The sequence below is a fragment of the Pinus tabuliformis genome, chromosome 6 (genome assembly GCF_031772625.1).
Source record: "Pinus tabuliformis cultivar Carrire ecotype Pingquan chromosome 6, CPIR1, whole genome shotgun sequence".
NCBI lineage: Eukaryota > Viridiplantae > Streptophyta > Pinopsida > Pinales > Pinaceae > Pinus > Pinus tabuliformis.
In genome coordinates this window covers 560,485,005-560,557,093 of record NC_142292.1, presented here as the reverse complement: position 1 = coordinate 560,557,093, position 72,089 = coordinate 560,485,005, and the positions used below count along the sequence as shown (strand labels likewise).

Here is a 72,089-nt window from a genome sequence, read left to right as displayed (position 1 = left end):
TCCACCCTACCTGATAAAAAAAATATAATAGTGGTAGTTTGTTCTTGATGCACTAAAGGATTAGTAATGTCCCCTGAGGTAGAACCACTGACCAAAAATTGTTCAACATGAGCTAAGCTAGTGTGCACACCATCAAAACAATATTGAAATATTCGATGATTCTTAGTGTTGATACTAGTTGTGCCTTATGCACCATTATATTAGAAATTGAAACATATATATCCTCTTTAACTCCTAAATCTCTGATTTTTGAAGGGGTTGGTTCTCCAATTGAATTTATAATGAATAATTTAAAAAAAAATAAAAAAAATCTAACCTGCAGATCGTGTACCAAATAATACTCCCTTCTCTTTGATCCAAATGGATCCTAGAATACTCTCTAAGTCTTCGAAATCTTCTTAAATTCGTTTAAAAGACCAAAACAATCGCATGAGGAAACCTTTTAAAAATCTAGAAAAACACTATCGGGAGGTGAAAAACACAGGAAAATGGTGAAAACAGAGCTATCAGCAGAGTCAATAGTGAATGCACATTAGCCGTCAGATCTGGTCAATCAACGGTTCAGATCTGATTGGCAAATTGCAATCGGAAAAGGCTATCGGAGGACATTGATGCATATCATATATGTATTGTGATAGCAATCAGCGGGGTCAACGAGGACCGTCAATCAAGCACGCATATCAACGACCCATGTTGCATCGCAACATCGCATCAATAAACAACAATAGAGCACTCACCAAACGGTTCGGGGTTATCACGATATGCGATTGTAATCAATCTCATAGCGATATCGCAATCGTAGTTACACAGTGGAGCGGTTATACACAAATATATATGTGATGCGATTATCTAGACCTGATGGGAATATAAACACTATTGCATAAGATTTGAGATCTGCCAAATGGCATTTTTAATGTATTTTCATGTATTTCATTTATTAAACGAAATACAAAGGGAAGCGCCGATGCGATGAAAAGTGGACCCGAAAGGGTTTGTGAATGAGAATGCATAATATTTCAAATCCACCCAAAGCCATTTTTACAGGATTTTAATGTTTTAATGCATTTTTAATATAAAAGGGAAATAACAAAACAAGTAGGATTTCGGGAGGACCCAAAGGCAGTAAGTGGTTTGGGCCAGGCTCCGCCCAATCCCACACACTGGCTGCCACGTGTCCAGGCTAAGGAGAGAGGAAACCACCCTCATCGGGCGGTTAACCTCCATACGAAAGAGTAGCCCGAAATGAACCACAGTCGTTGGATCTGGATCTCCCAGATCAATGGTGGAGATGCGATAAGCGGCCTAAAGGCAGACCCGATAGGAGAATAGGACGCGATTATGAATATTTGAAGTCCGGATGAATAGTGTTTTGGCAGATTTTCACAGTTTTGAATACATTTCTCTGTGTTAATAGAAAGCAGCCGTTTCAGGGATTTCAAAGGCCCGATGCACTCATCTGTTGCAGAACAGGTGGCCACCTCCCCTAAAGGTGTTATGCCATGATTGCAAATGCTTAGAAGAGGGATTCGAGTGGATAGAGGCCGGGAGACAAAAAGTAGAGAAGAGGAAATGAACAGACAACACAGATTGGCTTTAAAAGCCACAGACTGACATGAACAAAGGCAGGCAATATTGAAGGCAATGCCAAGAGATAGAGCAAAGACAGAGCCAGAGAGTGAGAGAGTGAGTCTGTATACTTAGAGAGGCTTGAGAGGTTCAAGTAAAACTCTTGTCGTTGTATCTGTTTTATATTCAGACTCAAGTTGAGCTCATACTTTTGTAAAACTTTGTTCTGAAGACATAATAGAGAGGTCACCACTGAAGGCTGGACCAGGAGATGTAGCCCAGGAGTATTGGGTGAACTCCTTATTAAACTTGTTGTGTTTATGTGTGTTGTCTATTATGCTTCTTTAAATGCTTCATTGTCTATGTATTTCACAATCTTATCAATCCATTGCATAAAGTAACATATGAAAATCCATGCACGTGAGTCTGTAATACCTAATAATTGTCTTATATCTCATTATCAGGTCAAGCGGTATCAGAGCTTTAGGTTTGTTAAGGTTAGACAAGCTTGTGTTGGATTGGTGAATGATATCTAGGTCAAAGCTCAAATTAAGAGAAGGAGAACTAGTTGAAGCTAACCCAGAAATAGGAAGAGTCTATCCTAGGAGGAAAATGGCAGAAGAAAATCCCTTGCAATCAGACTCTCAGTTCATGGATAGTTTCATGACCATGAGAGCCATGGTAGAAGAGATGTGTCAAGAATTTAAGAAAGGTTGAAGTGAAGATTATTCAACCTCCAAACAAGACAAAGGAACAGAGGGACCTCTTCTAGATGGCCATTCTGAAGGCAAAGGGAAAGGAAAAGAGCTTCCTCTAACAACACCTCCTGATAGCCCTGAAAATAAAAAGAAGAAACCATCTTTGATTAAGTCAGATGTAAAATTTGACTTTCCAATGTATGATGGAGAATTAAATGCAGAAAAGCTAGATAACTGGATTAGACATATTGATGTGTATTGCAGGGTGCAAAACATTGATTCAGACAAGAGTAAAATTTAGTTGGCCAGCCTACACCTTGGAGGAAGTGCCCTGGTATGGTGGGAAGGCAGGACATAAGTTGATTTGAAGAAGCATGGTAAAATTCTTTCTACCTGGAGTGAATTTGTTTCTGCCATTAAAAACCAGTTCTATCCACTACCTTATATGCAGCAAGCTATGATGAGTTGGCAAACTCTTCACCAATTAAAGGGGCAAAGTGTACAAATCTATACCCAGGAATTTAGAAAAGAGCTTTAATTCTAGGCATTTCTTTAGAGTCACCTGAAACTTTGCTGGAATATATAGATGGTCTACATAGCTATTTGAGGCACACCATTCTCATGTTTAACCCTACTAGCATAGATGAGGTATCTATTCAGGCTACACATCTAGAGGCCAGAGGCAAGAATGTGAACCCAAAGATTGGGGGATCATCAAAACCCACTGCAAGGAAGAACAAGGAAAAGAGGAAGCAAAAGTTGAAAGAGAGGAAGACCAACGTTGTACAGAAAGACAAACCTTCATGCACTCACTGCAAGAAGGGTGGACACGATGATGAACATTGTTGGTCTTTGCATCTGGAGCTGAAACCCAAGAAGTTCGATGGCAAGAAGAAGAAGACTGCTACTGCTATATAGAAATATTTGGGGTCAGACTCATGTGATGAAACAACAATCGCATCCACAGGTATAAAAGGTAAAAATTCTGAAGCGTCTACTAGTAATTCTGCACAATCTAATGATAATGAAGAAAATGAGAGGAAAAGACATGATCTTTTTCATATTAGAGTTATTTCCAAGCATCAAAAGATTGATACTTTATTTGATAGTGGTTCACAAGAAAACTTGATTTCTGAAGCAATTGTAAAGAAATTGGGATTACCAACCACACCTCACAAGAAGCCATATCCATTAGGTTGGGTATGTGATAAAGCAAAGCTACAATTGACTAGACAATGTAAACTTAGGTTTGCTTTTGGGTCAGCATTTGTAGATGAGGTTGATTTGGATATAGTTCCCTTGGATATATGTGGTATTGTTTTAGGAAGTCCTTACTTGTATGATAGAAAAGCCATTTTATATAGAGCTGAAAATAAGTAATAACTCACAAAAGATGGAATAGAATATATTATAAGAGCTCATCAACTCAAAAATAGCTACACTCTCATTTACTTAGGGCAGATGAAAGGAATTGTAAATTCATGCAAGCAATTTTTACTAATGGTTGTAAAGGAAAAGAAACCTGATAAAACCAATTTATTTGAAGGCTGTGATGCTAAACAGCAAGCTAATTTAGAAAAAGTTGTTTCAGAATATGATATCCTATTTCAAGAACCTAAAGGTATACCACCCAAAAGGGAAATAGTACATGATATTAATTTGCAGTAAGATGCTCCATTACCTAACATCAGAATGTACAAGATATCCTCTTTAGAGAATGCAGAGATCAAGAAGCAGGTACAGGAGCTGCTCAAGAAAGGGTTCATAAGGCCAAGCACATCACCATGCGGATCTCCAATCTTGTTGGTGAGAAAGAAAGATGGTTCGTGGATTATGTGCATTGATTACAAAGCACTGAATAAAATAACAATCAAGAATCGTTATCCTCTTCCTCACATAGATGATATATTAGATCAGTTGAAAGAAGCTGCTTAATTTTCCAAGTTGGACTTGCGTAGTGATTACCATCAGTTTAAAGTAGCAGAACAAGATGCATGGAAGACTTCTTTCAAAACAAAGAAAGGGCTGTATGAATGGCTAGTTATTCCTTTTGGCTTAACTAATGCTCCTGCCACTTTCATGAGAGTTATGAATGATGTACTCTGACCTTTTATTGATGATTTTGTAATTGTATATTTTGATGACATTCTTGTTTTCAGTAAAACATGCGAAGAACATTTGAAGCATGTAAACCAAACTCTAGATGTTTTGAAAAGAGAAAATATCTATGTTAAATTATCAAAATGTGAATTTGGAAAAAAATCTTTGAATTATTTGGGTCATATAGTAGGGGATGGTGAATTGAATATAGATCCCTCTAAGGTTGAAGACATTGTGAACTAGCCTAAACCCAAATCTGCTACAAAAGTTAGAAGCTCCTAGGAGCGGCACAATATTGGAGAAAATTTATTGCTAAATTCTCCTTGATTGTAACTCCCTTACATGCTTTAACATGATTGAACAACTTGTTTCAGTGGGGAGGCAAAAAATAGAAAGCCTTTGACACCTTGAAAGAAAAAATTAGTACAACACCAATACTAGCATTGCTAGATCTTCAAAGACCATTTGAGATCGAAACAGATACCAATGACTATGCCATGGGAGCAGTGTTGATGCAACATGGTAAACCCATATGCTACCATTATGAGACATTTAATTCTGCAGTAGTTAATTATCCCACATATGATAAATAATTGTATGCATTGGTCCAGAGTGTGAAAAAGTGGAAACATTACTTAATGGGCAAAGAAACAATTATACATATCGATCATCAACCACTTCAATATTTACATTCACAAACCAAATTGTAGCAATCAAGACACTATAGGTGGATGGGTTTTCTACAAAAGTTTCATCTTGTCATTAGGTATAAAAAGGGCATACACAATAAAGTCGTAGATATGTTGTCTAGACCAATTATAAATGCATCTACTATACTTAAGCATAACTTAGTAATGCATGAAAGCTACGTTGAATAGTATGCTCAAGATATAGATTTTAAAGATGTATATGCAACTTTATGTCATGGCAAAAAAGTAGAAGAATTGGATTATTATGTTAAGGACCAACTCTTGTATCATTTGGGAAAGCTATGCATTCCACAAACTGAAAGAGTTAACATAATTCGGGAAGCACATACTTCTCTAATATTAGGTCATTTTCGGGTAAATAAAATAGTTGCACAACTACAAAGATTCTACTATTGGCCATGAATGCATGAAACAGTTTCTAGATATATTAATGGGTGTACCATGTGTGCTAATAGCAAGCCCAGCAATAGAAAACTAGGCTTGTACACTCCACTTCCAGTTCCATCTCGTCCTTGGGAAAGTGTTTCCATGGAATTTGTTGGGGGATTGCCAAAATGTAGAAAAGTTCATGACTATTTGTATGTTATTGTGGACAAGTTCAACAAAATGTGTATTTTCATACCTTGTAATAAGCAGATTACAACTGAACAACCAACAAAGTTGTTATTTCAGCATATCTAGGTGCATTTTGGGTTACCCACTTCCATAGTATCTGATTGAGACTCCCGATTTGTCAGGAATTTTTGGTCAAGTCTATGGGAATTGATGGACACCATATTGAAGAAGAGCACAGCCTTTCATCCACAAACAGATGGCCAAACAGAGGTGGTCAACAGGACAGTGATCCAGTTGCTCAGGGGTCATTGCAACAAGCATCCCAAACTTTGGGATGAACATTTATGTTATGTGCAGCATGCTTACAACCGTGCCAAGCATTCTTCTACACAAAGATCTCCTTTTGAGACTTGTTTTGGTTTTATACCAAGGTCTCCCTTGGATTTTGTCTTTGAAAAAGACATAGCAGTTGATGGACACAGAGATGTGGACAGAGCAACCAAGTTCATTGAATAGATCCAAGAAATTCACCAGGCAGTGCAAGAACAATTGGAAAAGATCTAAGCCAACTACAAGGCAAGGCATGATAAGCATCGAATTGAGCATAGCTTCCAAGTTGGTGATCAAGTCTGGCTATACATTAGCAAAGAAAGAATGCAAGGTGAAGGAAAGAAGTTGAAGTCAATAAGGTATGGGCCTTTCAAGATACTTGAGAAAGTTGGTGAGAACTATTTTCACCTTGACTTGCCAGCTTACATGCACATCAATTCAGTGGTTAATGCAGAAAATTTAAGATTGTTTAAACCTTCATTAATTGAAGATCCCTAAGAGAAAAGTCAATTGGCTTCTATTGATGGTCTATTTCCTGAATATCTCAATGAGTTATAGGAAGATACAGTTCTGGACAGGAAGGTGAGAACTACACGTAGAGGGGATATTGAGTACCTCAGAATTGGACTCAAAGGTTCAAAACCCAGTAGTGCAAAGTGGATAGAGATTGGACAAGTGAGGAAGTTGTATCCTCACTTGATCGATGCTTGAAAACAACTTTTGGTGCTCCAAAAGCCTGTTCAGTGGAAAGGCGTGATCCAAATGGATCCTAGAATACTCTCTAAGTCTTCGAAATCTTCTTAAATTTGTTTAAAAGACCAAACCAATCACATGAGGAAACCTTTTAAAATGCCGAAAAAACACTATCAAGAAGCAAAAAATAGAGGAAAACGATGAAAACAAAGCTATCGGTGGAGTCAATAGTGAATGCACAGTAGCTGTTAGATCTAGCCGATCAACGATCTAGATCTGATCAACAAATCGCAATCGGCAAAGGCTATCAGAGGACATTGGCACATATCGTATATGTATTGTGATAGCGATCAACGAGGTCAATGAGGACCGTCGATTAAGCGCACAGATCGACAGCCCATGTTGCATCACAACATCGCATCGGAAAACAACAATAGAGCACTCACCAAACAGCCTGGGGTTATCGCGATATGCGATTGTGATCATTCGTATTGTGATATCGCAATCAGAGTTACATAGAGGATAATTATACACACATATATATGCGATGCGATTAGCCAGACCCAATGGGAATATAAACACTATTGCATAAGATTTGAGATCTGCCAAATGGAATTTTTAATGTATTTTCGTGTATTTCCTTTATTAAACGAAATATAAAGGGAAGTGTCGATGCGATGAAAAGTTGTCCCGAAAGGGTTTGTGAATGAGAATGCATAATATTTCAAATCTACCCAAAGCCATTTTTACGGGATTTTAATGTTTTAACGCATTTTTAATATAAAAGGGAAATAGCAAAATAGGCAGGATTTCAGGAGGACCCAAAGGAAGTAAGTGGTATGGGCCATGCTCCGCCCAATCCCACATATCGGCTACCATGTGTCTAGGCTAAGGAGAGAGGAAACCACCCTCATTGGGCAGTTAACCTCCATACGAAAGAGTAGCCCGAAATAAACCACAGTCGTTGGATATGGATCTCCTAGATCAATGGTGGACATGTGATAAGCGGCCTAATGGTGGACCCGATAGGAGAATAGGACGCGATTATGAATATTTGAAGTCCGGATGAATAGTGTTTTAGTGAATTCTCACAGTTTTGAATACATTTCTCTGCGTTAATAGAAAACGGCCGTTTCAGGGATTTCAAAGGCCTGATGCACTCATCCATTGTAGAATAGGTGGCCACCTCCTCTAAAGGTGTTATGCCATGATTGTAAATGCTTATAATAGGGATTCGAGCAAACAGAGGCCAGGAGACAGAAAGCTGAGAAGAGGAAATGAACAAACAACGCAGATTGGCTTTAAAAGCCATAGACTGATAGAAACAAAGGCAGGTAGTATTGAAGGCAGTGCCAAGAGACAGAGCAAAGATAGAGCCAGAGAGTGAGAGAGTGAGTCTGTGTACTCAGAGAGGCTTGAGAGGTTCAAGTAAAACTCTTGTTGTTGTATATGTTTTCTATTGAGACTCAAGTTGAGTTCATACTTTTGTAAAACTTTGTTTTGAAGACATAATAGAGAGGTCACCACTAAAGGCTAGACTAGGAGATGTAGCCCAGGAGTATTGGGTGAACTCCTTATTAAACTTGTTGTGTTTATGTGTGTTGTCTATTATGCTTCTTTAACTACTTCATTGTCTATGTATTTCGCAATCTTATCGATCCATTGCATAAAGTAACATAGGAAAATCCATGCACATGAGTCTATAATACCTAATAATTGTCTTAGATCTCATTATCAGATCACTCTTATAGACATTTGTAGGAATGGAGAATCAACTTCTTGTTCATGAAAAATCCATTTCTATTGTAAAACTTTAGAAAAGTTATGTGCAACTGAAAAACAACTAGAATTTTACTCCTTCAAATATATACTTTCATTCCCATCTCATTTTCCACTATCCTAACAATGAACCATTGTAACTAATGTTGAAAAATTGTTTTATCCACCTTTAGATGGAGAAACTCTGCCACTTGTGTTTTTTTCCCCCTTATTCTCTGTATCTCATTGATAAGAATATTTCATGAAGCACAAATTGCTTTCCACAGAGAAATTTCCTTGACATCAACCCCTAATTCTCTAGAACTAATTACGTGCTTACTCACTAAGACAAACCCCCCAGACTATTCTCTGATCAATCATCATCACTTGAAAACAAAATGGTGATATATTTGTAACAAACAATATGTACACTTAAATTAAATAACACCATATGTAATGCATCGAAGTGAAGAGTATAGTGGGAGTGCAAACCAAGAAGAGCATTGAGAGGGACCCAAACTTCATGAACTGAAGCGGGAGAAAAGTTAAGATGATTTTGAACTGTAAAAAAAATATTCATGAAATGAGGCATATAATAGTTGAAACTTTAATATGAATGTAGATATCAAGGGCCTCTTTCCTTCGCAGTTCGTTCGACCTCTTTCTTTGCTAATCGATAAGAACAAAATCAACAAAATTAGGATCACTATATCTTCCATCACAAAATCTGGACATTTACCCTCAAGAGATCCCATGAAATTTCCCAAACTTTTCATAATATTCCAGAAATTATTGTCTTGCACCTAATTGATGCCTTTCTGCACAAAACTCACGTCCTATATTTTTGAACTTCATCTTCATTTTCCTAGGATATGAGCCCAAAATTCACTCTGTGGAAATGCCCACGAAATATTGATGCAATGTTGATCATGTGAATAAACCCTGCTTCTGATTTGGAAAACGATTCCATAGGAAATGAAGGAAAAAAATTATATTGAAAAACTTAGTAGCTTATTGTGTGTTTTATTTGTAGGAGGCATGCAAAAATGATATCCATTGCTTATCCAAATTGGAATTGCTACAAAACATTATGCCACCATAAGCGACACCGTTAATGCCAAGCCAAGCGGAATAGAAGATTTAATCCTGATGAGTCATTTTCTCTTTTATGAGACAATGAATAGGGACATGTGCATATCCTAGGGTAACTATTGATTTTACAAGCTGCCTTTGTTGGTTTAATTAACAATTCTCTTTAAAGGGTTTTTGTATACTTTTATTTCTTATTTTAATTCAATATTCTCTTGCCAGATCAGATTCAAAAACTTAGTGCGACAGTCTTCCTTCCTGTCGATGTATCCATGCTTGTAATAGTGCAATGACCATTTAGCAACTTTTTTCCACGTTTATCTTTATGTTCTTGCTAAAACCAGAATCGGATTGCGGGGGGAGGAGGTTTATAACAATAAGTGGTTTTTCTCTTGGGGTGTCGCAATCCATCTGAGCTTGCCACATATGAAAAATGGTTTTGGAAAACTAGAAATTGCGAGGGCCCTCCCCTCTCATCCAGAAACTTTTGAACGAGGTGGTCCACAATTTTTCCAAACTGTCGATCTTTTCTAAAATGATGACCACCATTGAGACTCGCTCCCTTGGTTCCTTTCCTTAATTCTTATTACATTGGTCTTTGACTTGGTTGACTACTTGATGCATTGGTTGTTTTTTGTTTGCATGGGATATATATCCCACATCATTCTGGCGATAATTCTATATATATTTTATAAATTATATTGTCCACAAGGCTTTCCAACACGTTGTGCAAAGACAATGCCCCTTATGAGCTCCTCCTTTGACTTGACATGCTTCTTTGAATTGTGTATTGAATGTTGGTTTGCCTTGGTGTTGACTTTTTGTTTCTATTCAATGACATATATATAGTGCTTGTGATTGGTGCAATTTGATGACCAATATATATCATTAAGACTTAGAGATTGGGTTTTCAACCCAATATTGCTTTACAAAACATTTTTAATAATAAGAGACTAAAATTTATAAAAATATATAATATTTCTAAAAATTTAAAATTTATTTAAAATTTAAAACTTTTATTAAAACAAAATAACTTCAAAACCTTGTATAAGACCCATTTTCATTAACGGATTTGTATATGCTTGAGAATTTAGTCAAAAAAGAAGATGGAGAAAATTGAATTGTTTTTTAACATTTCTTGGACAAGAAAAAGTTACAGCAATCCACATACAAGAAAACAATCAAAATATGTCCATTTTAATTTACCTTTGTGTATAAGGTAGACGTAATTTTTCTTCTACAAAATAGATTCTTGATCATGTAGCTACAAATTATGCTATATCAAGCTCTTGGTGCTTGCTTGAGTCCATGAAGCACTTTCTTCAACCTGTAAACCTTGTCTTCTTTACTTTCAACTTCATAACCTATAGGTCATTACACATAAAATTATTTTTCTAGAATTCCATTCAAGAAGGTTGATTTGACATCCATCTGGTATAATTTCCGCTTGTTCTGAGTTATTGTTGCTAAGACTACTCTCACAATATCCAGTCTGTCTACCATGGGAAATGGTTCCCCAAATCCTATTCTCGATTGCTATGAGAATTCTTTTGCTACAAGTCTTTCTTTAAATCTATCAATTTCACCTTTCTCATTCAACTTTGTCTTGCACACCCATTTCACACCAATGATATTTTTATCCTTTGGCAAATCAACCAAATCCCATGTATTATTCTTTTCCATAGCTTCTATTTCTCCATCCGTGGCTTGCACCCAATTTTCATCTCTAATTTCTTCTTCAAACAAAGAAGGTTGGAATGAAAACGATTTCAAAATTTGAACTAAAATCTAAATCATCATAAATATCTTTCAAACTTCTCATTTTTCTCTTAGCATTGCTTGATTCATCACTGGATTGATTGCTGAGAGAATTTAGATTTTTTAACCTACTTGAAGATCCATGTTTTTCAGAATATCTTGGAGTCCTTGGTGATGGTACTATGTTTCTTGTCATCTCTTTTCATTCTTACTGCTCCTTTTCTGCTACATCCTCTTCTTCCATCAGTGGAACTTGTACATCAATTATTTTTCCTATACTCGCATTTCATGACTATTGTTCTTTAAACACAAAATCTCTGTTAATTATGTTCTTCTTGGTTACAGGGTTATACAATTTGTAAGCTTTTGATTCCTCACTATAAGCAGTTAATATGCATTTTTCACTTTTATCATCCAACTTACCTCTTAGCGCTTTAGACAAATGTGCATAAGCTACACATCAAAACAATCTAAGATGAGATACACTACAAGACATACCTGACCATGCTTCTGCTGGTACTTTTTTCATCACACTCTTTGTAGGAGATCTATTTATCACATAAACAAAATACACAACCACTTCTTCTGAATACTCATTAGAAATGTTTCTTCCTTCCAACATGCTCCTTTCCATGTTCATAATTGTCTTGTTCTTTCTCTCTGCTACACCGTTCTGGTGTGGTGTGTACCTAGTTGTAAACAACCTTCTAATTCCATGTTGTTTGTAGTAATCATGGAATGCCTTCGAATCATATTTTCTACCATGATTTGACCTCAATAACTTGATGTGATTATCACTTTGGTTCTCTGCTAAGGCTTTGAATTCTTTGAAATTTGAAAAAGTTTTAGACTTCTGCTTCAAGAAGTAAACCCAATTCTTTCTGCTATAATCATCAATGAAAGTGAGGAAGTAACAACTTCCACCAATCAATAGTGTCCTCATAGGTCGACACGGGTCTGTATGCACTAGCTCAAGAGACTTCTTTGCTCTTTATGCAACCTCCTTTAGATAACTTTCTTAGTTTTTATTTCCCAAGATGCAACAGTCATAAGTAATAACAGGTTCTTTGATGGGAGGTAATCCTCTTATCATCTGTTTCTGCTACAAAAATCTTAAGCTCGAGAAATTAAAGTGTCCAAACTGAAAGTGCCATAACCAGTAATAATTAGAACATGCAACTATAAAAAAACTTGCCTGATCACTGTAATTCATGATTATAAGAAAGAGTGTGTTCCTCTTCATCTGCACATTTTCTATCAATTGCTTGTTTGGGGGTTTGTCATAAATAACACAATCCCTTGTGCATCAATTAACCAACAGTTATCGGATTATGTTTGAGACCAGGGACATAATATACCTATAAAATTGTCTTCGTCTCCCCTTGATTGGTCATAATGTTGACCACTCATTTCCCATCTACATCAATAGTCTTGTTAGTCAACAATGTTACCTATGTTTTCACAGATTGATCCAAATCTGCAACCAAATTCTTGTTTCCTATCATGTGGTTACTGCAACCACCGTCTAATAGCCACAAATTCTCATAAGTTTTATGCATGGTATGGAAAGCTAGGAGCATGGAGTCAGTGTTCTCTATAGTGACATTAGCTCTATGGTTTCCTTGATCAACTATCCTCTTCCTGCAATCATGGGCATAGTGACCAAATTTATTGCAATAATAAAATCTCACCTTTGACTTTTCAACTCTTTGATTATTGTTGAAGCTTCTATTGTTACTTCCACTTCCATGTTCCTGTTGTTCTCAACCATCTCCCTGACCACCATGTCTTTCGCCTCATCCTTTGCCTCTCGATCTACCCATGCCTCGACCTTTGTCTCTTGAAATAGAAACCTAACTTTTGGAAGTCCTTAAAAAAGTAGAATCCTTATTTCTGTCTATCTTTGGTTCATGGGATAAAAGCGATCCCATCAACTCATCAACTGTTAATGTTTCCAAATCATTGGCTTCTTCTATGGCTAGTACTATAACGTCAAATTTGGAAGACAAAGATCTGAGGACATTATAACCCACCCTTTGATCTTCTATGTTATAACCACAAATTTTAACTAATTTATGACTGTCAAGGCCCAATTCATGAATGAAATGATGTTCTCTATTTCCTTCATCTCCAAACTTTCAAAATATCTTCTAGCATTCTGCAACTTCATAATATTGACTTTGCCAATACCTTTATAGCTTGTCGCCAAAGTCTCCCATGTTGTCTTTGTTGAATACGTGATCATAATTTTTTGGAACACTACTTGATCCACTGCTTGCTGGGTAAGCTGCAACGTTTGTTCATTTTTCTTTTTAATGTTTCTTCCATTGTTCCCTCTCTTCACTACCGAGGGATCATATAGTTTCTTCATCTTTGGGTTCTGGAAATCCATCCGTGACATATTCCCAAACGTCATGAGCTTTCAATGTGGTATACATCTTAATGGCCCACACATCATAATACTTGTAAATGGCGGAAATTGTGGCTTAAAATTTGATAAAGCCATCTTTCCTTAAAACAAAAATCTTCTCTTCAAATAATCATAAATAACCCTTTTCAAAAAAAACTTCAATAAATAAACTTTTTTTAATAAGACCCAAAAAAATTTTCCTTATTAAAAAAACTTTTAAAAACCCCTCTAACACATTTTTCTTTTAAGTTTGTTATTTAAAAAAAATAAAACATTAACCTGAACTTTGAGAACCTACGTGACTCCTTTCTAAAAGGTTTAAATATTAAAATTTTTAAATGTTCCACGTGACCTATCACAGATACCAAAATTTTCGTGCCCTCCATAATTTTCTTTGACTTTGCTCACGGATTTCGTTTTAGATTATCAATACGGGTCAACGCAGTTTTGGATAGGGTTGGGCTGCGTTGATCCACTCAAAAATAGGAAAATGTAAGTTTGCCCTTTTTCAACGCAGTTTACTATGGTGGGAACGTACACTGTTCAACGTATTTTAACTATGCGACAATTTCTCAGCGCATTTAACTATGAGACATTTATGCAATGCCAATTTAAAATAATAAAAAAAATAATAGTTGGCCTTCTTCACTGGGCCCTCTTCTTTATTGGCTTTGCTGGCTTCACGGATATTATATTCGTTCCTTGACTATGATACGAATTTGTGGGAAAGGTACTGAAATTAAAGAATAAAATAATACAAATAATTCACAAATACAATAACATGAGCTGTAACTCTTTAATTGATGACAGAAAACTTGATGATAACAATTAACCAGGCGAGGGGTATTCACTAAATTCGAGTTTATCCAAAATAATAATTAACTAGACTTAACTCAGCTTGACTCAGTTAACTTCACTCACTCTTTAATTGATGACAGAAAACTTGATGATAACAATTAACCAGGCGAGGGGTATTCACTAAATTCGAGTTTACCCAAAATAATAATTAACTAGACTTAACTCAGCTTGACTCAGTTAACTTCACTCACTCTCCATAGAGAACTCTTCATGCTCAATTAATTAGCTATCTTTAACTTTAACATTTTTTAATGCTCCAAAAATAAATGAGTGTTTCAATTCCATTTGCATCATCAGAATTCAATGAGGAATGATTACTGAATTTGACGGAAATAAGCAGTGTTAGGATCCCGGACATTGACCCGGACCTCTTGCGGGATTTTGCGTTCATGGCGATCTCCCTCATATTCGACGTGCTCAGAAAGCAATGTATGTTTCAGTTTTGTTTTCCTCTTCAGAATCCAATGAGTTCAATTTCGTTTGCCTCTTCAGAATCCAATGAGGAATAATTACTGAATTTGACGGAAACAAGTCATGTCAGGAACTCGGACGTCTTGTAGGATTTTGCATTCATAGGGATCTCCCTCATATTCGACGTTCCCAATGACTTCATCTTGTGAACTGAGAACTCCCAAATTAAGTATCTATTAGTATTTAGAAGAGCTGTACGGATTTCGAGGATTGTAGTTTTTTCGAACACATTATGGTGGGAGAGTTCACTTATATTATATTGTGGCAAGCATTAAATGCATATTATAGTGGCATGCGTTAAATTCATATTACAATGGCAGAGTTAGCATCAGGGATGAAATTTGACCGATAAATTTCTCATCAAAGGGTGATTTTCTCTTCAAATATAATTTTAAAATTTACCAAATCGTCAAGATGAGTTAGGGAGGTGTGAACGACGCCAAATTTTATGGGTGGTTTTGTTTTCAAATTCCGAGCATCGTTCACATATATTATATTTTGGTAGGCATTAAATCCATATTTCACATTGTAAGTGTTGAAATTATATTATTGCAGCCATTGAAAACATTGAAATTGTATTATATCTTTGAAAGTGTATTTGTTTATATTATATGGTGGTCATTAGAATCATTTTATATATTATATCATGGAAATATGTGGTTATTTATATGCTTCATTTTCAGGGTTGGAGATCTATGTTTATAGGAACAAAACTTCAAAGATGTAGCAAATTATGGTGTGAAAACACACCATTGGCGTTGATTGACAATAAGCTTGATTATGCCCTCTCTCCACGGATGTGGCCAGTGAGATGGATATCTCTTAGCATGATCGTAACCAACTGGGCGTGAATTGCGAACAAATTGGTGTCCTCGAACAACCCGGCTTGAATTGATTGAAAAAAATTAGAAGCACAACAATCACACGAATGCAAATTAGCCAACACAGAATGTACATCATCTATTGAGAAATTTTAACAGGGAGTAAATGGTTGGAGATTTCTTTATCCAAGAAAGAGAGGTACCATAATGGATGGGATCGTTATGGCATCATCTCCATAATGGTTAAACACATATATAATTGACAAATAATCAATAATAGTGGTTATCATGTTATGCATATCTACTCGAACAACAAAATGAATGCAATTATTACGATCTGAAAATAATTCAATTGTGTACGTGATGCAACAAGATGTTAAGGTGAACAATATATGTGGAGCTATGGGTTCATTAATGACCAGGGAAGTATATGCCATGGGTAGGATTGAAAGAGGAAGAGGATAGAAAGAATCAACGATAAGAGTGATTTAAAAACCAGTTTTTATGGGGAACGATCATTGTATCTCTTACCAAAACACCTTGCATTAAACTTTCATAATTAGAGTGAGGGAAATGCAATATGTGTAGAATATGAAATGGCTTCTTTAAGCTAGCTCATAAACCAAGGTAATTATGAAGAAAAAACATATGAAAAAACAATGAACAAATAAAACACACTCACTGCCTGAGCTCAAACCTCTCATAAATCTCATATTAAATCAAACCATTAGCTACATTTTTATATAGTAAACTTATTACTAATATTATTATCAATCAACTGGCTAAAAAATATAGTGACACTAACAATCTTCTGAAAGATAATTTTGAGCATTGACCACCCTAATAATTTGCTGCCTTAATTTTGCACGAAGAACACAAAATTTGTTGACTTATTTGTCAGCAATTACATGACATGATTAAGGATTATCCCCAACACCCCCCCTTAATGCTTAATGAAGGTTTACTATCTTATCGCATAGTGCCAAAATCCAATCTTCTGCAATTACTTTGGTGAAGATATCTGCTAGTTGATCCTGAGTATTTATGTGCTTCAATTTAATATCCTTCTTCTGCACCAAATCCCAAATGAAGTGATATTTCATGTCAAAATGATTTGTCCTACTATGATGAACTTGTGTGCTTGTTGAGGTAATTACAACATACTCCGCTTCTGTGGATGAGAGGGAAAAAACCATTTATTTTTTTGAGCTCCAGGTAATCAATCTAGAACCAAAACAGAAACAATTTCCAAATGTGAACTTATGGTCATCAATACTACCTGCCCAATCTAAATCACTAAATCCAACAAGATTGAACTTTTCAGAAGAGTAGTAATGAATACCAAAATTTAGAGTTCCTTTCACATACCTTAAAATCCTCTTGGATGCCTCCATATGTATTTCAGATGGATTTTTCATACACCTTGAAAGAAGTGAAACTAAATATGTAATATTAGGTGTTGTGTGGGTTAGAAATATCAAGCTCCCCACAATACTTATGTTAGCTGTCTCATCAACTAAATCAACACAATCATCTCTACATAAGACAACTCCATGAGCATTTGGAGTAGGGGATGGATTACAATCAAGAATATCAAATTTCTTTAACATATCATGTGCATACTTGTCTGACAAATTAAAATGTCATCCTTACTTTGATTAACCTCCATTCCTAGAAACTATTTCATGAGGCCTAGATCTTTCATCTCAAATTCATTCATCATAGCAACTTTGAATTTATCATTCATCTTAGAACTACTACCCATATACAACAAATCATCAACATACAAACTTATGATTAAAATATTGATACCTTCTTGTTTGTAGTAAAGGGTAGGATCACACTTACTTCTTTGGAAGCCATTTTCCTGAAAGTATCCATCAATCCTAGCATACCATGCTCTTGGTTCTTGCTTGAGACCATACAAAGCCTTCTTCAACTTGTAGACATTATTCTCCTTTCCTTCCACTTCAAAACCTTGTGGCTACTCGACATATACTTGCTCTTCTAAATACCCATTCAAGAAGGTGTTTTTCACGTCCATATGATGTATGCTCCACTTTTTTTGAGCTGCTAATGAAATCGACATTCTAATGATCTCTTGTCTTGCTACTGGTGCAAATGTATCTTCGTAATCAATTCCATACTTTTGTGTGAATCCTTTAGCAACTAATCTTACTTTGTGTCTTTCAACAGTCCCGTCGCTATTAAATTTAGTATTGTAGACTGATTTGGTGCCAATCCTTTTCTTGTCTCTATCAACTCCCAAGTGTGATTCCTATGAATGTAATCCATCTCTTCTTGCATGGATTTCACCCATACCTCATTAGTACATGCATCTTCAAAACATGATGGTTCAAAATAAGCCTTGGCTAGTAAAAAGAAATTGACTATCTCACCTATTCAGTTTTCTTCGTGTGCTTGATTTGCACTCCTCTGATAAATATCACTCAATCTTCTTACCTTCCTTGTAGAACTTGGAGAAGAAATTTAACTTGAACTTGATATTGAATAAATTAATGAAGGGATGCTTGGTGGAGTTAACCCAGTAGTTATAGAAACATTAGTTGGATGCTCATGATCAATATCAACAATTATATCATCATTCAAAATAGATTTTGTCTTCTCAACATGGTCTTTTTGATGACCAAAAACTCCCCCTTCATAAAAAATTACATCTCTTGAGACAATAAGCTTGTTAGTGAGAGGATTATACAATTTATAAACCTTCCTTGTCTCACTATACCCAATAAAAATACAAAACTCGCTATTTGCATATAACTTTTTTTATTCTATTCATGTACATGCACATAAGCCAAACAACCAAAAACTTTGAAATGATTAACATTAGGCCTTTTTCCATATCAAGCTTCATAAGGAGTCATCTTTTCGAGTTCACTAGTGGGGCTACGATCGAGGATGTACACTATGGTAGCAACTGCATCTCCCCAATAAGAATTACTCAATCCCTTAGTTTGTAACATGAACCTTGCCATTTCAACCACAGTACAATTCTTCCTTTCATTTACGCCATTCTGTTGGGGTGTGTATGTGGTAGTATGTTTCCTCTTGATGCCATTCATATCACAATAACTTTGGAAAGTAGTTGAGCATAATTCTCCTCCATGTCAGTCCGCAAACATTTGATCTTGCATCCTTTCTCATTTTCTACGATTGCTTTTAACTTCTTGAATGTAGCCATGGCTTCACTTTTGGCCTTCAAAAAATATACCCAATAATTTCATGAGTAATTTCGTGAGTAATCATCCATAAAAGTGACAAAATATGATGACTTAAACAAACTTTTACTCTACATGGGACCACATATATCTGAATGAACAAGCTGAAGTGGGTGATGAGCCCCCCATGCACTACCCTTTGGAGACTTTTCCCTTGCATGCTTTCCTTTAGCACATCCTTCAAAAACCTCCTTATGATCCTCTACGTTGGCAAAAACATAAACTAATGCACATGAAGTTAGAAACTTCAAACTCTGAAAATTTAAATGCCCATACCTAAGATGCCATAACCAACTTGAATCCTCATAAGCCATATTTGCAAGATTATTGTTATGTTCATCAAACCTCAAGGGAAACATCCTATTTCTTGTCATAGGCACAACATTGATCACCTTATTTCCCTTATTCTTATCATAGATAGTACATGTCTTGTTTTCAAAGACTACTTTATAATTTTTCTCACATAGCTACCCACCGCTCAAAAAATTATGCTTCAATTGTGGAGTATAATAAATTTCATGAATACTCTCTATAGCTTCTTTTGTTTGGACCTACATAGCTACTTTGGCAACAACCTCCAATGGTTTATCATCACCAAGATGGATCTTGGATTTGAAAATTACATCGTTTGTTGAAAGGAACTTCTCATTCCCTGTCTTATGGTTAGAGCATCCAGAATCTAGGCAGCAAACATCTTTACTAGTATTTTCACCTTTTGCATAAGATAAAAATAAGTTATCACGACGATACTCACTACTTTCTTGAGCATAGCTAACATTTTTACCTTCTTTCAATCTGCATTCTCTTTCAAAGTGGCAATACATATTACAATAGTAACATTGAAAATTTCTCTTATTAAATCTACCTCTAACTCTACTTCTGAAACTACCTCTTCCTCTTGAGCCACCCCTTCCTCTACCTCCTGAATAATTTTGGCTTTTCCATTTACCTTGGCTTTGATTTCTTTTGGAACTACTACTGCTTGCATCTTCATTCTTTGTAATTTGTAATTTAGAGGAAAAAGATTTCTCTACACCTTCAAAAGTCTCCTTTAATATTTCTTCATGAGACATCAAGGATCCAACCAATTGATCAAACTACAGTTTTGTCAAATCCTTTCTTTGTTCTATGATTATGGCAACATGATCCCATCTAGGTGTTAAAGATCTCAATACCTTTTCAATTAAAACTTCATTACTTACAGTTTCTCCAAGTGCAACCATTTTATTCACATCATCTTTGCCTTTCACACAATAGTCACTTATACTCTCAGCTTCTTGCATCTTTGAATTCTTGAAATCTTGCTTCAATGTCTGAAGATTGACCACCTTAACTTGACCACTACATTGGTACGATTCTTGTAAAGTCTTCCAGGAATCCTTGGCAATTTTTGCTCCTGATATTCTTGGAAATAAGCTCTTATCAAGAGTTATTTGAATGTAAAACAAAGATTGAGCATTCTTCTTACTTGGTTCATTTCTCGTTGTTCTTTCATTGGTTGTAAGGGAATTCCGGTCAGTTGGCTCCTCATAACCTGATTCAACAATCTCCTACAAATCTTTTCCAATAAAAATGGTCAACATCTTAATGCACCAATAATCATAATCATTCCCAGCAAATTATATAATGGGCATCTGGTTAGAATTCGATATAATTAACTTTGCCGAATTCAAACAATAAACATTTAACCCAAAGCAATTTTACCTGCTCTTATACCACTTGTAGAATATGAAATGGCTTCTTTAAGCCAGCTGATAAACCAAGATAATTATGAAGAAAAAATCATATAAAAAAACAATGAACAAATAAAACACACTCGCTACCTGAGCTCAAACCTCCTGTAAATCTCATATGAAATCAAACCATTAACTACATTGTTATATAGTAAACTTATTACTAATATTGTTATCAATCAACCAACTAACAAATCTAATGACACTACCAATCTTCTGAAAGCTAATTTTGAGCATTGGCCACTCTAATAATTTGCTGCCCTAATTATGCACAGAGAACACAAAATTTGTTGACTTATTTGTTAGCAATTACATAACATGATTAAGCATTATCCCCAACAAGATGAGTATTGATATCGATTTCTTGGTAATTTATTAACTATCGATTGGCTTCTATGAGTCGTGGTGGTGGTCGAAGGGTCAGGGATTTTTCTATTTTGTTCTTTTTCATAGGCTATTTTGTTTTAGAATCAATGGTTTCCACAAGCAGTAGTAGGAACGGAAAAAACAACAATGGATAACAAAACTTGAATGCAGTTAACGATGAAACCCTAATATTTGAAACAAGTCTGAGAGTGGAAGCAGTCTCCAGTTTTGATAAATATGGGAATCTATGACGACCTCCTTTGAGGTATTTGAGAAGCCTTTGGCCATTTAGTAGAGAACAATTATGCCTATCATCAACGACAAATATATTATTGTGCAGGCCCAGTCTGGTATTGGAAACATCTCCATGAATTCACTCACCATCTGTGAAAACATTGACACTTAACAACAATCAAATACTTTCAAAAATAGTTCAAATGTCCATTACATTATGGTATACAAGGAAAAATATAAAATCACAGACCAAAGGAACAGAGTCCATTGCATCAACCATGTGTCGAGACCCATAATCCCACCAAGGAAACGCTCCCATAGACAAATGCTATTGAATTGTTCTCAAGAGAATCAAACTACAAGCAACAATGAAATTAAAAGTTAACCACCATTGTCATATTAACTATACGGAAAAACAAAAATTAAAAAAAGCAGCACTTACATTTTGCACAGGCTATAAAACAACAAAATTTAAAAATAAACAAGCAAAACAGGATGAGACACTGGAGTTCTACATACCAAACAACAAATTAGTAGTCGCACTCACAAAATCATCTACAATGATGATAATTATCGTGACCTTGATCTTTACGTGTGCAAAAGGATGACCCACTCCTTTGGCGGCCGAGAATGAAATTAACAATTTCCTCCTCGTAGATTGGCATGCCGACGTCAACTCCACAATATAAGAGCATGTGTCGAGGATGTTGGCAATCATAGTGACACATGATCTGTTTACGGATGATTTCTCCTAAACTGCTAATTTGAAGCAATAAGAATTGAGCATTTTGTCCTCCAACTATGGATTATACAAAGAAACTGGTTAAATTCCGTTCACTTTTCTACATTCGGTAACTGAAGCATGCAAGCCTAATTAGAGCAATCTATTTTTGTGTCTTTGTAGCCCAAAAAAATAGATTTTGATGCATACTATTCGAAAAAAAGAGTTGAAAGTTTATTATTTTCATCATCTGTGGGAAATACAATGGTGCGTAAACATGGAAACCATAATTCATTATTGGTCATGAGGCAGGGTTTGTGTTGGGTATTTTTAAATGGAGAAATACCAAAACCAAATAAAAATTCACCACAGAGACAATGCTCTGTTTACTCTGTCCAAGATCTTTTGACAGGGAACCTCTTCAAAAACAAACTAACTCATAAGACAGCGTTACACAGTCACAAAGCATTTCTATTAATTAAAAACAAACATTCTGTTACATATTTCTTCCTCTGTTCAAAGAGGGAATCACAAAAAAAACTCTGCTGCTCTCACAGATTTTCTACTGCTGTAGAAATTACATAAACTTCAGTTTTACAATGGGGAACAAAACAATACATCCCCTGTGGTATTCCAAATTATCGCACTGCTGTGCACCCACCAAAAAAAAACTTTGCTGCCACAGCCACAATACATATTACATAAAAAATCACGCAACTATCGTGTGCAGGCAGCACACATAAAAACTACTGCACGTAGTCTATTTACTACATCATAAAAAAATATATAAAAAAAACATATAATAATATATGCCCATGACTATATTAAACACATGGGACGTATGCCCATTATCTCATTAATGGCCGCCACCAAAACTACGTAAACACATTAAAATCTATTTAATTCCTCCCACGGCGGTCAACGGATAAACTTTCACTCCACGTAAAAATTGATTTGACGCGGGCAGTGCACCTTCGGGAAGTCAACGGCTGTGATTGAGCACCCAGATGATCCGACGTGGTTCGCACACCCTCCTCCGGCAAACCAAACGACTTTTACCGTCCGGGGAAAGTGGTTTTGGGACGTTCGTACATGGGACGCGTGGCGGCAAGTGAATGTGTTCAGAGCCTCCTCCTGCTCGTACAGTCTTTGCCAAGAGTGGTGCGGGGAGACCGGGATGGTTTTCAAAAACCACCGTGCTGCGTAAAATTACAATTTTAACACTCCCCTTTAATTTTAACAGCCGCACGTTCGGTCATTCCCAAACACTTCCTCAAAAATTTGAAACTCTTCTGAACCAGTGGCTTTGTCAAGATGTCTGCAACCTGTTCCTGGGTCCTGCAATGTTCGAGGACAATTTCTCCATTGTTCACTAATTCTCTGATGTAGTGAAACCTTGTATCGATGTGTTTCGTTCTCTTATGAAACACTGAATTCTTTGACAAAGCAATGGCTGAGCTATTGTCACAAAAAACCACTGTCGCTTTTGCCTGCTCTTAGCCTAAGCTTCTCAACATCCTTCTCATCCAAACTGCTTGACATGCTGCTGCTGTAGCTGCCACATATTCAGCCTCTGCTGTAGACAATGCTACAATGGACTGCTTCTTAGAAGCCCATGAGATGGCTCCTGAACCCATATTAAAAACATAACCGGAAGTGCTCTTCCGATCATCTACACTTCCAGCCCAATCGCTATCTGTGTACCCAACCAAATCTGAATGTTCTGAGGCATGATATAGAATTCCAAACATTTTGGTACCTTTGACATACCTCAAAATTCTCTTTGCTGCCTGCCAATGTGCCTCCTTTGGCCTCTCCATGAACCTGGAAATTAAACTAACAGCATACATTAAATCAGGCCTAGTTGCTGTTAAATACATAAGGCTACCCACAATGCTTTTATACAAGCTAGGATCAAAATACTTGCTGCTGTCCTCTCTGCTGAGCTTTAATCCCATCACTGTGGGAGTGATGGCTGCCTTGCACTCTTGCATGTTAAATCTGCCCAAAACTTGATTTACATATCTTGCTTGAGATATAAAAATTCCTTTTTCATTTTGATCTACTTCTATGGCTAAGAAGTATCTCAACAAACCCATGTCAGTCATTTCAAATTCATTCTTCATGACTGATTTAAAATTCTCAATAAGATAAATATCATTTCCAGTGAAAATAACATCATCTACATACAAGACAACAATTAAAATTTTACCATCCTTTTCCTTGATGTAGACTGTGGGTTCTCCTTCACATTTGTCAAATTCATTATCCAATAGATATGAATCTATCCTGCTGTACCATGCTCTTGGCGCTTGCTTCAGCCCATAAAGAGCTTTCTTCAATTTGCACACTTTGTGCTCTTCTCCTTTCTTCTCATATCCGAGAGGCTGTTCCACATAAACCTCTTCCATTAACACTCCATTTAGGAATGCTGACTTCACGTCCATTTGGTAGACTTTCCATTTGTTTTGAGCTGCTATGGACAGCACTGCTCTCACGGTTTCCATTCTTGCAACCGGGGCGAAAGTCTCCTCATAATCTCTCCCATACTGCTGCTTGTAGCCTTTGACAACCAGCCTTGCTTTATGCCTTTCAATCTTGCCTTCAGCATTGCTCTTGGTCTTGTAGACCCATTTCACACCAATGACTTCTTTGCCTTTTGGTAGCTCAACCAAATCCCATGTTTTGTTTCTCTCTATGGCATTCATCTCTTCATCCATAGCTTCTATCCATTTCCTATCTTTAATAGCTTCTTCAAAATGAATAGGATCATCAACATGACAAAACAAGGCAAATAAGGAATTCATTCCTTCATCATAAATGTCTCTTAGATTTCTAAACTTCTTACCTCTTTCACTTGGTGTGCAAGTGCTTGAAGATGCACTTGAATTTCCTCCTTGTGGTGTGCTTGGAGAAGCACTCTCATTGATCCTCAATGGTGTACCTTGCTGTTCTTGTGTTGGTGCTGCTGTTTGGGGATTCATTTCAGCCACCTCCTCTTCATCTTCATCATGAGACAAACAGTTTTTAACATTCACTGTTTTCTCTATGCTTCCATCCCAAGCTTCCTCTTCAATGAATTGAACATCCCTGCTGACAAAGAACTTCTTGGTAGATGGAATGTACAGCCTGTAGGCTTTGGATTCATCACTGTATCCAATGAAGATGCATTTCTCCCCTTTGCTGTCCAACTTCCTCCTTAGTTTATCTGGAATGTGTGCATAGGCCACACACCCAAAAACTCTCATGTGGGTGACTACTTGCTTTCTCCCACTCCATGCCTCTTCTGGCACCTTGTTCATCACTGCTTTTGTAGGACACCTGTTCAAAATATAAACTGCACAATGTATAGCTTCAGCCCAATACTCATTTGGCAAATGCTTTGCCTTCAACATGCTCCTTGCCATCTCCATGATGGCTCTGTTCTTCCTTTCAGCAACTCCATTTTGTTGTGGGGTGTACCGAGTTGTGAATTGTTTATGTATTCCATTTTCTCTACAAAACTTTAGGAATTCATTTGAGATATACTCACCTCCTCTATCAGTTCTCAAAACTTTTATATGCAGCCCGCTTTGGTTCTCCACAAGTGCTTTGAAATTTTGGAATTTCACAAACACTTCACTTTTGTTTTTAAGGAAATATGCCCAAGTCTTCCTTGTAAAATCATCAATGAATGTTAAGAAATATAGGCTGCCTGCTAATGATGGAGCTTGCATTGGTCCACACAAATCTGAGTGGATAATCTCTAAGGGTGTCTTTGCCCTTATGCTTTTCCCTGATGGAAAACTCTCTCTATGTTGTTTGCCCAATATACAACCTTCACAAAGGCTGTCCGGCTTCTCTATCAATGGTAATCCTCTTACCATTCCTTTTCTGCTCAATAAGTTTAGACCTCCAAAATTTAGATGCCCGAATCTCAAGTGCCATAACCAATTTTCATCCTTTGGCACGCTTTGGAAGGCCTCTTGGGTGACTGCTGCCATTTCCTTCTTGTTCTTCAAGTCTGCCCTGATCCGGAGAGGGAACATCCTGTTCCTTGTCATCTTCACTTCAGCAATGCATCTTTTGCTGGGTGGTATGTCCATGATGGTGCACACATCATTTACAAAGTAAACATTGTAACCCTTTTGGATAAGCTGTCCAACACTCAATAGGTTACATCTCATTCCGGGGACATAGTATACATCTGCTATGGTTTTCTTTTCTCCTTGTTTTGTAAATATTTTTACCTCCCCTTTTCCCATAACAGACACTTTACTATCAGTTCCTAGTGTGACCTCTGATTTCAAATTCTGATTTAAGGCTGAAAAGAGGGCTACATTCCCTGTCATATGGTTGCTGCAACCTGAGTCTAAAAACCATATGTCCTCACTATGAGTTTCAGCCATGTTACAAGCTAACAGGACATTATTTTGACTGCTGTTTTCTCTTGTAACATTTGCATTTTGTCTGTTGTTCATATCATGCTGTTTCTTTCTACAATCACTTGCATAATGTCCATACTTTTTGCAATAATAGCATTGAACATTAGATTTATCATACCTTTGTCCTTGAGCATGATATTGTTCTCTTTGTTGGCTGCTGCCTTGGCCTTGGTTCTGATTTGGATTGCTGCCTCTTCCTTGTGCATTTGATGCGCTGTTCCTTCCACCTCTGTTCTGGCTTCTGCCTCTTCCTCTTCGGTTTCCTCTTCCTTGACCCCTTCCTCTTCCAAAGGACATCTGGGTCTTGAAGGCTTGCTCAAGGGATGAGTTTTCATTCCTACTCAACCTCTGCTCATGAGTTATCAGTGATGCATGTAGCTCATCAACTGAATATTTTGAGAGATCCTTTGTCTCTTCAATGGTGGTGACTATGGCATCGAACCTTGAGGGTAAGACCCTCAATATTTTCTCCACTATTCTTTTATCTTCAATTGTTTCTCCATGAGTTCTTATTTGTGTGATTACACCAATCACATGAGTGAAGAATGAGTCAATGTTATCTGACTCCTTCATGTTCAAGTTTTCAAAATCCTTTCTCAGCATTTGCAATTTTGCTGTCTTCACTCTCTCCATGCCTTGATAGGCTGTCTTGAGAGTTTGCCATGCTTCATGTGATGTTGTAGCTGCTGCTATCCTTGGGAATATACTCTGGTCCACTGCTTGATACAACAAGACAATGGCCTTTGCATCCTTCTTCCTATTGAGCTTCAGCTGATCCTTCTCTCCCTGAGTTAATGCATTGAACTCAGTTTCATCTGCTGGTTCTTCAAAACCATCTTCAACTATTTCCCATAAATCTTGAGAGGCAAATAAAGCTCTCATGGTTATTGACCAGTAATCATAGTTCTTCCCATTAAACTGTGGGAGCTGGGTGTTAAACATATCCATGCTTGTGCTAGCCATTCCTTGACTGTGTATTTTTTTTTAAAACAACTAACTGTCTTCTGCAATAACAAAAGAAATGCTTTTGAAGAATACCTGAATCCTGAGCTGTCTGAGTCTTCTGTCTGCCTGAGAAGTTTTGCTGCAGCAACAACCTTCTCCCTTTAGCTTCTTTAACTTCTTTAAAGAGCCTAAGCCTCGCTCTGATACCACTGTTGGGTATTTTTAAATGGGAGAAAATACCAAAACCAAATAAAAATTCACCACAGAGACAATGCTCTGTTTACTCTGTCCAAGATCTTTTGACAGGGAACCTCTTCAAAAACAAACTAACTCATAAGACAGCGTTACACAGTCACAAAGCATTTCTATTAATTAAAAACAAACATTCTGTTACATATTTCTTCCTCTGTTCAAAGAGGGAATCACAAAAAAAACTCTGCTGCTCTCACAGATTTTCTACTGCTGTAGAAATTACATAAACTTCAGTTTTACAATGGGGAACAAAACAATACATCCCCTGTGGTATTCCAAATTATCGCACTGCTGTGCACCCACCAAAAAAAAACTTTGCTGCCACAGCCACAATACATATTACATAAAAAATCACGCAACTATCGTGCGCAGGCAGCACACATAAAAACTACTGCACGTAGTCTATTTACTACATCATAAAAAATATATATAAAAAAAACATATAATAATATATGCCCATGACTATATTAAACACATGGGACGTATGCCCATTATCTCATTAATGGCCGCCACCAAAACTACGTAAACACATTAAAATCTATTTAATTCCTCCCACGGCGGTCAACGGATAAACTTTCACTCCACGTAAAAATTGATTTGACGCGGGCAGTGCACCTTCGGGAAGTCAACGGCTGTGATTGAGCACCCAGATGATCCGACGTGGTTCGCACACCCTCCTCCGGCAAACCAAACGACTTTTACCGTCCGGGGAAAGTGGTTTTGGGACGTTCGTACATGGGACGCGTGGCGGCAAGTGAATGTGTTCGGAGCCTCCTCCTGCTCGTACAGTCTTTGCCAAGAGTGGTGCGGGGAGACCGGGATGGTTTTCAAAAACCACCGTGCTGCGTAAAATTACAATTTTAACAGTTTGCGATTAGAGAGAAACTCCCCCTTAGATGGTCGTTGCATAGTTTTCAGAGTGCGAAGGAAGTTAATTGCGCGGGAGTGCGGAGAACTGTGCTGATTAGTTTTCAGAGTGCGAAGCAAGTTAATTGTGCAGGAGTGCAGAGAACTGTGTCACTCTACACTGGTGCACAATGGATTTTCTCTGCATCGCCCAACAATGAATGTATTTTATTTGCACGACCGCACAATGGAATTTCTTGGGATCGTAATATAAATTTTCACATGGAGTGTCATGTTTGGGCATGTGACCACCGTTTTTACCCAAGAGTAATCAATATATGTTTGCCACTAACAAAAATCAAAGAGTATTAAATTCATAACTACAAGGAACAAAAAACAAAGAGTATAAAATTCATAACTACCAGGAACAAAAATAAATGCAAACATTTTTATTATAACTCGAAATTGAAAAACAACCATAAAAAAAAAATGTGATTGTTGCATCTTTTGCATAAAACTATCAACAATGGAGGTTATTCATGGAAATTATGATCTCCATACATCTTTTGTATATATATTGTGAGAAATATTATAATGCATTGTTGGAATCCATTATGTACAAATATCTAATGACTTTTTGCATATATATTGTGAGAAATATTATAATGCATTGTTGGAATCCATTATGTACAAATATCTAATGACTTTTTGCAACATGCCATAACAGTAAACCTTGGACAGGCTAGGAATTCGACCCAAGATCTGTCCCCAGTTGGTATGTTGTTCCACCTCTAAACTACACACTCGTGGATTGCTTTTTCAACACTTTTACGTTTTTCAAATTAGTTGTGTAGTTATTCAATGAATTTTAACATAGAGATATATGAATTATAAAATTTCGCAGAACAATCTTGATCATATACAAATTAACATAAAATAACTCATATAGGCCTCTTGATACATAGCGAACAATTAATGTGTGAATCTTGTGCGGAGCTTTCTCCACAGCGAAAGCTCCGCACAAGTCTAATAAATATTTTTAAAGATTTTTGTTTGAAATTTTCAATTAAATTTATTTATACATTCAAATAAATTAAACAACATTACAATATTAGCCAAATTTATAAAAACTGAAAATACCATTATTATTATGCTTTAACTTTTTTACATTACCCTAGCATAATCCTTAAACGTCTAGTGTAAATCTTTACGCAAAGTTAGCAAAGAGGGAGACCACAATAAAATAATTTAACAAAAAAATAATTGTTCAATATGACATAAAGAAGGTAGTTTGCAAGGTTACAATGCGGCAAAGTATAAAATCATAAAATAAATATCACCATTTCTCGAATGAGAGACAATCAATGTGCATAGCTTTGTTTGTGCGGACAAGAAGTGTGCACATATTTTCTTGCGTAGAGATTTCCACACAATCAAAGTTCTATACAATCAAAGCTCCACACTCATGCAAAATCTATATAATTTTTTTTTTATTTTTTTATTTTTTTGCAAAACTTGAACAGAGAAGTTTTGAGGTGTAAAATGGGTCTCCTAAAGAATATTATAAAATAATTGTGGAGATAATAAAATAATTGTAGAAATAATAAAATAATTGGATTACCTTATCAATTTTGAAGCGAAGAAAGGAAAAACTATTTTTCAACTTGTATTTTGAACTTATATCCCCATAGTTTTACTAAAATTTTGAGCGGGAGCACTCGTTGAGTATGGAATTTAATTCCTCATCAAGGAGTATCCATGTTGCATACTTTTCATGGACCCTACTACATGAAAATTGACAAATACATGAAAATATGATTGCAATTACGTTTTTTCATGTATTTCTCGTTTGTCGTGTAGGAGGGTCCATCAAAGTATGCAACATCAATACTCCTTGGATGAAGAATAAAATTTTGCATCCAACAAATTCTCCCACTCGAAATTTGATTAAAACTATGGGGAGATCAGTGTAAAATACAAGTTGAAAAAATAATATTTTATTATTTTATCTTTTTACTATTTTACTCCAAAAATGGTGAATCATCCCCATGGTTGACATCATCATCTTGAATACTACTAATTCTTGTAAACTTGATTTTGGTTGTACATTTTTATTTTAAGGCATATTTTTTACCTCAAAATTTCTCTAATGATTGTTGATTTTAGTTAAAAGATACCTAAAATATACATGCTCCATGTGGTGTATCACTCCTAGTGATATTTATCATATATAAGCATTTAAAAGGTTGTTTTAATGGGCTTTGAATAGTGCAAAAAAATCCCTACGAAACCGTCTAATTAAATATTTTATGGCTAACATTTTGACAAAAACATGGAAAAACTTAGGCGAAAACATCCCAGGTAAATGCATAAATCATTAAGAAAATGAGAAGATTAAAAGTATTGTTTTTGAAAGGAGCTTGAAATTGTAACTATCTTGCAATACAATCAAAGTTTTGCACAAAGAAGCTATTCACTTTGACAACCATGAAAGTGCTTGTGGAATCCATCCTAGAGTGTGTGCGGAGAAAGCTATGTAGAAGAAGTTGTGAGGAGGAAGCGGTGTAGAGGAGGCATGTACGGAGGTGGTTGTGCATAAAAGTTATGCAAACAAGCATGTGCAGAGCCAGAAATGTAGGCCCCACTTAATTAGCGATAAATACAATAACTATACTGCATTAAAACTATTACTCTTGTTTAAAATATTTATTTTGATATATTTTAATATTATTAATATATTTTATTTATAAGTTATAATATAATGTTTTTAAAAAAAATATATTAAAATTAAATTCTATTTTATTTATTTTTTAATATTTTATAAATAAATAATTTAATTATTATTATTATTTGTGAATGTTTTTATTTTCTCATATTCATATATATAATAAACAAATTTAATTGAAATCATGTTGAATTTGCATGTAGTTTTTTTCATACTATTCCTTCAATTGTTTACCATCAATACTTTTTAAATATTTGGTTATTTCCATGTTGGTGTGGGAAAATTTGAATTCTTCGCATCACGTACACTAATTTATGTAATGGGTTTAGTAGAAAAGTTATCCACTCATGTATGAAAACATTTTTTTTTTTGAGTAAATTCTTATGATTCTAAAAAATATAACATTATAATACATATCTACATGAAACTAAAAAATCAATTTTGGTTTCTTTCGATTTTAATCATCAAAATACAATATTTATTTAAATAAAACTAATAAATCAATTTTGGTTTTTTTAGATTTTAACCATTATCATTTAAATATCCCAATCACCTTTTATTCCAAAACTATGATAAATTTTTAAATAAGGAAAAGTTGAAGTATTCTTATTTATTCAATTGTGTAAATATCTTGGAAATTGTATAGATTTATTGAAATGAATACTATAAAATGTGTGGGGAACATTGTGATTGCATAGTTGTGAAGGATTTTGGTCTTTGGTTCAACTTTATAGAATTTTATTAAAAATATATATAAGAAGTTTATTTTTTTTTAATGGGTTAATTATTATTTTTTATAAAAAAATATAAATAAGTAAAGGAATTTATAATTTCAATAAAAAGTTTATTAAAAAATGCACAATGGTTAAGTGATTTCTATTCAATTTAAGTAAGTGAATTAGGGAAAAAAAAATTTAATTTAGATTAAAATGTTGAGCAATTTTTAGGTTATTAAGGAAATTTTAGCATAAAAGTGTTCATAATTTATTTATTTATTTTTTATGTAATCTCCATGTCATAATAGGTAAATCAATCAAAACTATTTAAATTTAAAAAGAATTACATGTAAATATTTTGGAGGGAAAAGAAGAAAACTATTTTTTTAATTGTATTTTTGGCTAATCTCCTAATAGGTTTACTAAAATTTCAAGCGTAGAGGCTAGTTGCATGCAGAATTAAATTCCACATCCAATGAGTACCCATTATGCATACTTTTGAGAAGAACAACATTGAAAAAAGTAGAAGATACATTAAAAAACATGTTCAAAACTATTTTTAATGCACACATATATATATATATCAACGCGAGTCTTCTCAAAAGTATACATGATGGGCACTCATTGGATGTCGAATTTAATTCTACATCCTATGAGTATCTACACTTGAAATTTCAGTGAACCTATTAGGAGATAAGCCAAAAATACAATTAAAAAAATAGTTTTTACTTAAATAAAATAGTTTTCTAATTAAAAAAAGGATAGTTTTCTTCTTTTCCCTCCGAAATTCATAACTCTTATTTTATTATTTTAACTATTACTTTATTATTTTTCCTTAGGAGGTCACCCTTAAGCTAAAATTTCTTCTAATACACCCACATTATCGTCCTCAGTTAACACAAAAAGTATTTTCTTTTTTGCTATATAGTACCTTAGAAAATCCTCCAGTGCTTTTAATATTCACATATAAAGGTCCAGGATGATACTTCATAAATTTTGCAGATTTCCCTTGTTTTCAAGGCTCTTTATTGAGGGCTAATGGATCATTTTCATGGTTGGTTGATTCTATGGTGTAGTAACTCTATTTTCTTCTTTCTTTCTCCTCAAAAACATCTTCAAAAATCCTCATCTTTTTCTAATAGCCTCCTCTTCCCCAATTTGAATTTCCCATGCATGGTTTCTACCAAATGAGTTTCCACCTTCTTTCTAGTTCCAAAAATGTAAAGAACACAATTTGGTAATTTTTTGAAAGTGATGACTTAGATTACCAGATTTGTTTCCTCCACTCTTGATATTATCTTTCAGCACGGAAAACCAAAATTTGAAAATAAGTAAATATTCTATGTAATATAAGATATATATCTTTAGACATGAATTACCTAGATCTCCAAAACTTTCACCTATTATAGTAACATAACTCTTTGGCGCACTCACTTTTTAAGTGTCTTGGTCATATATATATATATATATATATATAGATATCAACACTATTGTATATTTCCTCATAGCATTAGTATAAGAGAAATAAAATATCTATGTAAAATATTTAGCAAGTTTATTAGATTTGAAGGAGTAAAATTGGGATATAACAAATTCAAATCTATCGTGTATCGAATGATATCAAAATTTGAGAAAATTTTGACACTTTTAGATATTTTCTCTATCGTGATGTATACAAATTAAAAACTTTTAAAAATATATTATTTCTATACACTTCTTTATATATTTAACATTAACATATGACCTATTAAAAAACTTAATATCTATTACATTTTTAAAAAATAAAAATAATAATAATAATAAAATTTAAAAAATCAATTTTTTTTAATATAATAATAATAATAAAATTTAAAAAATCAATTTTTTTTAATATAATATAAATTCAAAATTAGAATAAGTATTAACAATAGTATTTATTATAATCTCATACAAAAATAAAATGATGTTAAAAAAATAAGCATTCATTCAAAGGTGTGTTGGTTCTTACCAAACTTCAATGGATTTTTTTATAAATAACCAAATTAAAGTTTAACTCATTCTTTTTATAAATAAATGAGTAAAGGTATAAATAAAGAAATTAAAGGGTAACTCATTCACTTTATAAATGAAATGGTGAAAGTAAAATTTAGGAATAAATGAAATGGTAAAAGTAAAATTTTAGGAAAAATAAATAAATGGTAAAAGTCAAAACTTTAGGAAAAATGCATAAAGGAGATGGAGTTTGAATTATTTTTGTTGAGATGTGATTGAAGCAATGAATTTAAACTAAGTGGTTTCATTTATCTTAAATTTGTTTAAGATTAAGTTCCTTGTATGGAGCGATTTTGTGGTTTTATTTATTTTAATTTATTTTACATCAAATTATTTGTATTGAGTGATGAGGAATAGAAGACGATGTTACTACTTTTCTATAGAGAGGGGATAACATGTCATCCTTCTATACCATAAGTTAAACTGAAAGGTGGTATTAATTGGTAGCATGAGAATTTATAACATCAAATGGGTTTTTATTGCTAAAAGGAGAGGCAATGTGAATGATATGATTTATGCATGAATCTTATCACTCATGCTTGCAATTAAACTCTTTTTCATCATGGTGTTCATATTTTTAGGTACAACAAAATGTCATTTCATTATCTTGGTTGTTAGTTTAGGTTTAGAGGTAGTCATCCTAGCAATGACTTTCTATTCTAGTTATTTTTTCTTACCAACTATTTTTATGTCTCTCAATTGTACATGGAATTTACTTATCAATTTCTCTTCTTTTCCTTGAATTTTTTCATTATAGTCTCTATTTCTAGTTTACCCCCATTCTCCTATGCTTCTCTTACATTCCCTATTTTATTCGCTCTATTGCTCTATATGGTTTTGCGGTCTCATTGCACTTTATTGAAATGATATACATGTTTCAATAGAGAGGTTTCTATCAATAGAGAGGGGGTGGTTGTGGCTCATCAGGTGTTTCTTGGGCACACATGCAGGCAATGACCTCAACCCCCAACTACATAGGGAATATTCCTAAGTGTTCGAGAGTAGCTAGGTGAGTTGGAATCAATTTGATTGGTGAGTGCAATTTCTCATCTAACTTGGAGGTTGTGGATATTGTGTTTGCATGGGTGTCAAATGTAGTGCACATTCATGGTGAACAAAATCAATACATGTACATATCAATCTCTACTAGCATGTGAAGGCTCTCCTTGCCCACATCATTCTTGACGAGAATGATGCCAAAGATGAAATTTTCTTGGTTTTGGGTAACGTAGTATTGGAATTGAAAGAAATGAATGATAGGCTGCAAAATATTTACAAGGTGATGTCTACAAGCCCAGGACTGCATGACCCCAACCTTGAAGCTCCACTTCCCATTGAAGTTGATGCCTTTAATTCCACCTAATTTTCTTATTATTTGTTATTTGTCATCTATTTTGGTCTTCAACAACAAGTCTAATAAGACTAGTAGGATTAATGTAGATAGTTTCCATAAACATTTATAATTTATTTTGTATTATAGTTCTCATGAAGATCATAAATATATACAATCTATTTTATATAACAATCTTAAGCTTATAAAAATTCTTTCTATGTAAATCAATAAACTTTTATCATATCACTAATTTGGTTTCTTATTATTCCTGATAAAATTTGTTAACAAAAATTCATCATTTAAATATATTTTGATATTCAATATTATAAAAAACTTAAACAGCTTCATCAGTTTGACGGTTTTTAAAAAGTCATCATGCATTGTATATTCAACAGAGCAATGCAAAAAAATTGTGATTGAAATATTAAATCAAAATTTAAAATTATCATTATTTTGATGATATTATTTTAAAATTATATGAATAATAGACTAATATTATTTAGTGATAAAAATCTTTCTAAATTATTCATCAAATTAAATTTTTTTAAATGAAACGATTACAGAAAAAAAATGTTTTTTATTTTTTTAAATTTAAATCTAATTTATAACTCATCAACTTTTAGCAAAGTGAATCACATTATATATTTATTTAAATTTCTAATCAAACTTTTAACCTACTCACTGAGACTGAGCTTAGCTGCAGCCACGTTAGTTGCAAAGGTCACCTTTCAGCAATATGCTCCAGTGGGAGTTTGAAGTTGAGCCAATGTGCCAATTACGGAAGTTTGTATATCACTTGTTTGACAAACTCTTTGAGGGTCATGTTGCAAAATACAGTTGCCAATTTGAATAACCCTGAATAGGGTATTGGTCTTAATAGAATTCTAGCAAGGTGTCTGACAAAATGTCTACGTCGGGAAATCTGCAGATTTTCATGAAATTATTTATGTTTTATATCGGAAAATCTGCAGATATTCGTGAAACTACCTATATTATATTTGTCTACATCGGAAAATCTGCAGATATTCATAAAATTACGGGTATTGACTTTAGGTACAGTAATGAAGAAGCTTTACAAGATATGAATAGGGTTTTACGAGCGCCCCAACACAAATAATTTTTTTTTGAAAGGTAACAACTCTGCAACGGGAGAAATCAACTCGTGAGTAGAAGCTTTATAACCGCGCCAACACAATTAAAATATTTGAAAGGATAACATCTCATCAATTAAATGCAATACCAGCAATCAACTTTCAAATAAAAAAATACGAGCAATCAACTTGCAAATAAAAAATAAAGATCAGGAGCGAATGGCTTGGCAGTCCAATCTAAACCTCCTGCTCTCTTTTTTAATTCAGCGAAAGTCTGTAAGCGAATTCCCATTCTGCACATGCAATGGAGAATGGAATGATGGTATGGATAGTTTTAGCAGGGGTAGTGGCAATGGCAGTGTGGTATCTTTTGGTACAACACCAACAGCCTAAGCAGAGCCACAATGTGCCTGGGGAGACACTGCCACCGGGGGCTGTGGGATGGCCCTTTCTCGGAGAGATCATCTCTTTCTATTTCCGAACACCGGATTTTGTGAAGGAGCGGCGGGGAAGGTATGCGTCGTTCCAATAACAAATCTCATTGAATCTCTTTTTATTGAATCTCTTTTTATTTTTAAGCAAGCAGGTTAACAGAATTTTTTAAACCTTACACAGAACAAAGTTATAGATGCCATAATCCGGCTGCAATAAAGTTTTTCCACATTATGGAATACCTTTGAAATGATAATTTTTGATAGAGAATATTTATAAAAATTGAATGATCAAGAATAGAGTAAATTTGGAAATGGAAATGTTGAAGTTTTCTGCTACACCAAATTCTATAGAGATTAATAAATTTCTCACTTATTATCATTATTTTTTGAGTCGTCCCAGGATGAATTCTATAGAGATTAATAAATTTCTCACTTATTATCATTATTTTTTGAGTCGTCCCAGGATGAATTCCAGAATGACTACTTGGTAAGTCTGAAAATTCAACCAAAAAATATCTTCTGACTTGCTATCTTACTCAGATAAAATAAATATACTTATATCCAGTTAAACTAAACTATCCGAAGCTTGGATCACGACTGGAAACTAAGAAATAACTAGCACACAAACGAAGTTTCGAGACTGTAGATCGAAGGTTTCCCTGGTTGCAATGGCAGACGGAGGCGCTGTGATGTTGGGCGGATCGCATATCAGAAATGCGTTGCCAAATCTTGAGCGAAGACTGGAAGCGCGCCATCTGGACGGAAAAATCACGGCTCAGGAATTCTTAGGCCTAGCAGAGGCCGAAGCTTCCTCAGTTCTTTTCGACCTTGACCTGCCGGAGAATCCCAGGGCCCTCGTGTTGGAGAGATCTCAGTTCTTTTCGACCTTGACCTGCCGGAGAATCCCAGGGCCCTCGTGTTGGAGAGATCGCAGTTGACGGACATTGGCTCCCTGCAATTTGACAGAGAAACCGTCTTTCGCAAGCCCCACGTTTATCTGTTCACTGTTGCAAACGAGATCCAAGGAGTACCGAATCAAGGAAAAACCAAGGATAACGCAGCGCATAAACCAACTGCAAAAGGGGCCAGGACGAACCACTCCCAGAAACGCATAGAGAAGCTGGTGGCGCGGAGCAACGACAAGGGGGAAAGAAGGAAGGGGACCCTGGACGCGGCAGGGTTTGGATCTGCAGGCATTCACATCGGATCTGCTGCCGAAGACAATAAAGGGGGCTGCATGGTGCAGATCTGCTCTCGCCCACAATGGACAGGCACAAACATTGCAGATCCGGCCCGGATCTAATCGATCTGGCCAATAAGCGAAAGAGAAGCCAAGATCCAAAGGCCCTGGATCTTTGGGTAGGGAATGTTGCGGGAACAGGGATGCTTTAAGCTTCCATAACATATAACAATAAGCATCGAGGGATAGCTGTGATGAGATCTGCCCTGGCACTCAACACAAACCTCCCTACCGCGACAGAACCCAATCGAATACAAATCTTTGTCAGAACTCCCACGGGAAATACAACCTTGATTTGGACGCATGACACAGATAGGGTAATAGATCTGAAAAATAACATAGCCAACCAGATCGGCTATCCAGCGTGCGAGGAAAACTTAGTAATAGGGGGCAGATTGCTACAGGATCACAGAACCTTGAAGGAATACAACATCAAGCCAGGGTCTTCTATCATGCTCAATCTGAGACTGCGAGGGGGTGCAGCAACCAGCAAAGCGACAGAAGGAGGCAGTGGATCCAAAGCGAATTACAACTCAGCTCAGCACCAGCAATACAGAAGCGAAGCAACATCCTACAAGCATATTTTACAAAGTGGGAAAGCTCCTCCGACAGTCACAAAGCAGGCCAGAACTGAACCAAGTCCATACGTAGTGGAGCAACTACAACAAATACCAGAACTAACAATCGATAGAACAGAAGCAGAGAATGTATGTAACAGCTATGAAAAGCAAGCCATCATTTGTCGATTTAATGGGTTCTGGCCCAAACCATTGGATCTGTTTCATTGGATATTCACAAATTGGTCTTTGGACTGTGAGATCCACCTCTGTTCAAAAGGATTTTTCATAGTAAAATTTCAGTCGCCAGAAATCAAAGAGTTTGTGCTTCAGCAAGGACCGTGGTTTTGGGGAATTTGAGTCTCTTTACTACTCCATGGTTCCCGGAGTTTGACGCAAACACTTATGTTGTATCTCAGATGCCTGTATGGGTACGCCTTCATAATCTTCCCATCCATTTCTGGGACCAAAAGGTACTTGCATGTATAGGCAACTCCATAAGTAGATTTATCAAAATGGATATACAAAGAATTGAAGAAAGAATATTTACTTTCGCAGGCATATGTGCAGAAGTAGACCTAAATAAAGGATTACCGGGAAACATTAAACTGAAATACAAAGACAGCAGCTGGTTGCAGTCATTAGATTATGAAAATACAACTTTCAGGTGCAGAATATGTTGGCAAACTGGACATTTGCAAAATGCGTGTCCAAAATACAAAAAAAACAGCCGCAGAAAGAAGAAAACAGGAAACCATAAAAAAAGATGGAAATTCTCTTATACAGAATCAGATGAGGAGGAAGATAAGGAGAAGGAAGAACCAGTCCAGGATGAAAGCAACCAAACAGAAACTCAGAGGACAGCCCAATAAGAACCTATGGAAACACAATCGGAAAAGAACAAAAATTCAATGGAAATCGGTGGAACCAAAAGGCAGCACTCTCGAGAAGCCTCTGACAAGGAAAATCCTCGACCCAGCGAAGAAAATCCTCTTCAACTTGTTCCCATAATCCCATCCCAAGGAGAATGGCAAAAAGTTGAGAAGAAAAAGGGGAGAAAGTCATAATCTCTCATTTCTCCTTCTTGTTTTCCCTGTGGTTTTTTCCTCATTTTTTATTTTTCTAAGCATTACAACTGGACGGGCATTGGCCCAAGCTTTCCCCATAGGAGGAGGCCGTGTATCTGTTCAGTAGTTTTCCCTACATGACAAGCTAGACGAGACTTAGTCTCCTCTTCCAGCGAGCTCTATGATTCCAAATTATAGAGCAATTTGAATGCTATGGCATATACTTGTAACTTTTTATCCTGGTAATAAAAAGTTCGTTTTTTTCTTTGAAAAAAAAAACTATCCGAAGCTTAAATAATTGTAGGCTATCTATATAAATATAAATGTAATCTGAGGGGCTGGAGGAGAATCTTCTAGCAAAAAAAAACTTCTACCTAGTGTGGGCAACCAACAATTTCCCAGAAATCTTTGCTCTCAAGCTCCATACTTCAAATTTCTTCCCTTCATAATATATAACCCAAATCCACTGAATAAATGGGAAACCTAGGAACAAATTTTGCACGGGCTAACACATTTCTCTTAAGTTACTTTTGATCATATTTACATGTCAAGAAATGCGGATGCAAACACCCTCTGGAAATGGACCAAGGCATCTGGCAATTACAGAATACAAAGAAGCTCAATGCTCATAAAAAAATTTATTACCCTTGAAAATAATTAAACTATATAATTTCTTCATTTGCACTTTGAACCAACAAGTTTATGTGATATCAGGAGTCTTTTTCCATGCTGCGTATGCTATGTATATATAACGCTGCACATGTATGTGCCTTACCAGTTATATCAGAGTTTTTTGACGGAGCACACAGCTCATTTCACATGGACAACACTAAAATTAGGCTGAACCTAGAACAATATAGTGCTGATGTTCTATACTCCTGAGTTTTATCAGAATTCGATAGGGAAAATTTGCAATCTTAGAGTTGGATAAGGAAATTTTGTAATTTTGAGATTCCCTTTTACGTTAGAAACAGCCACAAGCATGCTTAAAGCATCAATACATGTAATTTTATTTACTCTAATAAAACTAATGAGCACAGATTTGGGATTAATATGAACGTTGAAGTTGCAAAGTTCTAAGGTTGCTTATATCAAGTCACACAAGTCTTTGTTTTATTACATATATGAAGGCGATTAAATGTGTTTTCTTTGTTTGTTCAGTTTATGTATTATGGAAAATTTCCAGCTCTAGGATGTAACTTGATTTTGCCATACTGATCCCTGATGTATATAATTTTATAGGTCAAATTACTTTTAGTACATTCCAGTCTCTCTGGTAAAAAGACAATTCATATCATTGATATATAGTTTCGTTGATCAATTTATTTTTGGCAGATTTAGAAGAAATACCAATCTCCTGGTAAAACAAAACCAATCTCTTGGTAAAACAAAAAAAACAATTCATAGCTCTAGCAACATGGAATTTGGAAACTCAAACAGATAAAATTATTTTTAGCAAATGCCAGTCTCTCTGGTAAAAAAAACAATTCATATATACGTATATATAACTTCTAGCAGATTTAGAAAAAATACCAATCAATGGGGTTAAAAAAATAAAAAAATTCATAGCTATAGCAACATGGATATGTTGATTTCATCTTTTTTCTGATAGAGTCATAGATATAGGATAATGTGTTTCAAGGTTTACACCTAAGTAGATTCAATATTAATACAGTCTTTTACTAAAATTTGGATTTTCATCTATATTCGTTGTACATGTTTTTTTATGATAAAGGATGATATTGAACATGCTAGCATAGTCATAAATAAATTAAATAAGTGGGTAATAAAGAGAGATAGTCATCAAAATAATTGTATTATACGTAATCGTTAGAATTTGTAATGACAGACAAAAGTAGAGGTGAGATACACTGTTTGGAAACTATTCATTTCATCCATTAAATGACCCTTACTAGTAAAAATATTCTCATATTATTAAATCCAAACCCTACTCTCTAATAGACCACAGACTTAAATAGATGGTAAATTTCTGTTCATTATTTACATGTTGCTGTTAATTACTTTGATGTGTGCAGGTATGGGAATTTGTTTAGAACGTTCCTGATAGGATATCCAACGGTAATCTCAACAGATCCTGAGGTTAATAAGTTTATTCTGAATAATGATGGCCGGCTGTTCGTTCCTGCATATCCGTCGTATTGGTCACAGATAATCGGAGAGTGCAATATCTTTGCTGCTCGTGGAGACTTACACAAGAGAATGCGAGGAGCCTTCTTGCATTTCATCAGTATTTCGGTAGTCAAGGATCGGCTTCTTTCAGAAATACAAAATATCATAACTTTGTCTCTCGCAGGGTGGGAAGGGAGAAATGTGAATGTATTGCATGAAGCGGAAGAGGTGAGCGTGCTCTTTATATCTGATCCTTCATTCGGCCATTATCGGACTTTCGGTGTTAATTGCCTTTGCTCGTTGTGAATGGACGCAGATGATATTTTCGCTCATGGCCAATCACATGTTAAGTCTTTCAGCGGGCACAGCACTGGAGAGTATGAAACGCGATTTTTTGGTTATGATGAAAGGACTTCGCAGCCTTCCGTTGAGAGTCCCTGGCACAACTTTTTACAAAAGCTTGCAGGTACTATTAAACATTCGGACTGTCATTCATATCACATCAATTCTTTCACTTCCTTAGGTTTAGGTTTGTTCAAGAAAATTATTTCTGACTACGAATATTTTCACAAATTATAAGTAATCTTGGATGTTTTGGCTGGAAGTCATTATTTGAGAAACATGCTTCGAAATTTTGAAGTGTTCACCTTACATTTGCTATATTTTTTTTATTTTTTTTTCACAAGAAAATTTTATCAAAATCATTTCTCTTAAGTTTTTTACAAGAATTTTTCATCAAAATCATCTCACATTTCTTAAATTTTTTTAAAGGTTTTGGATGAAATTTTCATCAAAATCAATCTTTTCATTTTTTTACAAGAAAATTTCATCAAAATAATTTTTCTTAGTTTTTTTACAGGATGTTTCATATAACAACATTTACCAATGTGGTCGATATAAGTCCATAAACTAACATAAAACATATATACAACCATATTTTCCAATATAGTTAATATAAGCTTATAAGCTTATATTAACCACATTAATAATTATTATAAGTATTTTTTTTAACATCAACTATTTATAATTATTAATAACTATATAAGTAATAACAACTATATATATATATATATATATATATATATATATATTATAATTATTATATTAATATTATAATAATAATATAAACTCTTACCTTATATTATTATAATAAATATAATAGTTATTATTATAATAATAAAATATGCTTGTTCTTATAATAATAATAATAATAATAACAACAACAACAATTATATTGAGTTATTATTATAACAATAATATTATATAATAATAATAATCATGATTCAATAATAATTAGAATTGTGATAAGGGAATTATTATCTGTAATTTTTAAAGACGAATTATTTATGATTATTGATAACTATATAAATTAAACAAAATCTTTCGGTAGAAATCACATGAGAGAATTTTTTGGCCATCGCATTTCGAACCAACAAGTGTGGTTCATCATCAAGACTAGGTGAAGAAGCAAACCATGGTAAAGGCTTAAATAGAGAGCAATGTAGAGAAATAATTTCAAGGAATGGCTATATTTGAGAGTCTCTACATTGTTTTAGAAAAGTCAAATCTATCTTCAACATGGAACCCTTACCCGAGACAGTTCAAAGTGATGAACTTTAATTGCAGTGGCCCTTCCGTATATGGTAGTAATTTCTGTATTCAAGCTTCTGTGATCCATAATGAGTTAAACAAAGTCTTTCGATAGAAATCACATGAGAGAATTTTTTGGCCGATGCGTTTCGGACGAACGGGTCGACGAAAAACTCCCTAATGTGATTTCTACTGAAAGACTTTGTTTAATTAATTATGGATCATAGAAGCTTGAATACAGAAACTATATAAATAATAACGACGATATTGTTATATATTTATAATTATTATATTAATATTGTTATAATAATATAAACTCATAATAATATTAGTAATATTAATTAATAATAATAATAATGGTTATTAATATATTATAATTCTTAGTTTTTATTAATTCAACCATGTTTATTTTAGTACTTTTAATATTTATCTTAGGGTTTGTATACATTGGGTTTATAGTATTGATCCCTTTTGTTTAATATTATTTCCTCGGATTCATAATCCATTGGGATTTTAGTATTAGTCCCTTGGGTAATAATATATAATATTATAATAATAATAATATAATAGGGATTATGAACCCAAGGGAATAATATTAAACAAAAAAGATTAATATTATAAACCTAAGGAATTACTGAACCCAAGGGATAAATATTAAAAACATAAGGGATCCAGAAGCGGAAGGGATTGATATTACAAACACAAGAGATTAATAAAGTTGACCATGATTGATATTATAAACCCAAGTTAATAATAAACCCAAAGGATTTATACTGAAACCCCAAGGGATTATGAACCCAAAAAAATAATATTAAACTCAAGGGACTAATATTATAAACCCAACCTTGGTAAACCCTAATATAAATATTAGAGAGACTAAAATAAACATGGTTTAGTTACATGGTGAGACAATTCTTGTCACAGTGTGACATTCAACCATGGCTAACCATGGTTGGCTATGATTGTCAATGGTTGACCATGATTGATATTATAAACTTAAGGGGAATAATAAACCCAAGCGATTGATATTATAAACCCAAAGGAATAATAAACCCAAGGGATTAATACTAAAACTCAGAGGGATTATGAACCCTAGGGAATAATATTAAACCCAAGGAACTAATATTATAAACCCAACGTATATAAACCCTAAGATAAATATTATAAACACTAAAATAAACATGATTGACCATCATTTCTTTTCATATTGAGACAATCATTATCATAATTCCATGTTGGACCATGGTTGACTTCATAATAAACCATGGTTAACTACGGAATAATAAACCCAAGCGATTGATATTATAAACCCAAAGGAACAATAAACCCAAGGGATTAATACTAAAACCCCAAGGGATTGTGAACCTAAGGGAATAACCTTAAACTCAAGGGGCTAATACAGTTTGAGTGGCCTAATGGTTAAGAGCATGTGTTTCCTCCTAAGAGGTCACAGGTTCAAAACCAGAGTCGGGTAGAGTATGTATGCCTTCGTCGACTTAACAGTCAAATCGTTGTGCGGAGATGGGTCCCTTGTCCCACAAACAAGGGGGTTTCATACACAAATTTGGTGTCTGGCTTGGCCGTGACCTTAAAAATGGATAACAATAATAATAATAATAATTAAAAAACCAAGGTATATAAACCCTAAGTGGAGAATTTGTTTCATAATATGAGATCGGACCATGGTTGACCACAATTCACCATGGTTGGTTATGGTTGACCATGATTGATATTATAAACCAAGTTATTAATAAACAAAATATTGATATTATAAACTCAATGGAAACATAAACCCAAGGGAATAATATTAAATCCAAGAGACCAATATTAGAAACCCAACATTAATAGACCCAAATATAAATATTACAAACACTAAAAAATATTCATCAAAATCATTTTTCTTGATTTTTATAAGAAGTTTCATAAAAATCTATTCTCTTACTCCTTTTTTATTTAATTCATTTATTTAATTATTTTTTTAATATAATTATTTAATTATTTTCTTTGATTTATTTTTTATTATTTTCACTAATTTGTTAAGGAAAATTTATTTTTTTACTCAATTACTTTTTATCCACTTTCATTATTAATTATTTTAATGTCATTATCTATCCGATGAATACTATCATTTTTTTTATTTTTTAGTACATCCATTATCTATAATATCATTCTTAAATACACAATTTTTTTTTTTTGTAAGCTAAGGTATGATTCCATTAATAGAAAAATAGAGAAACTATGTACATATAAATTCCGTCACCTGCCCCGAAGGGAAACCAGGTGAGCTTCAAAAATAAGTCATGTCCCATGTCCAGGTGAGTATATGGTCAGATTGTCTAAACAGGAAAGAGAATACTACTGTTCAACCTTAACATACTAATCAAAACTGCGAAACTACGAAGACAGAACTGAAATGAAAAGCTTTCTATGATAACGAAACTACCAAAAAGAGTGATATGTAAAAAACCGTCAGACGCTACTGTTTCAGGTCATCTGGCTGAAGATCAGGTTCCGCCTTAACAATGCCACCATCTCGGATGAGCTGAGTTAACTTATCGATCTTCCTGTCCTACATCAGGAGAGTAATTTGGAGGTTCTTCAGTTCTTTTTTCAGATTTTCTTGGGCGATGTCCACCATCTCCGCTGCTACCTGTTCCATAGACTTGGCAAGCAAACGCTTCAGTCCCCAATAAATGTGCAGAGATTGTTTATATAGGGACATCCGCCCTCTGGTGTGGCCAGGGTCAGGGATATAATGCTCCCAATCCGCCATTTCCAGATCTGATTGCTCTTGCAGGGCCTCCTCCTCTAGATGGTCTACAAACCGCCGAACTTTTGGATGAGTTTCATGCATATAGGCGCTCTCGGCTTCCGCCAATTTGCGTCGCATATCCCTCTTTCCTCGCCCCCTTCCAGGAACCCCAGCACTGCCACCTTCCTCGCGAGCTCGGACATGACCATGACCATGGCCACCTCCGCAGCCCCTCCGGCCTCTCCCGCGACCGCGACCTCCGCGAACCGCCTCTTCGTCTTCATCCGCAGGACTACTATCATCCTCCTCAGCATCGTCATCTCCACCTACAGAGCTAGAATGCCGCATCCATTTGCCTACCTTGCCTCCCGAGGTCGGCCGTCGCGCCACTGCTCCAGAATTCTCCCCGGCCTGGTCATCCGAATCCTCAGAAAGGTCTACAGGTATATAACGCAAGGCTTCGTCCGCGGCATGTTTCCCCTGCTCCCCCAGGGGCGTCCCCTGACTGCGCGTTCGTCTACCCTCAGAGCGAACTGCAGCCATACTTGCAGACAAACCAATACTGAAATCCCTCACGAAATAGAGCAGAGACTTAGAGAAACCAAGTGTTATATAAGCATGGCAGAGGAAACCGGTTGCATGGAGGCTGATACCTGTCCACCACCCTCCGTCGTCATTAGAAGGAAGGTCATTATTACACGTCGCGGAATGAGGGGTTTGATGTGATGAGCATTGTGTCCTCCCGATGCCACCGCTTACCCACAACAATACCCACTCTGCCGTCGGCCTTGGGATGGGCAATTCAGCGCATGTCTTCATTAAATCATTCTGCCAAATGGGAAGGTTTGCAAATTCGTACCTGATCCCACCGCAGCGATCTTTATGATGCCGTTCCTTTCGTCCCCAGATCATTATGTGAAGGGTGCTAAAAGGTCCTGTCGCACCCCATGGCCTCATCATTATCCTGGCGAGTGATGGCTACCAGCTCAGCCCAGCGTGGATCCTCAGAGAAGAAACATTGTCTTCATGAACCGAATTTGGCTCAGGATTACCCATTCAAAATATCCCAGGGTTCCCTGGATTTGGAAGCTCATCATTATCCTGGCGAGTGATGGCTGCCAGCTCAGCCCAGCGTGGATCCTCATAGATCGAGCTCCAACTACCATCCAACACCCGAGCTGAATCAGCAGTGGCCCAATTGGCTAGATAATCTGCCGCGCGATTGCCACGACGTAAGACATGGGTAAGTGTTATATAATCTATCTTCCTCACCTGTTCCTCAATATCCTGGATAATAGCAGCCACCCGCCAGCTCTTGGCGACGTGATCCCATGGTTTTCCCCGCTGCAGTTTCCGCAGCATATCAATGACGATTTGGGAATCACCTTCTACAACCAGATTGTGATATCCGTTCCTCACCGCAATGCGAAGGCCATGGTAAACCCCCCAGAGCTCCGCCTCGTTATTGGACATCTCCCCTCCCCATTCCGCATATGCCCAACGCGACCTCCCTCAGCTATCGCGGAAAATCCCACCCCAGCCTGCCTCCCCAGGATTACCCTTGGAGGCACCGTCGAAGGACAGCTTAATTTGCTGCTCATCTGGGAGGCGAAAGAAGTTGGGGCTCTGCAAACGCTGTCGACAAATCCGATCAGTGTTTGGGTATAACATCGTAGAATCAATGCCCAATTTGAGTAATATTCGCTGCTCGTCCACATTTAATTTCCAATCCTCCTCTTCCCAAGATTCAGAGAGGACAGTTTCCTTCAGCGACCGACATATCACCTCCCATATACCTGCCTCGCAGCAGCTGCGTCCCTGGAAAATTCGCCGATTACGTTCCTTCCACACCTCCCAAATAACAAAACCCAACGATAAACTCCATAACCTCCGGACAAGTTTACTGTGAAAATGTCCCACTCCCCATTGCAGAATGGTACCCTTAAGACTGTTAGGGTCCCTATTCAAATAACCAAAGAGACTCCGAATTTCCTCCCACAGGCTTTGGATATACAAGCAGCGACTCAGCAAGTGCTCCTGTGTCTCAAATTCCTTGTTACATAGAGAACAACAGGAGGGACCGATCACACCTCGTTTCTGGAGATTATCCCACGTCAAGATCCTACCACGGCACACCAACCATGCGAAAATTGTCACCTTCGGCCACCATTTTGCTTGCCAGAGTTTTTGCCAAGGCGTTGGGTCAGCCATGGCATCCTCCTTTGTTATCCAGTAGTATGCCTCTTTTACTGTAAACATACCTTTCGATGCTTTCCCCCAGCGAAGGATATCATTGCCTGGACGTATCCTAATTTTCCGCGTTTCTAATTCCCTGATATACAGTTGTTGAATGTCCATATTTATTCTCGCATGCCATTCTGAAGGTTTCTTCCATGCACGCCATACTTCATTTTGCCCTGCCGGGCGCCAATAATCCTGAACATATTCAAGGCCAGCCTGTTGTGCCCCAGCTTGAAGGTCGTGTAGAGTAGGATGGCTCTCCAGCTTGGCCCGTTGTTGCCAAGCATCCGGCCAAAAGCGCGCTAAATTTCCATCACGAACTTCCCAGAATGCGAAGTCCCGAACCAAAGTTTTGTTATGTCTTGCAAGCTCCCAAATGTGCGATCCACGTGGAGTTTCTTCTACGCGGAGGCGTCCTGCTACTATATGTGGCATACGATATTTGTGAGTCCAGATTCTTTTCCAGATATCCATACCCCCCTGCACCCATCTCCACCATAACTTAGCCCCTAAAACCTTATTAACAATCTCCAAATCCCTGATACCAAGACCACCCTCCTCTTTCCGTTTTATGACCTGTTGCCATGAGACCAATGTCCATTTTCTTTGCTGGTTGGGCCCTTCCCAGAGAAATTTACCGAAGATTTCCCTTAATTTACAGAAGACTCCCTTAGGAGCAGGCATAATGGATAATGGGTAGATAGGAATGGATAACAGAACTGATTTTAAAAGGACAACTCGACTTGCGAAATTCAATGTTCTAAACGACCAAGTTTGCAATCGTTTGCGAATCCTATCCACGAGAGGTTGCCAATTCTTTATACGCAATGAATTAATATCTAATTGTATGCCTAAATATCTAGTGGGTAACTCACCCTGCCGGAAGCCAAGCACACGAGTTAAATGGACCTTAACAGCAGCAGGTGTATTGAAAATGAAGGTACAAGATTTATCATTGTTGATGGCCATACCTGAAGTGGACATGAAAGCCTCTAATACTCGCTTAAAGCCCCTTACCTCTCGGAGTGATGCTTCTCCAAACAACATTAGGTCGTCAACAAATTGCTGATGCGTTATGATAAGGTCAGCTCCCCATAATCGAATGCCTTTGAGTCCTCCTATCCTGATCTCCGTCTTTATTTTCCTGCTTAAACCTTCCAGTGCCAAGATGAATAGAAAAGGCGAGAGAGGGTCTCCCTGTCTGATACCCCGCGAAGCCTTAAACAGAGTCGTAGGTATCCCATTAAGCAATATGGAGAAGTTCGGAGTGGAAACAAGGTTAAGAATCCAAACTATCCATCGATGGTCAAACCCATAAGCTTCGAGGACTGCTCGTAAATAATCCCAATGCAAATGATCATATGCTTTCGATAAATCCAGCTTCAGGAGCATTCCCGGTCACTTCCTCTGTTTTAAAGAATGTATCACCTCCTGGGAGACCACAATTCCATCCAAAATTTGCCTTCCCTCAACAAAACCTGTCTGCTCAGGCGCAATCAAGGTGGGTAGAAGAGGTTTCAATCTCTTCGCTATCACTGTAGATATTATCTTATAAAGTACATTGCATAGGGCTATTGGCCTGAATCCCTGTGGTTCATCCGATGACTGAGTCTTAGGGACCAAAGTGAAGAAAGTGGAATTTAGAGCTGGCCTTACTTGTTGTCGGATTCGAGATTCCTCCACCACTGCCAAGATATCTGGCCCTATAAATTTCCAAGTGGCCTGAAAGAATTCAATGGTATAGCCATCGGGACCCGGAGCCTTATTTTTAGGCATGTTCATCACAACTTCTGCTACCTCTTCCAGAGTAACCACCCGCATTAATGCCCTATTCTGGTCAGCTGTAACAGTTCTTGGGATGTCTCGATAGATATTAGTAATAGCCTCCCGGCGATCCTGCTGAGTTTCCGTGAGTACCCCCCGAAAATACTCCACTAATGTCTTTTCGATACCGGCCTGCTCCACCTCTCGTTCCCCTGCATCATTCTTGATAGAGAAAATCCTATTTCGCTGCCTATGTTGAATCATGGCTTGGTGAAAAAATTTTGTATTCCTCTCACCTTCTCGTAACCATCTAACCCTAGATTTTTGGCGCCATAAAATCTCTTCCTGTTTGCGACGCTCCTCTAACTGACTTATGAGACAGCCTTCCTCGCGACTGGTAACTTCATCACGCCCTTCCAATATTATTCTTTGCTGTAAGATCTCCAAGGCACCTTCCAACCGCTGCTTAGCTTCGTGAATATTTCCAAATTCTTTGCGATTCCAGTCCTTAATTTTCTGCTTGAGTTCCTTAAGCTTCAGCTGAACTGTATGCATACTTCCATTGCCGTGACCAGTGCATTGACTCCACCATAGTTCCAGTTGTTGAACGAATTGAGGATCCCGTAACCAAAAAGATTCAAAACGAAAAGGTTTTTTCCCTTTGATACTCTTGATGTCTACCTCCAAACGAATGGGCCAGTGATCGGAGCCGATGCTCGGGAGAATGGTAGCTTCAATGAAAACATCCCTGTTTAAAATTGACTCCGATAGTAAGAAGCGATCCAGGCGAGAGGCAATTTGGTGCTGTCCGCCACGCCGGTTGTTCCAGGTATGTACACCATTGATAGTATTAATATCCACTAAGTGTAACTCCCTGATCAAATCATTAAACTCCTCCATAAGTGAATCCTCTCGCCTAACCCCTCTTCGCTTTTCACCTAAATTGCGAATGAGATTAAAGTCGCCCCCAATCATCCAAGGAATGTGCGGCAGAAGGTTCCTAACAGTATGGAGGTTCCGCAAGAACGCCTGCCGTTCTCGATGAATATGAGGCCCATACACCCCTGTAAACAGAATACGGTCCCCCATCCCGACTAACCGAAACACTCCTGAAAGAATTCTTGGAAGAGAATACCAATGTTCGAAAATTACCTCCTCTGGGTTCCATAAAACTGCCAATCCCCCTGCTGTGGCAATTGCGTCTAGAGCCATAACCTCATAGCCAAGTTTCAGTTTCTTAACAACCTCCGCCAGCTGTTGACTTGCCATTTTCGTTTCCTGAAGTACCAGAATACATGGTTTATCTCTCATGACACGTTCCTTCAAATATCGCTGCTTCCCTCGACTATTAAGTCCCCGTATATTCCAGCTTAATACTATCATTTAAAATTTCCGAGGGTTTGGGACAAATACCTCAGACAGAGGTATCACCTTTCCAGAGTTTACCAGATTCTCACCCACTTCTTGAATTGATTCATTCAACGTGCGTCGCCCTTTCTTCCGACCAAGCTTACCTAAACTATCCCCTTCCTGAGCGTCATGCATCAGCCGCGAGTCTAAACAACCAGCCGTCTTCTCCTTGTACCGTTGAAAGGTTTCCTTATATAATTGTTTCTCATTCTCTGGGATGAATCGTTCATCCAATTTTTTCCACTCAGTAAGCAACTTTTTAAGAATATATTCTTCCTCATTACCCACTACCTTGAGAGCTTCCTGCCCCTCCGAAGTTGGAGCGATAGTGTTATCATCGCGAGCTTTGTCAGCGCTTTCCGGTTCCCGACTTGGGCTTCGACTCTTCCTCTTGCCATCCTTGATAATTTCCATCGGTGCACTGACATTGCTTTCCAGGTCCTGTCCAATGAGGGTGGTGTCCGTACCCTGAATGCCTTCGGCAACATCTGTTTGGAGAATAGTATACTGATTGTGACTGATAGGAAGGGTATTGCGGACCGGGTTGTGAACTTTAATATTCCCAGAAGGTGGTCGTCGTTTCCGTTGCACATCTTGAAAGCCAGAGGCTTCCCCAAGTTTCCTGTCACTTGGTGTAGCTGTATCCGTCATATCCTTTGTGGGCTTTGGGTGAGGGGGGTTAGTATTCCTCGGTTGGTCGGTACTCTGTGGGCAATCCCTGGCAAGGTGACCATAAACATGACAGCGGCGACAGCGAAACGGGATGTGCTCATAGTCAATAGGTTGCTGCCATATTTCGTCTTGATACTCCAGCTCAATGAAGTCTGGTAAGGGGGCTGAGATGTCCATATACACACAAATTCTTGCGTACGAGGTATATTTACCCCGCTTTGTGGTCTCAGCCACCTTAACAAATGATCCAATTGAGTTTCCAATCCCTTCTAATATTTCTGGATCCCAGAATTCATCAGGGAGCCCAAAGAGACGAACCCAGAGCGGTGCGGCTTTGATTTGCTCAGCCTCCGGATTATACCTGTCCTCCCAATACCGTATAAACAATCCTGCGTTATTCATAAAATAAGGACCCTCTTCAAACACCGCAGCCTTGTCCTGTAGATTGGCAAAAATGACTGTAAAGAACCCCTTTGCACCTAATTTGAGATCAATGTGGCCTCGTGGTTTCCATCGCTGTTGGATCCATCGCAGGAGATCCCGTTCAGAAGGACAATACCCGATGAATTTACAAATCAACGCATGGTCACGCATATAACAGCGATAATCCTCCAATTTGTGATTCGGGATTACATACCTGGGTTTCTTTTGGGCCCGTGGAAGGCATTTGTTGACCAGCCGTGCCTGCCACTGGTGCCCCATGACTAGAGTGCCATCACCGTCATCTAGAAGCGGTTCTTTCCCTCGACTGGTGCTGGATTGTCCCGCCGTGACATCCCGAAAGGAGGGGGTTTCACCCCTCCCCTGCCGTGTAGCCATAGCGAACCTCGAAATCGAACAAATATACCCTTGTGCAAAATTACGTAAAAGGCGATGTGCATTTATGAATAGGGCGGTGAATAAGGTGCATTTAATGGAGTATTTTTGAGATATGCTTAAAATGGTAAAGCGCACCAATATTAAATACACAATTTTGGATTGTACACCCAAAATATAAAACATCTCCTATAATCTACATGATTATTTTATAAGTAAAATTCATAAAATCAATTCTTTCACTTTCCCTTTTTTAATCCACTTTAACTATTATTTTTATTATTTTCATTAACTCATTAAAAAAATAAATACCTTTACGTTATTATTTTTGATCCACTTTAACTATTAATTATTTGAACGATATTATTTATCGTCTAAATAATATCAATTCTCCCGTACATGCAATATCCATAGTGTCATTTTTGGATACATAAGTATTTGTGTGCATTTATTAGGACACCTTGAACACTATAACTGTAAGGCTCATATTAATCTTTATAGATTATTTAGGTTTAGTTCCACATTACAATATTTATTTTATCTAGGAAAAAAAATTAAAATATAATATATTTTATTAACAGCACCAAGGTGAATTCATATGACCAAGGTTCTATTGTGATGTTCTACATTGTTCTTATCACCAATCTTTATGGTTTGCATTGAAAAAAAACACTATGACACAACTAATAGCCTAGTTGTGTATGATTGGATTTGATGACAATCATCACAGTCACATGCCAGTTCATTATCTTAGGACGGTTTTATTTTGCGATTTATTCACTTGTTTCCCACAACCAATGAAGCTGAAAATATCTATTTTCTCCTCAACACTCGTGTTTGTTCAATTTAGGTTTTAAGAATAATTAAACCAATGGCATTTATGGTGTTAGGGTTGTTACATATATAACATTTTTAGTTATTTCAAGCCACCATTATCATCATTTTCAATATCTATTTAATTTTATTAATCCCATCTATTGGTGTTTAGGAACTTATATAATACTAAGTACTGTTAAGTTTTTTTGGAATTTTTGGTTTATTGATGGTTGATTAAAAGTTTATGTGGAATATAATGAAGGTTTAAATGGAGTTTATGGGAAAATGGATAAATATTTTTAAATGTGTAAGTATCAAAATGTGTTTTCTAGTTGTTGTAAATTTTCATTTTCATTTCTATTTCAATTTCAATATTTGTTTATGTTTATTGATGTCATCTATTATTTAGGATCTCATCAAATAGTAAGTATTGTTAAGTTTTTAGGCATATGTGGTCAATTGATGATTGATTAAAGGCTTGTGTGGAATATGATGAGGTTTTGTTGACACCTAATCATCAAGATTGGGTGAATAACTGAAATTGATGTAAATAAATAATAGAGAATATGAATACTCACTGGGAGATGAAATGAACAGTCTCTCCCTCATGTATATAATAAACACCAACCTGAATGAAATCAATGAATTGTTTTTGAGGAGTTACTACCTGGTCTAACATAGTATCAGAGCCAGCACCATTTTTGGCTTCCCTCTGCTTTGCAACTCCCTATTCTGGCTATGTTCTGCATTGCATACAAAGCGCTGCTCCTTTGCTCTTCTCTGACAGTCTTTTATTCATATTCACCTACATATAGTATGCTGCACTACTCTGACATATAATCTTGATTCATATAATTCGCTGCCCTGACATATAATCTTGATTCATATAATCCGTTGTCCTGACATATAATCTTGATTCATATAATCTGCTGCCCTGACATATAATCTTCATTGTTCCAAGAGACTAGCGAGCAAGACTAGTAAGCCTGGATTTCATTTTGTTTCTAATTGATAGAATGGTGCAAGTGTGAAGGCGATACGTTGGAATGATATGCTAGTGTGTTACTGTTTTGAATGGGCTTATGTTTCATTGCGTTCGGTCGTGGTTACGTTTTTGAATGATTTACACCACACCTCTCTACTACGTTGACTGTGGTTACCATGGGGTTTATCCCATACTCTACATGATATACAACACCTAAGGTTTCACCTCCATATTAGAGCCCAATCTCCTCCCATACTTCCTCAACTCCACATCCATATCTCGTAATATAACAGCGCGATCTTGGTATCTAAGTAATCTACTCCCAGTTTGGTTGGTCGTATTACATTGGTTGAACGTTGTTTTATGTTAAATACCACCCATATTATATATCGCTTGATATCATTGTGATGCCACTGCGATTTCGCTTCTGGCTTTTTTTTTATACCTACTCCACTTAATACACTTCCGCTCCCATCTATTACAATGAGCATTGTTCATTAAATGTTATTGGCAATACTCCATGCTGTGTTTTTTTAATATAACTGTGGTATAATCTAGCATACCATAGTCCTCTGCCACTGGTTCATATAATATAACAGCACCATCTCCTCCCCTCGTCACAATATTAAACATTCAGCACATATTTTCCAGTGGAAGTTTTTTTTACAGTATGAATTCAATCATATCTATTGTGGGAATAGTTCTCACTAGCAAGGAGAACTATCCTGAGTGGTCTCGGATGATAAAAAACACCCTCATTTTCAATGAGTTGTGGAAAGGAGCATGTATTGGAGACGGAGACAAAAATCCAGAACAGCCTACCTCAGACAAAGAGCTTGCCATTTTGGAAAATAAGAATAGAAAAGCCTATGCATTAATTGTAGCACTTATAAGTGAAGAGGTGAGTCGTCATATTTAGCCATTTTCAACTGCTTTCGGAGCCTTACAAAAGCTGAAAGAAGTCTATGACTCACATTCTGCACTTGAAGTTGTTCAACTCATGATTAAACTCTTCACCCTTGAATTGCAAAATAATGATCCTCTTGCTCTTGCATCCAAAGTAAAATCTATAATGCATGATATCAAAGCCAATAAGGTTGAATTGGATATTCCTCTTATCACTTTTCTCAAGGAACTTTATCCTACTTACTCCAATTATCTTGAGTCATTGCAAGAAAATGGAAACCTCAAAGATATTACCTTTGACTCACTTGTGAAAAAATTTGCTGCAAGAGAGAAAGCTTTTGGAAAGAAAACAACCCCTGAATCTTCTGAAGAGGCTATGTGCCTTGCTCATAAAGAAAAGAATTCTTCTCAAGATACTTCCAGAGGAAGAGGTGGTCGAAGAGGAAGAGGAAGATATTTCAGAGGCAGGGGGGCAGACAATCTCAAGGAGAAAAGTCAGATTTTCACTGCATACGCTGCAAAATAAATGGATTACATGATGCCTCTACATGCAAGTTACCTTGGGACAAAATTAAGCAGCAAAGAAACCAACAGAAAGTTAAAACTAATGACACAGACAAAGGTAAAGCACTTGAATCCGCTCATTATGTTTTGGCACAATGCAATATCGAAGTAAATGAAGATTTATTTAATGCTTCACTTGCTTCTTGGAAAAATGATTGGTTGGTTGATTCAGGAGAAACTTGCCACGTGACTAATAGAAAGTATTTTTTTGAAGAATTTACTGACAATGTTGATGGAGTAGTATACTTTTTAGACCAATAAAAAATCAAGCCATTAGGGCTTGGCACAATCAAGCTCAAATTGCCTGGTCTTCCAAACTTTATTCTGCATCATGTTCTATATCTCCCACAGCTGAAGAGAAACTTGTTGTCCTTTGTCCACATCCGACAGCAAGATCACTCCATTCATATGTTTGATGGCAAGCTTGAGGTGAGAAAAGCATTTGACCACTCACTTGTCATGAGGGGAATAGAAGAAGAAAGGCTTCTCAAGTTGCAAGGTACCTCTGCTCGTGCACAACATTTCTCATACAATTCTCATTATGAAGAAGGTACACTTCCATCAAGTTTATTATGGCATGCTATATTTGGACATTTGAACTATGAAAGTCTCTGCTTGTTGAAGAAAAATGGTGTTGCTCGTTTGCCTACAATTCCTAGGAAATTTAAGCAATGCGATGCTTGCATTCTAGGAAAGCATAGCAAACAGTCTTTTCATGATTCACATGCAAGAGAACATAGAAAATTTGAACTCAGTCATTCAGATTCATGTGGTCCAATGCCTGTTCCTTCTGCAAATGGAAATAAATATATGATGACATTTATTGATGACTACACCAAAATGTGTTGGGTTTATTTATTGAAGAACAAATTTTATGCTTTTCAAACATTCAAGAAATTTCATAAATGGATTGAAAATGATGCACAATCTCATATTGAGTCTATTCGCACTGATAATGGAAAAGAATATACATCAAATGAATTTGAAAACTATCTTCGCCAACATGGGATAAAACATTAAACAATCGTGCCTTATAATTCCCAACAGAATGGTGTCGCTGAAAGAATGAATAAGACAATCTTAAATATGGCACGCTCCATGCTCTTCTTCAAAAATGTTAAAATAATGTTTTGGGCTGATGATGTTCTATGTGCTGCATATATAAATAATAGATGTCCATCTAATGCTATCAGAAACAAGACTCCCTATGAAATGTGGTATGGGCACATTCCTTCAGTAAAGCATCTCAAGGTCTTTGGTTCCACATGTTATGCCTTGATACCAAAGGTACATAGACATAAACTTGGTGCCTAGTATGAAAAACTAACTGACCATCTTCTGAAACTCAATTTCAAACATTATGATCTTGATGATGCAACTTTATTTGTCAAGAAATTTGGAAAAATAGTTGTATACCTTATGGTATATGTAGATGATCTTTTCATGACAGGGAACAATGAAAGCTACATTGCATCCATAAAGAAGGAAATGGGGAAAGGTTTTGAAATGACTGATTTGCCCTATGTTCATTACTATCTTGTTATTGAAGTAAATCAACATCCGAAGTCCATATTTCTTTCCCAAAGAAGTACATTGGAGATCTGTTGATCAGGTTTGGCATGACAGAATGTAATCCTCTTACTACTCCAATGGAACAAAGCTTAAAGCTCACATCAATTGAAGGAAAATAATTTGAGGATGCAACAAAGTATAGACAGCTTGTAGAAAGTCTCAACTACCTAACTACTACCAAACCAGACATTCCGTTTGCTGTCGGAATCCTCTCCAGGTTTATGCAAAAGCCTTGTGAGGGACATTGGTCTATTGAAAAAAGAGTTCTAAGGTACTTGAAGGGAACTCAAGACTTTGGAATCAAGTATACACAGGTGGATGACTTCAGTTTGATTGGATACTCTGATTTAGACTTCGATGGAAACAAAGAAACTGGGGTATCTACTTCAGGATATGCTATGAGTCTTGGATCAGGAGCTATCTCCTGGAGATCATGCAAACAATCAATTCTAGCAGATTCCACAACAAAATCAGAATACGTGGCAGCAACTGAGGCAACAAAAGAAATTGTGTGGCTCAGGAAAATTCTTGAATATTTGCAGGTAAAACAAGTACAATAAACTCCACTCATGATTGACAATACCTCTGCAATAAAGTTGGCCAAGAACCCAAAGTTCCATGATCAAACGAAGCACATCAATACTAAATATCATCTGATTCGACATCATGTTGAGGCCAAAACAATCCATCTCTGCCATTGTTCCACGAACGAGAAAATTGCAGACATCTTCACCAAAGCACTAGGAAGAGAAAAGCTTTAAAGATTCAGAATGATGCTTGGACTCACTAACATCCCTTCAGATTAAGGGGGGAATGTTGACACCTAATCATCAAGATTGGGTGAATAACTAAAATTGATGTAAATAAATAATAGAGAATATGAATAGTCACCGGGAGATGAAATGAACAGTCTCTCCCTCATGTATATAATAAACACCAACCTAAATGAAATCAATGAATTGTTTTTGAGGAGTTACTACCTGGTCTGACAGGGTTTAAAATGAGGTCTATGGGGAAATCGAGAAAGCTTTTCAAATGTTCAAGGATTGAGATCTGATTTCTAGTTGTTGTGAATCATCATTAGCATTTCCAATCCAATCTCAATATCTATTTCTTTCAATTAATGCCATCTATTTGCATCTAGGACCTCATCTAATAGTAACTAATGTTATGTTTTTAAGAATCTTTAGTTTACTAATGATTGATTAGAGAGTTGTGTGTAATATGATGATAATTAAGAATGGAAATGGACAAAGTTTAACAAATATACAAGGATTGATATATGTTGTCTGATTTAATTTGAAATATTGGTTGTAATATCTCATTACCTAAACTTAATTTAGGAGGAGAAACACTATTGCACTGAGAGTATATCCATCTAAGTTTATTGAATTCTCTTAAAGTGATCCTTTTACTTTCTTCAAGGTCATGATGACATTATTAGCGATGAGAATGGAGAGGATGTTTTTATAGGGTGTTATAATTTAAAATTAACAATATTGCTTATGATGGAGATGGGGATAGAATTAAAAATTACCTCTATGATGAGGTTGAATCCTTCACCCAATAGGTTGAGGAGGAATGCCAAGTTCTCAAAGATATATTTGATATCAAAGACATTCTTGAGTCCAAACATAAATGACATAGTTCATATTCTAGGCTAAGTATCATTGCTATCTTTATAATTTATTAAATTAAGTCATGAAAGCTAGAATCCTTTGATGGATGTTTTTTACTTAGCACAATTAAAGATACAATACATTATTACTTGTGTAGTTTTTATTGAAATAAGAACTAGACTTGAAAATTAGTAGGACAACAGCCTTCTCTGCTCTCTCAATAATCAATATCATTTCATGTTGCAAAAATCGTAGCCATATCCACAAATGCTTGAGAATATTGGAATTGATGTAATTCATTGTGGAAACCCTAAAGATATACTTTTTCTATCATTTTAAAATTCCCTCCATGAGAGTCATAGAGAGTTTCCTCATCTCTAATATAGGATTTGGATAACTTATTTTACATGTGATGTGAGGTCAAACACCCTTCTTCCTACTGCTTAAATATCCAACATATTGTGCAATAGTTTACTCTATCAAGGCAACTAAGATTGGTTATCAAGTGAATAGGTTGTTGAAGAATGATTAAAATATTGAGAAAAAAGTTAATCAATTGCTAAAGCATAATTTAAAAGTTGGAAAACGACTTTTTTTCTCTTCTCGTAGCCTAGTTATAATTTTATATTAATATGGTACAAAAAATATTATAGGAAATGTTTTTTTTGGTCTGTCATAAGTTGAAGCCAAGCCATAGAAAGCTTGAAAATAGAAACCATTGTTCAATTGTTCTTATAAAACCAAAACTAAATCTATAGAGGTTCAAGAACTCATACTTAGTATAATAAAATGAGAATAACATGAAAATATGCAACAAAAAATAAATAGACATCTAAAAAGAAACATAATTAGACTCAAGAATAACTACAGAGATCTGATAGTATGGGAGAGGGAGGCTCCTTAGCTAGCTTGTTTCCTTATAGCTTTGTGAATATTCATATGTGATAAGGTTGGATGAGGATACCTGTGAGCCATGGGTATTATCTAACAATATTGAGTGATCCTAGTCACTAGGTTTCCATTTTGAGACTTTCATGCTAACCCTAAAAATAATGCTAAAAATTGTTTCCAACTTAACTTCTAGCAACATCATCTTGTTTATAAGTTCCTAATGCTAGGATTGTTTCTCTTCTACTATTTGAGCTATGAGTTCCTTTTTGATCTCGTGCACTTTAGTTGCACTAATTTTTTTGGTGTATTTGGGTCTAGATCATCCAAAATCAAAGATCCTTTTTTGAAACTCCTATTTCATCTAATCTTTTGGAAATTGTCTATTTTTTTTTATATATTGTCTTATTCATTATTTCCACCTCCTCCTTTATTGTTGAGGGGAAATTTCCTTGCAATAGATTCTCAACATGGTGGGAAACTTTCAATACCCTTAGCAAATGTGGAAAAGATTATACAAGTCTAGAAGGTGGGGAGGAAGATATTCTCCTCCTTAGTATCATTTTACTAGATTCTAGACTATCCTTGATAGCTAATTTATCTATGTTCTAATAGGTATTACGGTTGAGGATGAGGTGGGCCACACCAAATGGATAACTTGGCCAAGGCTTACCTGAGGGATAGGAGCATAGAAAGATAAAGGAAAGGTAGTGAACCAGGAAATGAAATTTTGCCCATAAGTCCATGGGCAATGACTCACTAAAGAAAAAGAAACCCAAAAATACTAATAGAGACAAACTCAAGGATGAGCCTACTTACACCATCGTGATAATCTTATCTCAAAATCATAATCTATCAAAATTCCTCTTCATGGGATAGAACTTCCTCCTGCTTCAAATTGAACACAACAAATAAACCTAAGCCAAATTCAAAATAAGACTAAAATTAGTATGAAAAATAGACACCAAAAGGATAATTGTACTTATAAAATGAGAGATAAAAATAAAAGAGGGTCCTAGTCATATGAGCCTGAGTTACACTACATAGCTTAGTCTAACCCATCACTAAGAAAATCTTCTCTACAACCCCAAAATCACTACAACCCATAGTCATTATTGCCCATTTTTCTATGAAACCAAAGACATATTAGCCTCAAACTCCTTTGGAAAACATACAAGTATGGCATGCATCCCCTTAGTGTCCCTTTATACCCACTTAGATGAGTCTCTACTACTTTGTTGCCTCATAGAGACCATGTTTTATTACCATCAAATGCCTCTTAAAGGCCACATGTCATCCCAATTGAGGAGTATTGTTTACTTGGTTGATCTCATAATAATCCTTACCTATATTATTAGGGATCCCATCATTCCAATTGAGCACTATATCCCCTACCTAAAGGATAGACCCTTGAAAATTGACTAGGAAATGAACCATCCTATTCTATATTTTATGCACCCATTAATGTAAACCATGTTTGTTTCCATTTCACACTAAATATTCTTCATGGATTGGGTAATTATTGAGGAGTTAACTTCCACTAGGAGTTAATAATAACAATCATGATTTTGCAATTTCAGTCCTTCGAGGAGACCTCAAAGATCCATTACATTTTTAATGATTTTTCCCAAATGTGTGATGAAAACAAGGATGATATTTCTAGAATAATTTGAGAAAACATCACTTGGACCCACAATTCTAGGATTCTCTTTATGTTCCCTGTGAAATTTCAACTTTATTTAATTTTCAATTCATTTGGAGAGAATATTGGGACAAACTTTTATTGGTTTAAGAGAGATATGGCCTAGTGTAGGAAGTTGTTTTTGGTATTATCAATTAAAAAGATAATATTTTGATTACCGTACAACTTCTTGGCTTCTATAGGCCATGAGATGGACTTGACTAATTCCTTGATGCTCCCCTAAATAACCAACTATATATCTTTGCTTTTTCTATGTAACTTTTTGAATAATTTTTTATTTAATTCCTTCCACACGACCCATAATAAGAATCATAGAAGCATGTATTCCACACTCTATTGGGAATTAGGTTCTCAAATAGTGAGGATCTCTGGTTCTCCAAAGTCAAAAACTTCACTTTCCTAGGATCCTTCTTACTAGAGAGGGTTTCTCTTTCATCACACATCATGTTGATTTCAGGATAGTAGTTGAAAAAAATTCTATATTGTTTCCTCACATATTTTGCAATATGCAGCAAATATAGGGACCTTCAAATCCTTTTTTGATGAGTCTATCCCAATTAATACTTTTTGAGATAAAGGAATTATGATTATATCCTAGTTCAAATATTTGCATTTCAAAAAAAACATATAGGATCCTTCTTGTAATGTCCCCTAATAATAATAATAATAACAATAATATAAGCAAATAGATAATAAACAATAAAGAAAAAATAATAATGGTAAATATATAATAAATAATGAAGAAATATAATAATAACAAATAAATAAAATAGTAAAGATATCTATATATATATATATATAGATAATAGTAAAGTTATATATATATATATATATATATATAGTAACAATAAGTAAAGTTACCAAAAAGTAAAAAATGGAAGAAATAAATTAAGAGAAAATTTAACTTAAGTAAAACTTAAAATAAAATGTAAACTTAAAATAAAAATTGCATGTTCACACATGAAACGTGTGCATGCGGTTCCCTTTCCAATGTTTGGTCTATTTAATAGACGCTATGGAAGATGAGAGATAATTCCATCATCTATTCTCTTGGGAGGAAAGTTTTGTGAGACAGAGGATTCCCTGGGAGTAGTACATTGATTGAGAGTTTGGGGGTGGTCAGTTGTAGAAATATTATGTGCAACTGAGCCTATGGTTGGGTGGAGATTCATCCCCAAAAATTTGTTGCGGTCAGCAGGATACAAATAATGTTCAACTCCGAAATTACAAGTAAGGAATATCATCGCTACAGGGAAGTTGCTTTTGCTCCTATTTCTTAAATATTCTATGTTAATTAGTCGAAGAGAGGTGTGTTGATTGTAAATCACATAATTGATCTAATTAGTTGCATGTTTTAATTTCAGGGTTGTTACACTTCCAAAGAAATTTGTACTTGGATTCTTTTTATAATCATATTAGACTATGAATTGCCCACTACCCTAATAGCCCCATCACAATATATATTCATCCATGTGAATGTGGATATATTGACCTTTGAGGTGTTCATATAGAAATGCCCCAACTTTTGCTAAGACACCTATAGTCTAGCCTTCTCTTAAGACTCATGATCAAAAGACTACTTGCTAGTTGGGACTCGTGTTAGACTAATACTGGTGTATAAGGTATCAACCTTGGTTAACCAAAAGAGCATATGTATCCCTAATATTTGGATGCTTTTCCAATTTGGCCTTTTATTATCATGCATCATTCTAGAAATGTACCAATGTGCTTGCTCTAACTTTCCAAAAATAATTACATTACACTAGAGATTTTCCATTGTTAACTTTTACGACTAAGGCCAAAAAATAAATTTAGGCTATGGCTGCCCATCTAGAAGGACCCCACATGAGCATGGCATCATTAAAAAATTGTTAATGATACAATGGGTCAAAATTAGGTCATAATTTGATGCATTTGGTCGGTCCTTCTAGTAGAGTATATTTGATGTTGCTACCTATATATCTTATTGTTATAATGAATAAGAAGGGAAAATAGATCTTCCTACCAAATGCCTCTAAGGGGGTTAAAATTTTCTAACAAGGAGGCATTCTCTAGAATGGAGAGAAATTTTAAGGAGAATATATTACAAATCCAAAAGGTGTAATCACTCTATAAACTGATGGATTTTAGCACACTTCAAAGGAATTTCCAACTAAACCTATCATAGGATTTTGAAATATCTGACCTGACCATCATACCAGGCGTTTTGTTGGTTTTCAAGGAGTCAATGCCCTCATGTGCAACAATTATACCATATAAGAGATATCTTCCTTCTATGTACCAACCCTATTCCTAAGAAATAATCTTGCACGCGATGGGCTTTATGTGGTTAGCAATGATTTTGGTTACAATATTGTAAATAACATTGCATAAGGAGATGGGAAGATACTTATCTATCTTTTTTGCATTCTGGTCCTTCAATATGAGAGTGATAAATGTTCAACTAAAGGATATAAATATGCTTCAAGAGGCACTTACACATTCCACCACCTCCCAAGCCTCCTTTCTGATCCTTAACCAATAAGATTGAAAAGGATTGGTTGTGAAGTTGTCTAGCATAGGGAATTTTTTTGTGCCATGTCTTGGATTATATGAGAACCTTATTTGGAAGAAATATAAAAGAATGGATTATCAACTTTTTTCGAGACCATAATGGGATGATATGTTGAATTGCATCTCGATTGCCTTCCAAAAGCTTAGAAAACATCTAGCTAAAGAGATCTCTTAGATGTTTTTTGATATCTTGATGTTTTTCCAACTTTTTCTATGTGGATGATTTGATACTGGAGATGTGATTTTAGTTTTTTTAGTTGATCATGGAATTTTTTAGTCGATCATGGAATTTTTTTAGTGAAATCACATTTATTGAGCCATATAACTCTTGATTTATGCCTCCAAAGGGTTTCCTCTTGTTGATCCATGGTAATCAACTCATTTTGGGCATGTATTTATTGTTGAAAAGGTTATTTAATTTTATCATTTTGGATGATATATACCTTGGTCCTGTCTATTTCCTATTCTATCTAATTTTGTGTTTAGAAGAAATCACAAAAGACATCCTTGTTCTAGATATTTATGGGTTGTTTAATGTATTTTAGTGTTTTATACAATTGATACATCTTATAGTTTATTATATGGGTGAATTAATTCCACTAAATCATTAGGATTGGTAGAAAACGAAGATGTTATGGAAAAAAATTCTCAAATTTGAACATTTTTGTCTTTAGAGAAAAGGAATTGTCCCATGAGAGATTAATCAATGAATGTTAAAACATCGAGAAAGGAAGTATTTCTATTATGAGGGTGAATTAACTTTTTATTCGATCCATAGACACTAGAAATCAATCTAACTTGACAAAAAATTCATGGGTTTCTCCCCATTTATTGTTCCAACTATGACTCCCATTGTTGGTTTGGATGACAACTAGTTTTAACTTGTCAACGAAGCCCTTAAAGGCTAATCTATCATTTCCTAGCCGCTAATGACCACATTTAAGTTCCTATACTGATGTTATCATGTTAAAATATTCCCCAAAAGTCTATGGCTAGTAAAAAATAAGATTTTGTTTATGGCCTATAAACTATCTAGGAAGGGTCCTTTGTGCATTCAGTTAATTCATCCATAATCATTTTTGAGGCATTCATTGGTATGAAACACAATTTCATTAAAACTAATTATCAAGATGTTGGGAAAATTAAGTAGGGGTTCCAACAATATCTTGGTAGTACGCCACAAGATGTCCAGACCCCTAGCAAAATCATTATTATTAACAACCAGTATTCCATAATCTATCCAACACTTTAGAACAACTATGATCATTGAGGTTTGATCATATTAGTTTTCTTTTAGGATGACCAACATAGGATTTTATTGTGCTATCCTATGCTCTATTAATCACTTCTTAATTGTTTCATTAATGCCTCTAATGTTCTGAGAAATAATATTCATTTAAAAAATTGGGTTGTTATGAAAAGTACCTTCCTAGTAGGCTTATAGCATTTTGCATAGAGTCAACCAGTAGTGCTTTTGTCTCCTCCAAATTTTTCCTAGATGATTTTTTTTCTTTCACTTCTTCTCCTCTATCAAAATATTCTATTTGCGCTTTGAGTGGTGTAGTTTTTCTTACTAGATTTCCTTGAGGGTAATCTCCTTAGGACTCATCCCTTAATATATTTTTTTGTTTGGTAAAGTCTCATTGCATATTTTGTAGTTGTTGATGGGTGATATTTGGTAGATTTCACTCTCCATGATAACCAATGAGAGCCAATAAATAAATTTCTAGCTACTTAGGTTCCATACCTTGCCCCTCCTTGTCATATTCTCAGGATGAGTGTACCATCTCATTTATATTTAGTTCTTGCGCTTCCTTTTGAAAAGCATCATTACATAGATATGCATCATGAATTCTATTCTTTTGAATTTCGTCATCCTTTGAGTTGATCCAAACCTCTACACTATCATTCCAATTTCCTTTAGAGATTTCCCCAACCTATAATTTTTCCATCTATATTTCCTAGCACTTGGAAGCTATTTCTTGTGTTAATTTTCAATAGAACAAAAGGGGTGTTAATTTTCTTACTATATTTTTATTTTGAAAGGACATTGGAGAATTCATTTCTATCTGTTACCACCTTTTTTTTATTTGAGTTGGGCCCTATATTTAGTCGTAAATCTATAGAAACATTTCCATTATCATGACATTTGTGACATTAGAATGGGATATGCTCATAATCTAGGGTTTAAACCCATTATTATTAGGGGAATTTTGAGGAAAAAGATGAGGCTCAAATAAAAAAGTCTACTAATAAAATTAACTTTAAAACAACCAATAAGATTGAAGATGTTGATGCCATCCCTAAGGGTAAATATTTCAGAGGGAAAATAAGAAAACTACTTTTTTTAATTGTATTTTTGGCTGATCTCACTATAGATTCACTCAAATGTTAAGAGTAGACAACCGTTGGATGAGGAATTAAATTTCACATCTAATAAATACCCACTTTGCATACTTCTGACTAGATCCACACCAAGGAGATAATCTACAAGGAGATAAACTTAAAATACAATAAAAAAGAGTAGTTTCATTTATTTTTTTTAATTCATAAATCTGATTTTATTATTTTAACTATTATTTATTATTTTCCTTAGGATGCCCATTTTAGACCTAAAAAATCCCTTGATGTCATCTTAAAGGACGATTTTTGTAGATTTTGGTAAAGCCCTTTCCATGTTCATGTCAACATAGATTTAGGTGTAAGAGGTGTATCTCCCCATCCTTGTCGATTTAGATATATTGAAAAATGATCCTAGATTATTACTTCTTCCCTCTAATGTTTCCTTCTCACAAAATTCCTATGGGAGAGAATACAGCTAGATCCATACTTAAGCCTCTATAAAATATTCCACCATTGAGTTAAATCACTTTATCCATTATTTTAAATGTATCCTAACAAAATTAAAGAAATATGGGAATTATTTGAGTTCTCTTACCCTATCTTCTACATATGAAAAAATCACTATAAAAAACACTTTTATCCTAGTTTCAAGTTTACTTAACCTTCGGGCCTCCCTCTAGATTAGATCTAACTCATTAGAGGTTGATCTAAAAGCCATAATACCTATAAACCTGCTAACTAAAACATGCATTTCATGTCTTATATGGAATGAACTATATTGTCAAAGGTGTATATCCATTGGCCTCTATCATATAAGAACATCCCTAAATTTCCTCCCACATGTGGTAAACTATGGCTCTACCAATTTGCGAATTTGGAAAACATCATTACATGGGGTAAATTATAACTCTACCAATTTGTAAATTTAAAAAGCATCATTAGATGCTAGTCTTCTAATGCTAATTCTAAAGACAATTCCTCCAGCCGAAATGTTTCCTTTCATATCATCATAATGTCTTTTCATTGAGGAAATTTCATGGACAGGCCTCATATGCTTAGCATACAAAAATTTAGGAAATAGACTAATCAACACCAAAAGCACAAGCACAGGGAAATAATTTGTGTGCAACGAAGAGGCTCATTTATTAGAAAATATCTTCTATAATGAGATATTTTATTCACTATTTGATGCCAAAAATTTCTGGTTCAATGTTAGAAAATTATATACTCTAGGGTAAAATCCAATCCCACAATGAATTATGCAAAAATCTGTCTACATTTATCTCCTGGTTCAATGTTAGAAAAATATATACTCTAAGGGTAAAATCCAATCCCACAATGAATTATGCAAAAATCTGTCTACATTTAAAAGTAATAAACATAAAATCTGTGTACATTTATGTCATAGTGGTAGAGTTTTTCATTTGTATTATTAAAAGTAATAAACATTTTATCTTAATATAAGTGGGAATAATGAATTTTTAAAGCTGACGTAAACGTTGCTTAGACAAATGTTTTTATATTTTTATGGAGGCATATGAAACATTGAATGTGACTGTCAATCACGAATTTTGTTTCCATGTGCAGAAAAGGCAGGTGTTGTTTGACCAAATCAAAAGCATTATTGAGGAGAGGAAATTGAATATGTCATCCTATGATTCATATGACGACTTGTTATCATCCATACTAAAAAATGGATCAGAAAAAGAATTCACAACAACCCAGATCGTAGATTTAATTGTGCAGTCGGTGTTTGCTTCGCTTGAAACTACACCAAAGATAATGGCTTCAGTGGTGCGGCATCTATCTGAAAATCCACATGTCATTATAGATCTCAAGGTTAGTTTACTGACTATTGAAAGTCCCCATATCATTCTAGATCCAAGGTTAGTTTACTGACTATTAGAAAAATATTTTATCGACACCACATGAATTGTTTCATAAAGAGCTCTGCTACCACATGATCAATTAAATGATATTTTACAGTGTATTTTTATTTCCATTGTAGATTTAGAAAATATTTTATAATTTTATAGTCAGAAGCCATTATTTTACATTAATTATATGGTTCAGGAAGAACACGAAACGATCATCCAAGCCAAAGAAAACAACAAGAGTCTATCATGGGATGACTATAAATCAATGGTCTTTACTAAAAGTGTAAGTTATCACTGTTACTACCAGTCTCTTTCTTTTAGGGTCCCTAATGAGAAAATGAAGAAATAGATTCATTTTTTTTCTTTTCAGGTGATCAAAGAGACATTAAGATTTGGGATGCAACCTCTCAACAATATAATGTTTAAAAAGACTATCCAGGATGTAAAAATTGAAGGTAAGGAACATTTCTACTCTCCCGATCAAAAAGATTGCACCAAACCATTTTATAACCGTGAGTTCTGACAAAGCCACTGTTATTGTTCTTATCTCTAGGATATACAATTCCCAAAGGATGGACATGCATAATATATGATTTAGTCTCCGACATGGATAACAAGTACTGCAAAGACCCTCTTTCCTTCAATCCTCAGCGGTGGCAGGTGTCATGAGATTTGTCCTTGCCTTGTGAACTTGATATTAGAATGAATTATATTTACTTTTCTACTTAGCTTACCATGTTTGGTTATAAATTTCAGAGTAAGGAAATGAATGAGGTGCCCTTTTTAGCATTTGGAGGTGGTCCTAGACTTTGTCCTGGAAATGAGTTGGCTATGTTGATTATGTCATTTTTCTTACATCATCTTGTGACAAGATTCAGGTAAGTTATCTGTAATATATTAACAAAAATAACATGATTAATTCATGTTGGTATGATTTAAATATTAATTTTTATCAATTTTTTGACAGATGGGAATATCTTCCTTCGAAATCTGAGTTAAGGTGGTTTGATTCACCCTTGAACTCATTATTGGATTGCAGGATCCACGTAGAGAATCGTTGAATCTAAAATTAGTGAGATGAACAACCACCAAAGTTTGGTAGTTGGAAAGAATAAATGAAATCATTATGAGTATATTTTTTTCGTTATTGATATTTTTAAATTAAAATTGATGAGATGAACATTCGATGCTCCTTTGTTGACATCAAAGAGTAAATTGAAATAATTGTCAATATTGTTTTATTATTTATAGATTATTTTTTTGGTTAGTTGATATTTTAAAGCTAAAGTTAAATAATTGAGTTAATGATTATTTCAAATTTGAAGATATTAAAACGATGGTAACATTTTTACTTCAATTTAAAGTTTGTATTATTTAAATATTAAAGACAAAAGTAGAAAAATGCACTTTATAGATATGAAGTGATTTATCACTAAATAGTTATATGCAACATCTAAAATAAAAGAGAGTAGATTATGAATATATAAATATATATTTAATTTGTTTTACTTGAATTATATTTTTTAAATTAAAATAGAGGAAACTTATATTATTTTAGAAAATTAGATTGAATTTAGCATTTATATATATATTGTAGAATGATTTTCTTAATTTATTTGAAAATATGTTGAGATATATATATAGGGTGTAGAGTCAGATTAATTGGTATGTACATAATGGAAAAGAGGGAAATATAAGAATTTATTATTTTGGATAGATAAAAAGTGTTTATATTAAAATAAACCCCAAAGTGTTTATTAAATAATTTTACGAAATATTAAAATAATATATATATTTTTTAATTAAATTATTTCACATTTTGGTTTTGAAATAAAATATTTTTAGTGAAACTGTAACCATTTTGAAAATAAAAATTGAAAAAAAAAATTGTTTTTTTTTTAAATATATATAATATTATTTTTAATTTTGAAAAAATAAATCACAATATTATATAATTTAGAAAATTGTTAAATAATTAAAGTTATTTTAATTTATCAATATAGATTCATGTTAATTATTGATTTATTAAACCGTAAAAAAATTAATGTCTTTAATATATAAATTTCTGAAGTATAAAACTTAAAAAAAATTATGCTTCAAAAAAAATTTAATTTTTCTTAACTTAATAAATCTATAGTTAAAATAAATATAAATATAATATACAAAGTTGGTGGAATTGAAAACTTGAAGTTCCATGATTCCCATCCAAAATTCTAATAAAAAAACCCTTTTTACAATTAGTTCGCTGATTATGAGAAAACTACAATTAGTGCACAAAAGAAAACACGACATACCACAAAGTAACCTGCAATACCACAATTTCGTTGACCCGCACTTTCTAACATATAAACGCTGGCAAGTATTAATACTATAATCGTGCAACCATGCTGGTTAATATTCTAATGAATAATGGGTGAGCCTTAATAGTATGTCGATAATCGTGCAACTATATTCGTTAATATGTTTGCTAATAGGGTGAGTCGTAATAGTTTAATTTAACTATGAGATGTAATTTTTCATAGTGTGTAGCGTAGTAGCAAAATGAGGAGGTGTAGGATAGCTAATAAAATTAGGAGATTTTTTATGGTTATTTTTTTATTTTTTTTATTATAGAAATAAAATATTAAAGAATTTTAATTAATTTTTTTTATTAAGTTTTAATAAAGTAATTTTAGTAATATTAATCATTTAAATTAAGTTTTTTATTATATATTTATAAAATATGTATATTAATATTTTTTATAATAATTTTATATCAAATTTTATTTTGGTTGAATTTAAACTTGATCTGAACTATCTAATATATATATAATATTTGGATTGTGTAAAATACACAATTTAAATTTGTAATTTTAACAAATTTTTGCTATTTAAGATCTGGCAAGAAAATATAGTTACAAAAAAATTCGAATGTAAAACAAGGATATGCCTTTTTTTGTGTGTGATTAAAATTACTTCATATTCATATGTAAATAGGTTTACATGGATCACTTGAGCATCAAGTTCATAAAACTCGAAAAAGACTAGCTTCTCAAATAGTCATAGGATCCGAGAACCACCAAAACATCATTAGAACAATAACAATGTCCCAATTTAACAGAAGTTGAAGATTGCCAAC

General features: G+C 35.2%; 1 protein-coding gene across 1 annotated transcript; it reads left to right on the top strand.

The window, feature by feature from the left end:
- The first annotated feature begins 36,543 nt into the window (after positions 1-36,543).
- Positions 36,544-70,175, top strand: LOC149259747 (cytochrome P450 85A1-like). Its single transcript, XM_089377029.1, has 9 exons — positions 36,544-36,986; positions 41,808-42,129; positions 42,218-42,367; positions 68,682-68,933; positions 69,168-69,254; positions 69,342-69,426; positions 69,525-69,631; positions 69,728-69,849; positions 69,939-70,175. Exons 1-9 carry the CDS (start codon positions 36,778-36,780, stop codon positions 70,030-70,032), a joined length of 1,428 nt encoding a protein of 475 aa, XP_089233155.1. The 5' UTR covers positions 36,544-36,777; the 3' UTR covers positions 70,033-70,175.
- Positions 70,176-72,089: the final 1,914 nt, after the last annotated feature.

Excerpts from the sequence above, each read along its gene's own strand:
- LOC149259747 (XM_089377029.1), top strand. The coding sequence starts at position 36,778 with ATGGAGAATGGAATGATGGTATGGATAGTTTTAGCAGGGGTAGTGGCA. Across the intron at positions 69,255-69,341 it reads CAATGGTCTTTACTAAAAGT|GTGATCAAAGAGACATTAAG; the intron begins GTAAGTTATCAC and ends TTTTCTTTTCAG. Across the intron at positions 69,427-69,524 it reads CCAGGATGTAAAAATTGAAG|GATATACAATTCCCAAAGGA; the intron begins GTAAGGAACATT and ends TCTTATCTCTAG.